At 41.0% G+C, this 72,089-nt stretch overlaps 1 protein-coding gene across 18 annotated transcripts; it reads right to left on the bottom strand.

The window, feature by feature from the left end:
• Positions 1-31,453: 31,453 nt before the first annotated feature.
• On the bottom strand, positions 31,454-65,410 carry LOC133247387 (natural resistance-associated macrophage protein 2-like). 18 transcript variants are annotated; one of them, XM_061416120.1, is made up of 18 exons: positions 65,327-65,409; positions 59,552-59,635; positions 57,180-57,331; positions 56,363-56,482; positions 55,812-55,931; positions 54,260-54,366; positions 52,915-52,985; positions 52,740-52,807; positions 51,518-51,673; positions 50,697-50,855; positions 49,933-50,019; positions 48,909-49,028; positions 48,605-48,754; positions 47,998-48,071; positions 46,970-47,123; position 46,261; positions 44,969-45,024; positions 31,454-36,348 (listed from the first exon to the last, which is right to left on the bottom strand). In XM_061416120.1, exons 1-18 carry the CDS (start codon positions 65,370-65,372, stop codon positions 36,271-36,273), a joined length of 1,803 nt encoding a protein of 600 aa, XP_061272104.1. In that variant the 5' UTR covers positions 65,373-65,409; the 3' UTR covers positions 31,454-36,270. The 18 variants fall into 18 exon arrangements, 14 of the variants coding, with proteins under 14 accessions (XP_061272104.1, XP_061272091.1, XP_061272100.1 ...); XM_061416107.1 differs by lacking the exon at position 46,261; XR_009736373.1 differs by lacking the exon at position 46,261 and having other exon boundaries at positions 36,263-36,348; positions 44,899-45,024.
• Positions 65,411-72,089: the final 6,679 nt, after the last annotated feature.

Here is a 72,089-nt window from a genome sequence, read left to right as displayed (position 1 = left end):
TTTGCTGACTGTATAGAGCTTCTCCATCTTTGGCTGCAAAGCATATAACCAATCTGATTTCTGTATGGACCCTCTGGTGATGTCCATGTGTAGAGTCACCTTGTGTCGTCAGAAGAGGGTGTTTGCTATGACCAGTGCGTTCTCTTGACAAAACTCGGTTAGCCTTTGCCCTGCTTCATTTTGTCCTTTAAGGCCAAACTTGCCTGTTACTCCAGGTATCTCTTGACTTCCTGCTTTTGCATTCCAGTCCCCTATTATGAAAAGGACATCTTTTTTTGGTGTTTGTTCTAGCTATAAGGTCTTGTAGGTCTTCCTAGAACTGTTCAACTTCACCTTCTTTGGCATTAGTGATTGGGACATAGACTTGGATTATTGTGATATTTAATGGCTTGCCTTGGAAACAGAGATCATTCTGTTGTTCTGAGATTATACCCAAGTACTGCATTTTGGACTCTCTTGTTGACTATGAGGGCTACTCCTTTTCTTCTTAGGGATTCTTGCCCACAGTAGTAAATATAATGGTCATCTGAATTAAATTTGCTCATTCCTGTGCATTTTAGTTCACTGATTCCTAAAATGTCGATGTTCACCCTTGCCATCTCCTGTCTGAGCACTTCCAATTTACCTTGATTCATGGACCTAAGATTCCAGGTTCCTATGAAATTTTGTTCTTCACAGCATCAGACTTCACTTTTACCACCAGACACATCCACAACTGGGCATTGTTTCTGCTTTGGCGCAGCCTCTTCATTCCTTCTGGAGTTCTTTCTCAACTCTTCTCCAGTGGTATATTGGGTGCCTACTGACCTGGGGAGTTCATCTTTCAATGTCATACCTTTTTTACTTTTCATTCTGTTCATGGGGTTCTCAAGGCAAGTAGCTTTGCCATTCCACTGAAGAAGGGTAGAGGGGCAAGACAGGAGTGTGGGAGAAGAGATACAAACTACTATGTATAAAATAAATAAACAATAAGGATATATTCTACAGCACAGGGAAATACAGCCATTATTTTGTAATAACTTTAAATGGAGTATAAGCTATAAAAATTCTGAATCACTATGTTGTATACCTGAAACTAATATTATAAATCAACTACACTTTAATTAAAAAGAAAGTAAAGCAAGATGCTACTTTACCAACTATTCTATCAGAAACTTTTAAGTTCAATATAGTGTTGGGGTAGGTTTGGAGGACTGGATACCCCAGTTGGAAGAAGTGTCCTCTTTGGAGGGCAATTTAATAATATTAAATTTTCAAGTACACTTACTCCTTCATCCAATAGGAATTTATCCTATAGCTATACTGTATAAATGTGCAAAAACTCATTTATATGTGAAAATATTTATTACAGTATTTGCAACACCACAAATTGAAGTGAAGTGAAGTTGCTCAGTTGTGTCCGACTCTCTGCGACCCCATAGACTGCAGCCTGCCAGACTCCTCTGTCCATGGCATTTTCCAGGCAATAGTACTGGAGTGGATTACCATTTCCTTCTCCAGGGGATCTTCCCGACCCAGGGCCCAAACCCAGGTCTCCCGCATTGTAGACAGACGCTTTACCATCTGAGCCACCAGGGAAGTAAATACCCATCAGTCAGAGGCTGTTAAGTAAATTTTCACATAGTATAAAGAATTTCTGTGCATCTGTTAAAAAGAACAAGGAAGAGTTACCTATGTTGATATGAAAAAAATCCTCGACTTAGTATTAATTTAAAAGGTAACAAAAACAGAATATTATGTAGAATACAAGTCCATTTGTGTGTGTTGGGGGAAGAATATACCTATATAAGTATTTATGTTAATGAAAATGATACATAAGAAACTATTAACAGTTACCTCTTGGGAAGGGAATTGGATGAGGGGAAAGAATTATTTTTCATTTTATACCTCTTTGTATAGTTTGAAATCTTTATACCTATATGTAATTTTCACATATTACCTTTATTGGTTATTTAAAAATTAGTTTTACAGTATTTTCTAAATATAGGTGAACATACATTAAGTGTGAACATCTTAACATTTGAATTTACTATTCTAGGGGAAAAGGATGTTCTGTAATTCCCAGTTTTATTTTCTAACAGAGGAAGTTCCTCAGGAAGAAAAGGACTTGAAGAAAGTGTTTTGAGACAATAATGTACAATCAAATCTAGTATCCCTGGGGTCCCTCTCTGCCCCCACCACAGATAACAGAATCTACACAAGTTCAAGTCACTTATATAAAATGGTGGACAATCCGCATATAAGTTATGCACATCCTCCCACATACTTTAAATCATCTCTAGGTTACTTAGCATACCTAATATAATGTAATTGCTACGTAAATAGTTGCCAGCATGTGGCAAATTCAAGTTTGGCTTTTTTGTAACTTTCTGGATTTTTTCCATTTTTTCGATCTGTAGCTGCTTACTTCTGAGGACACGGAACCTATGGATGCTGAGCGCTTTGCTGTGCTTAGTCGTTCAGTCGTGTCTGATTCTTGGCAACCCTATGCACTGTAGCCCACAAGTCTCCTCTGTCCATAGGGATTCTCCAGGCAAGAATACTGGAATGGGTTGCCATGACCTCCTCCAATGGATCTTCCCAACCCAGGGATCAAACCCAGGTCTCCCACATTGCAGGCAGATTCTTTACCATTTGAGCCACCAGGGAAGCCCAAGAATACTGGAATGGGAAGCCTATCCCTTTTCTGGGGGAACTTCCCAACCTAGGGATCAAACTGGTGTCTCCTGAATTGCAGGTGGATTCTTTACCAGCTGAGCTCCCAGGGAAGCCATTGATACCAAGGGCTGAGGGCCAACTATAATTCTGTCTTTGGCTCAAGGATAGGCCAACATCAAAATAGTATCTGAAAAATGTCTGATTCTGATACTCACATCCTGGATCCTTCTGTCCTAAGATTGGGCATTAACTGGCACAGTTAGGAGACATTTTGCTTATAGTGCTACTAATCTCACGCTTCTGCAAAGCAAATAATGATCACCTCAGGTTTAAGCACTGAGAATGCTCTTAGGGGATCATATTCTTCCTTTAACTCCTACAAAGCACCCTCTCACTGCTGAATAGAACCAGGGACTTTCCTACATTCTCATTTACCCCATCACGCATTCCTTAACACAGGGATTGTCTTCATGTTGGGTTGGGGAAACAGACCTAGGGAAGTTAAGAAACTTGCCCCACATTACACAGCCAGAAGATCTGACTTTAATGCACATATTCTTCTCACTGCACCACAGTGCTTATCACTGGAGCTTTGTATTGCTCCAACTTCAACATTTCTATCATTTTTGCTGGCTATTCTCCCTCTGCCCATCCCCTAAACACTGGAATTTCTATTTTGGTTCTAATTTTGCTTATTTACACTCCCTGTGCAATCTCATGCCCCCCAAAGTTTTCAATTATCTTGTACATAGATGGTTTCCAAATCTAAGTATCAAGCTCAGATCTCTCTTCTAACTCTAAATGTTCAAGTCCAGTTGTCTACACAGCAGTCACCTGAATGGGTAACAGGCATCTCTAACATAACCTGTATAACCCAGAGCACATCAGCAACCTCCCAGGCACAGGTCTCCTCTTCTCCTCTGGCCTCTTCTATGGAGAAATTTTTTTTCCACTAGGAAATTTCAAGTTTTCCATTCCTAAACACAGGTCTCATGCTTGCCCACAGAATTAGGGGGAACTCCCTCTCTAAACTCTGCTTTGGACAGTCAAGACTAGGGAAGCTAGAAGAGGCTAAGGAGAATGGGACACTCACCATGGGTTTTAGAGGTACTCATTGGTCCCTTTCCTCCTTCTCCCCCCAAGATGTAGATAAGTAGAAAACTTCTGAAGACTCCTTAATAATGTATAGCTACTACTGTGTCCAAACTTGACCTGGACTGTCCCAGATGAAAGCAGCAATTGCTGTTATATGACAGTTACTTACACACAGCATCCACAGATTGAATAAAATAACTAATGACAAAATATTATCATGAACTGCTTGTAAACAGCCAGTGGGAATTTGCTGTATGATGCAGGGACCTCAACCTGGTGCTCTGTGACAACCTAGAGGGGTGGGATGAGGTAGGAGATGGGAGGGAAGTTTCAGAGGGAGGTGACATATGTATACCTATGGCTGATGTGTGTTGATGTATGGCAGAAACCAACACAATATTGTAAAGCAATTATTCTCCAATTAAACAAATCAAAGGAAGAAAAATGTTATCATGAATTTAGTAAGACTTTTAGATGGCTCCATATTTTTTTTAAAATTTCAACAAACCAAAAATGTATGCTTTTATTTTAAAATTTTTTCCCTATTTTGAAAGTTAATTTGTATTGAAGTATAGTTGCTTTACAATGTTGCATTAGTTTCTACTGCACAGCAAATAGAATGTCTTTTGGATTTCAGTCCCATGCAGATCACCACAGTGCACTAAGCAGTGCTGTACGATATGTTCTCATTTGTTAGGTGATTCAGTTTTTTTAATTACTCCTATCATTTACATTCTGTGACAATGGTACAAAATATAAAACATGGTTATTTAGCACCAAGCAGTGCTTGGCATGGATTCAGATTCCCACAGGGTTTGCAAAGCAGAGCCTAAGAACAATTTTCAGATAAAATTAAAGTTTATTTAAAAATGTAATTAAAAGGCAAACAACAAATGGGGAGAAAACATTTGTAGTGTACATAGTCTAACTATACTAAAAGCCTTTACAGATCAGTAAGAAAAAAGCCAACAGCCTATTAGAAAACTGATAATGGACATCAAGAGACAAATCAGAAAAGAAGAAATCTAAACAACCAATAACATTTAGTAAAAGATGTTAGGATTATTAAAGATATGCATGTTATCAAAAATACCACATTACATACCAAGTTGATCAAAAAATGTATCGATGAGCATTTATTGGAAATGGGCACTCATATCTGTTGCTGGTATGAATGCAAATTGCTGCAACTTTTCCAAAGGGCAGTTTGAAAACAGGTTTCTCAGGTGGCTCATTGGTAAAGAATCTGCCTGCCAATGCAGGAGGTGCAGATTCAATCCCCAGGTTGGGAAGATCCCTTGGAGAGGAAATGGCAACCCACTCCAGTATTCTAGCCTGTAAAATCCATGGGCAGAGGAGATTGGTGGGCTACAGTCCATGGGGTCGCAAAGAGTTGGAGGTGACTGAGGAACTGAGCACACAAGCAATTTGACAACCTGTATCAACAGTTCGACTTCCCTGGTGGCTCAGTCGGTAAAGCATCTGTCTACAAGGTGGGAGACCCGGGTTCGATCCCTGGGTCAGGAAGACCCCCTGGAGAAGGAAATGGCAACCCACTCCAGTACTATTGCCTGGAAAAAGGCCACAGTCCATGGGGTCGCAGGAGTCGGACATGACTGAGCGACTTCACTTTCACTTGCACCAGCAGTTTTAAAAAGGCACAGACTTTTGATTCAGCAACTCTACTTTTTAGCAAGTTATTTATTTGGAAACAATTTTAGATGGTCATGAACACTTATGGGTAAGGATGTTCACTGTAACAGTATTTAGAGTAGTGAAAACCTGGAAATAGTCTAAATGAGAATGGTTAAATAGGAGATGGTAACTTTAGTGATGTGAAATACTGTGTAAAGATTTTGTATTGTTTCTTTTTTTTGTAAAGATTTTCTAAACCATGTTTTAGAATAATACTCAAATACATAGATAAAAGAAAAGATTATAAAATAGAATGTATATTCCAATCCTAGTATTAGGGGGAAAATACATATTCATATAAAAGTATATACAAAATCTTAACAGTAGTTATCTCGAGGTAATGAAAGGTGGTTGACTGTTTTTATTTGTAAACTTTTCTCTATTTTCTAAATTTTCTAAAATAAACATATTGGTGCGACAGTATTACAAGCCTCTGGAGTCAGACAACTCAAGTTAAAAACCTGGTTCTGACATTTGTAAGTTGTATGATGTTGAGCAAGTTGTTTATCTTCTATGTGACTGTTTCCTTACCTGTGAAAAATAGGAATGATAATAATATTTACCAAAGAAGTGCATTGTGACGATTAAGTGGATTAACATGTGACAAACAGGCATTAAGGATAGGCTCTTGACTACTTTAAATTGCTTTAAATTTTAGCTATTATTATCTATTCCTCTATGAACAGACAGTATAGACTGGCAGCTCTGTAGACAATCTGACAGAAGATGATACTATTAACCACAATGGTATCGTAGTAAGCTTGGATTTCTCCATGTCTTCTCATGAAGTTGGCCTCTAGGGCCACCAAAATCTGACATTTAGTCATCTTATAAATATATATAATCTGACATATAATAAATATAATATATAATCTGACATTTAGTCATCTTGTTTTCCCCACAGTAAAATCCTTGGTGTATTTTGTTTTGTTTTCCCTTTTCTTTCTCAGAGAGGAGATTTTTATTTCACGGAGCACATATTAGGTTGGAGTAAAAGTAATTATGGTTTTACATTTTTGAAATTTGCTGTTTGATATTAGAATATGTTCTTAAATATGGTTATGTTATACATCATTTTAATGCACATTTCTTGCTTCGTTATTTTGCTAATGACTTTTTGTGTTTTTTCCCCAAAACTTTAAACTTTTTCTTTTGTATTGGGGTATAGCCAATAGAAATGTTGCGGTAGTTTCGGGTGAACAATGAAGGGACTCGGCCACACATATACCTGTATCTGTTCTCCTCTAAACCCCCTCCCATCCAGACTGGTACACAACTGTTGAGTAGAGTTCCATGTGCTATACAATAGGTCCTAGTTGGTTATCCATTTGAACATAGCAGTGTGCACTTGACCTTCCCAAACTCCCTGACTCTCCCTTCCCCCTGACAACCATAAGTTTGTTTTCCAAGTCTGTGAATCTCTTTCTTTTTTGTAAGGAAGTTCATTTGTTTCATTTCTTTTTAGATTCCACATATAAAGGATGTCATACAATATTTCTCCTTCTCTGTCTGACTTACTTCACTCAGTATGGTACTCTCTAGATTCATCCATGTTGCTATAAATGGCATTATTTCATTCTTTTTAATAGCTGAGTAAGATTCCATTCTGTATGTGTACCATACCTTCTTTATCCAGTCCTCTCTCAATGGACATTTAGGTTGCTTCGATGTCTGACTATTGTAAACAGTGCTGCAGTGAATATTGGGATGCATGTGACCTTTTGGGTCATGTTTTCCTCTGGATGAATGTCCAGGAGTGGGATCGCAGTGTCATAAGGTAGCTTAATGCAGGAGATACAGGTTTGATCCCTGGATCAGGAAGGTCCGCCAGAGGAGGGCATGGCATCCCACGCCAGTATTCTTGCCTGGAGAATCACAGACAGAGGAGCCTGGTGGGCTTCTGTCCATAGGCCTCAAACAGTCTGACACAACCAAAGGGACAGTACACAGAGTGTAAGAGGCTCCCTTTCCCCCACACCCTCTCCAGCATTTGTTGTGAATTTTTTAATGACAGCCATTCTGATCGGTGTGAGGTGATATTTCATTGTAGTTTTGATTTGCATTTCTCTAATAACTAGCGATGTTGAAAATCTTTTCATGTGCCTGTTGGCCATCTGTATGTCTTCTTTGAAGAAATGTATATTCAGGCCTTCTGCCCATTTTTTCAGTGGGTTGTTTGTTTTGAAGCTGTTAAGCATCATAGCTGTTTGAAAAGTTTGGAGACTAATCCCTCAGGGCTCACTTGCAAATATTTTCTCCCAATATGTAGGTTGTCTTTTCATTTTGTTTATATTTTCCTTTGCTGTGCAAAAGCTTTTGAGTTTAAGTAGGTCCCAGTTGTTTATTTTTTGATTTGTTTCCATTATTCTGTGAGATGGATTTAAAAAGATATTGCTGCGATTTATGTCAGAGAGTGTTCTGTATATGTTTTCCTCTAGGAGTTTTATAGTGTCCAGTCTCACATTAGTGAGACTCTCTCTTTAATTAATTTTGAACTTATTTTTGTGTATGAAGTTAAAGAATACCATGATCAAATGAGATTCATCTCAGGGATGCAAGGAATTTTCAATATCTGCAAATCAATGTGATAGACCACATAAACAAACTGAAGAATAAAAACCATACAATCATCTCAATAAATGCAGAAAAAGCTTTTGACAAAATTCAGCACCCATTTATGATAAAAACTCTCCAGAAACTGGGCATAGAGGGTACATACCTCAACATTACAAAGGCCTTATATGACAAAACCACAGCTAGCATCATACTCAATGATGAAAAGCTGAAAGCATCCCCTCTAAGATCAGGAATAAGACAAGGATGTCCACTCTCATCACTTTTATTCAACATAGTGTTGGAAGTCCTAGGTACAAGAATCAGAAAAGAAAAGAAAAAGAAGTTAAAGGAAATCTAAATTGGAAAAGAAGCTAAACTATCACTATTTGCAGATGATATGATACTATACATACATACAAGATCCTAAAGATGGTACCAGAAAACTACTAGAACTCATCAGTGAATTTGGTAAAGTTGTAGGTTAAAAAATCAATACACAGAAATCTGTTGCATTTATATGCACTAACAATGAAAGATCCAAAAGAGAAATTCAAGAAGCAATTCCATTTACCATCACATCAAAAAGAACAAAAAACCTAGGAATAAACTTCAGTTCAGTTCAGTTCAGTTGTGTCTGACTCTTTGCAACCACATGAATTGCAGCACACCAGGCCTCCCTGTCCATCACCAACTCCCAGAGTTCACTCAGACTCGTGTCCATAGAGTCACTGATGCCATCCAGCCATCTCATCTTCTGTTGTCCCCTTCTCCTCCTGCCCCCAATCCCTCCCAGCATCAGGGTTTTTTCCAATGAGTCAACTCTTCACATGAGGTGGCCAAAGTACTGAAGTTTCAGCTTTAGCATCAGTCCTTCCAAAGAACACCCAGGACTGATCTCCTTTAGAATGGATTGGTTGGATCTCCTTGCAGTCCAAGGGGCTCGCAAGAGTCTTCTCCAACACCACAGTTCAAAAGCATCAATTCTTCAGTGCTCAGCTTTCTTCACAATCCAACTCTCACATCCATACATGACTACTGGAAAAACCATAGCCTTGACTAGATGGACCTTTGTTGGGAAAATAATGTCTCTGCTTTTGAATACACTATCTAGGTTGGTCATAACTTTCCTTCCAAGGAGTAAACATCTTATAATTTCATGGCTGCAGTCACCATCTGCAGTGATTTTGGAGCCCAAAAAAATAAAGTCTGACACTGTTTCCCCATCTATTTCCCATGAAGTGATGGGACCAGATGCCATGATCTTAGTTTTCTGAATGTTGAGCTTTAAGCCAACTTTTCCACTCTCCTCTTTCACTTTCATCAAGAGGCCTTTTAGTTCCTCTTCACTTTCTGCCATAAGGGTGGTATCGTCTGCATATCTGAGGTTATTGATATTTATCCTGGCAATAAACTTACCGGCAATGGCACCCCACTCTAGTACTTTTGCCTGGAAAATCCCATGGATGGAGGAGCCTGGTAGGCTGCAGTCCATGGGGTCGTGAAGAGTCAGACACAACTGAGCAACTTCACTTTCACTTTTCACTTTCATGTATTGGAGAAGGAAATGGCAACCCACTCCAGTGTTCTTGCCTGGAGAATCCCAGGGACGGGGAGCCTGGTGGGCTGCCGTCTATGGGGTCGCACAGAGTTGGACACGACTAAAGCGACTTAGCAGTAGCAGCAGCAAGGACAAAAAAGACCTATACTCTGAAAATGATAAGATACTGATGAAAGAAATCAAAGACATAAACAGATGGAAAGATATACCATGTTTGTGGATTGGAAGAATCAGTATTGTCAAAATGACTATACTGCCCAAGGTGGCAATCTACAGATTCAGTGCAATCCCTATCAAATTACCAATGGCATTCTTCATAGAACCAGAACAAAAAATCGCAAAGTTTGTATAGAGACAGAAAAGACCCTGAATGGCCACAGCAATCTTGAAAAAGAAAAATGGAGCTGGAGGAATCAGGCTCCCTGACTTTATACTATACTACAAAACTATAGTCATCAAAACAGTATGGTTCTGGCACAAAATTAGAAATAGAGATTAAAGGAACAAGATAGAAAACTCAGAAATAAACCCATGCACCTATGGTCAATTAATCTATGACAAAGGAGGCAAGACTACACAATGCTGGAAAGACAGTCCCTTCAACAAATGGTGCTGGGAAATCTGGACACTCACATGTAAAAAAAAAAAAAAAAAAGTAGAAATCATCCTTTGAATGTTGATCTTTTCCTGGGCTAGCAATATGTGGTATGTGATGATGGACAGCAGCAGTTCCCAGTCAGCCTCGCCATCATGAAGGAAAACAACCAAAACACTTACAACCACTCTGTGTACCCAGCCATTCTGTTTTTCACTTTCAGTACAATATTCAATAAATTACATGAATATTCAACACTGTATTATAAAATAGACTTTGTGTTTGATGATTGTGCCTATCTACAAGCTACTGTAAGGATGCCAGGCATGTTTAAAGTGGCTAGGCTAAGCTGTGATGTTCAGTAGGTGCATGGGTGCATACTCAGTCATTTCATTTCTGTCCAACTCTTTGCAACCCTATGGACTGTAGCCCACCAGGCTCCTCTGTCCATGGGATTCTCCAGGCAAGAATACTGAAGTGGGCTGCCATGCCCTCCTCCAGGGGACCTTTCTGACCCTGGGATGGAACCCGCATCTCCTGCATTTCCTGCATTGCAGGTGGACTCTTTACCGCTGAGTCACTGGAAATACCTGTTCAGTATGTAAGGTAGTATTGAATGAATTTTTGACTTAATGTATTTTCAACTTATGATGGGTTTATCAAGATGTAACTCGATCATGAGTTAAGGAAGATATACATGTCTCTTTTTCAGCTAATCAACTCCAACCTTTAAGTTCTTGTGTCTGATGTTTATAGATTTTTCTGTTTCTTCCATCACTGGGTATCCTCAGAAACTTCTGCTTCTAGTATTCTGTGCTGACAGAAGCTAGATACCCAAGCTAAAAGAACTGTGAGTCAATCCGGAGTTAAAAAGCTCTGAATGAAAGACTGGGCCTACCTATATATTTGAGAGTGTTAACTTTGTGGTGTTCATGCTCTGTGGCTTGTTGCTGGCTTTCTGATGTGTTCCAGATGCTAACATTGATAGTTAAGTAAACTCTAGGTTCAAGAAATATCAATATTATTATAATTGTATCTGGAGTCTTGGCTTCTATATCCTTTCTCAACATATATTTAATACATTCACACTTTTAACAAATACTATATGTTATGTGGGCTTAAAAACACACACACAAAATCTAAGCACCAGTAATTTGTTTTAAAAGCTAAGCTTTCTCTTCCTTCTCTTTTGGATACTTTAGCTGCCCTAAGCATTATGATTGCATACTTCAGCCATGCCTCTTTCCTTGTGTGTATTTTGTCTGGAAACTATTCAAATAACTTATTTACCCCTGGGAGGCCAATTCTTTTCCTGCCAGAAAGGAAGAGGGGCACAGCTGGGATGGGGAGGACCTGACCCTACTTCCCTGCCCCTGGATAATTCGTTATTATTATTTGGGGGTATTTTTTATAAATTAAATATATAACAACTGCTAAAAAAATAAAATAAAATAATTAATTCAGATATATATACAGGGAACTATACTCAATATCATGTGATAAACCATAATGGAAAAGAATATGAAAAAGAAAATATATGTGTATAACAGAATCGCTTTACTGGAGAAATTAACACAACATTGTAAATCAACTATAATTCAACAAATTTTGAATATATATATATGTATAAATCAGACATATATAAGTTTGTGAGTAATTCCACAAAAACTTCTAAGTAGGTATAAGTTGTATGTTTTCATTAAATGTCACTACAAATCTAGCAACTTTATAGGTCTCATTATTTACATATCAAAAAAAATCAAAATTTAATTTTATGGTAATATTCTGTGTTTAAATGTTCCACTTAATTTGATTAAGGCTTGTAAAAGCAAGAAATGGAGCCAAATAATTTTACAGTGATTTCTTCATCTTCTTTAGCATATTTAACTAGAAAAACAATTCAAGAGATCAGTATCACTTGAGCAGATCACTATAATGAACAGAGATTATTCACTGTGTCTGTTGTAAATTAAATGTTTTCCCAGAGACATTTAGAGTGATTAAAGTAGAAAGATAAAAATGTTTCCAACTAGACTCAATTACATACAAACTATAGACACTGTATGGAAAGCAGTAAAGGTTCTAACTTTAATCTCTAAAAGAAACAAAACAAATTTCAGCAAGAACAGAGTCTTGATTTGATAAGGGAAGAGAGCCAAGTTTTTGCTAGAAAAATAAATGGTAAAGTTTGTATATATATTATTGAATAGTTTCTTTCACTAAGAAAGAATAGAATTCTGTTCTTTCACTAAGAACAGAAAAGAATTCTGTTTCACTAAGAATATCCACTAAGTATTTTCTGCCACAGGATGGAGTTTCCTGTGCAGATAATTTACAGAATATTTCAATTTCTTACATTAACTTGTCATTATAATTGATTTATATTGTTTAAAATCTCATGATCACTGCTAAGGTCTATGTGTACACTATATGTATTTAAACTCTGTGTCAATAGATTATTTGTTTTTGCTTCTTTCACTTAGCATTTCATTGTAGTATGTTAGTTCTTCCTATACTTACAGTTTTTATATAGCTCTGCAAGGAGATCCAACCAGTCCATTCTGAAGGAGATCAGCCCTGGGATTTCTTTGGAGGCAATGATGCTGAAGCTGAAACTCCAGTACTTTGGCCACCTCATGCGAAGAGCTAACTCATTGGAAAAGACTCTGATGCTGGGAGGGACTGGGGGCAGGAGGAGAAGGGGATGACAGAGGATGAGATGGCTGGATGGCATCACTGACTCGATGGACGTTGAGTCTGAGTGAATTCCGGGAGTTGGTGATGGACAGGGAGGCCTGGCTTGCTGCGATTCATGGAGTCTCAAAGAGTCAGACAACACTGAGCGAGTTAACTGAACTAAACTGATGGTAGTTTTTCCTCTGTTTGGGCCATTTGGGTTGTTTTGTTTTCCCTCATATATTATTGTTGTTCAGTCACTCAGTCACGTTCGACTCTTTGAGATCCCATGGATTGCAGCGTGCCAGGCTTCCCGGTCCTTCACAGTCTCCCAGGGTTTGCTCAAACTTATATCCATTGAGTCAGTGATGGCATCTAACCCTCTCATTCTTTGTCGCCTGCTTCTCCTCATACATAGTGCAGCCATAAACATCTTTGTATCAACTTCTTGACTTTTCCTTTACTTACTTCCTTGGAGTATGTTCCCCAAAGTAGAATTTCCAAGGCAGGAAGTACATTCAGTTTAATATCACTTATTATACCTTTCCAGAGTTCTTTCCAGAAAGATTTGGCTGAACTTATAGAGCTTTCAGCATTGTACCTATTTATCCATGTACCCGCCATCATCGTTTTACTGTTATTTGTTTTTTGCTGTTTTTGTTTGTCATTTTAACTTCAATTTCACTTATTGCTAATCAGCCTTCCAAATATACATATAAATGTGACTCTTCTAATTTCCACTTATTAAATGGACTCTGAGAGAATAAATATATCCTCACCAACCAGAGACAAACACGTGCCAACACAGTTAGTCAAAACTTGCTATCCTTCATGAACATCAATGGTATTTCTGTATACTAACAACAAACATATGGAGACTGAATTTAAAGACAGGAGACCATCCACAACCACTCTAAAGAAAATGAAATGATTGGCTATAAGCTTCACAAAACGTGTACAGAATCTGAATGCTGAAAAATATAAAATGCTAATGAAAGAAATCAAAGAAGACTTAAATAGAGACTATTGTGTTCACGGATTATAGTCTTTTTCACTTCACTAGATTTATTTCTTATTTAACATAAATAACAAGTAGAGAGGAATAAAGTCAAAACATCCAAAAGCTATGAATGCTGAGATTTTGGTTGGTTGAGTCACTGGTTAAGTGACTTATCCCAAATAAAAGTCTTGCAGCTTATAAATTTGAAACCATGTGTCAGGAAAATTACTATACAAGTTACTACACTATACAATTCAGGTTTTTCTGGGAAGAGTCAAAACTGCAGATACTGAATCCATGAATGAAGTATTCTTTGGTATCCTGCCTGTTTATCTTCCAAGTAATGATCCCTGGGAGAGCCCCTTTTCAATTCTCTAAGTTCTTGGGAATTTTAGCCTGCTACTTAGTTCAGTTCAGTTCAGTCGCTCAGTCGTGTCCGACTCTTTGCTACCCCATGGACTGCAGCACGCCAGGCCTCCCTGTCCATCACCAACTCCCAGGGTTTACTCAAACTCATGTCCATTGAGTCGATGATGCCATCCAACCAACTCTTCCTCCATCATCCCCTTATATAATCTCTACTTTTGCTGCAGTTCATGGGGTTGCAAAGAGTCAGACACAACTGAGGGATTGAACTTTTTTAATTTACAGGGATAGCAGGCCATATGACTGTGGTGTCCTATAGTCAAGTTAAAATACAGAAGAGATCAGAAAATGTCCGTTCATCTTTTTCACATGAGAGTTGCTGCCCAAGGATTTGTTGTAGGAGCTGTGACTCTAGGTAACCTGCTTAATTGGTATCTTTTTATTATTCATTCATTCAAATTAGAGAGTATTTGTATTTATTCATTCATCCATATTCATTCATGAATATTGGATCAAGATGATTAATGGAAGGGGAGTGGTAAGAAAGACAGTGATCTTTACTTGGTTGAGGTTGCTGCCCAGTTATAGGCTTAATGTCTTGGTATTTTAAGCACTGAAAAACAAAACAAACACTCAGTAGGCAAAAGGTACAAAATTCCAGTTATAAAATAAATAAGTGAAATAAGTGATAGGGGTGTAATGTACATCATGGTGACTATAGTTAATAATGCTGTGTTGCATTGAAAGGTACTAACACAGTAGATCTTAAAAGTTCTCACCAAAAGAAAGATTTATAACTATGTCTGGTGATAGATGTTAACTAGGTTTATTGTGGTGATCATTTCTCAATACATACAAACACAGAATCATTATGTTGTACACTATAGTGTTATATGTGAAATATACTTCAATTTTAAAAAGGAAAACCCAGTAGAGAACTAGATTATAGTTTGTATTATCCTCTATAATACAAGAAGCAGTGAATAGTTTGTACCCTATATAACTGAGCTATCCAGCTTGAGCAACAGGCAATTTTTTATTAGTCTATAAATTAAGTGATATTTACACAGTCAAACCCAAAGAATGAGCATAAAATTATATCAACAGCTAAATCAGATAGTTCAGGTAGACAAGGAGTCTACTTTGGGACCTAAACTACTTAAGGATTTTTGGTCTACATTAATGAGAACAAGTCACAATGTTCTCAGCTCCCCTTCATGATGCGCAAAGTAGAATCAGCCTGAGTAGGTCTAGGACTATGGGATGATGGGTGTGGGGCTTGCATATAGGGAGTTACATGGTAATTATCTTCTTACTATGAGCTGTGATATGTGAAAGAAGTGAAAGTGTTAGTTGCTCAGCTGTGTCCGACTCTTTGCGACCCCATGGACTATATAGCCTGCCAGGCTCCTTTATCCATGGAATTCTCCAAGCAAGAATACTGGAGTGGGTTACCATTTCCTCCTCCAGAGGATCTTCCCAACCCAGGGACTGAACCCACCCCTCCTGCATTGCAGGCAGATTCTTTACTGTCTGAGCCACCAGGTCTTGAACAAAATACACCAAGAAACTTTAGTACAAAGTAATGTGTTCTTCTTGTCATTCAGCAAACACTTATTGAGCATGTGCTATGTGCAAGGCACTGTACTGGTTTGGAGATAGAAGTAACTCCCCACCCTCAAATAGTTTAGTCTCCTTTGGGAGACAGACCAAGAGCAGGAGAAGACAATATAAAGTTAAAGGTACTACAAGATAACACAGGTTGCTATGGAAGCACAAGCACAAAGGAAGGGCATTTAACTAGGGCTGAGAATCCAGGGGAGGCTCCTCTAAGGATGTGAACCATGTGATACACCAAGAATATGGAGGAATTAACTGAGTAGAGAAGGAAGTCAGGACTCTGGGTAGAAGAGAAAACAAAGGACATAGAGGCATGGCATGTTAGTGGAATGCTACATAGCTTGGTATGGTAGGTGAATCAATCACTATTTGATGAGACTATAGAATTATTAGTAGTAACATAGAGTAATAGAGTTATTGTACATATTTAGATTTATTTAATTGTGATGATCTTGCTTATTATGTATTAAGAGCTGGGACCTGAAGTGGTCAGAACAAGCAGTTAGAAAGAAATACTAGATGAAAAGTGAGAGAAGCAAGAAAAATATGGACCCTACAGGATGACCTAGAACAGATTGGAATCATTGTGGATTTCTCACCATCTGTAAGCATCCAAAGTAGATGCTGGGAGTGACATAGAAAAAGCTAATGCCCCTTAATCCTGGAGCTAAACATGGACCTGAACAAGGAGTCAGAGAACATGAAAGAGGAAATTCAGCAAAAGCCATAGTAGCTGCAGTCCTGATTGTTGCCCCATTCCAACAAGGTGGGCCAGCACATAAGCAAAAATAGGCTGCAAGAGTGTCTTTCCAGGTTCAAAGAACTTGGCTGCTGCTTTACTTCTGCCTTCTGGTCTCATGCAGAATGTCACCTGTGCAGATTTCCAGGGAATGAAACTGTGGAACTTAAAAAAGTGCACAACGTGAGAGTTGAGAATTGAGGTTTATTTGGGGCAAAATGAGGACTGCAGACTGGGAGACAGCACATCAGATAGCTTTGAGAAACTGCTCCAGAGAGGTTGCAGGTGAGGTGGAGGAAGTGAAGTGAAGTAAGTCACTCAATCATGTCCAACTCTTTGTGACCCCATGGACTGTATAGTCCTTGGAATTCTCCAGGCCAGAATACTGGAGTGGGTAGCCTTTCCCTTCTCCAGGGGATCTTCCCAACCCAGGGATCAAACCCAGGTCTCTCGCATTGCAGCAGGATTCTTTACCAACTGAGCCACAGGGAAGCCTGTGTGGGGCAAGGGTAGTATATATTTGATTTTGGTGAAGGGGGAATACATGCAGTCAACACATACTTTTCCATAAGGTTTCTGCTAGTCTCATGAGCTTTCTGCTAGTCACAAGGAACAGTCATCACCATAAAGAATTTTAGTACTTTTCTAGATGAGGAGATATAAGAATTGGACTCATAAAATCTGCTTCTGAAAAATCCGAAGACCTGTCTTGCCAGTATTTCCCTAAGTACAGAGTGCCTCATTTCGGCTCTGCACCCTAAACTCCTTTCAGGGGGTGTTGAAAACTGGTAGCACATGATTTAATCCCTGTAGAGGTAGATGCCAAGTGCCAATCTGTAGTTGACAAAAGGAGAGGAATTCTGGAAAACCTAGTTACAGTTTAGCTAAATTGATGCAGTACAAATCTACCACTGTCTACCCCTCATGGACCTGGCATCCATATATACCTCTCTTAATACATTTACCTTTAAACAAAGACAATGGCAAAATCACCCATGCCTTGTATAACCAAAAACATGCTCTCTCTCTCCCAAAAGGGGATACAAGTCCTTCTGTCCATCTTTGGGTGATGCTGATTTATCATTGAGCTGAGTTGTGTTCCTCTTTGACATCCTATGACTTAAATCCTGAGATATGAGGTTAACTACTATTAACACTTTTTATATTAGATGGTAGATAAATGGAAGTGGCAAACAGAAAAACATTGGTAGATGTATACACAAGTGTATTTATATCAAAAAAAGGAAGAAATAATCATAACTACCACAGTCTTTGTTTCTGAAACTGGTCAGATGATCATGACTTGTATTATAACTATGTTTTTCCACTAGCCATTTTATCTATCTTTGCCTTCAGAAAGCATCTTGGCTATTCATGGTTATTTGACTGTGGTGTTAACCCAAACATTCATTCTTGAATGATCTGGGTCATTAAATCATCTTTCCTGAATTGGATGTAATTTTTTACCTTCTTTAATCACAGGACATGGGAGTACTAAGAAATACCCAAGAAAGTATACATTCCAGACATACTCCTCCTTACCCTAAGTATATAGAAGCAATTTCCTCTTAACAGATAAGATCAATATAATGGACTGATTACATTGGTTTTTTACAATGGACACATGGCTATGGTTTTTCCAGTGGTCATGTATGGATGTGAGAGTTGGACTGTGAAGAAAGCTGAGCGCTGATGAACTGATGCTTTTGAACTGTGGTGTTGGAGAAGACTCTTGAGAGTCCCTTGGACTACAAGGAGATCCAACCAGTCCATTCTAAAGGAGATCAGCCCTGGGATTTCTTTGGAAGGAATGATGCTAAAGCTGAAACTCCAGTACTTTGGCCACCTCATGCAAAGAGTTGACTCATTGGAAAAGACTCCGATGCTGGGAGGGATTGGGGGCAGGAGGAAAAGGGGATGACAGAGGATGAGATGGCTGGATGGCATCACCGACTCGATGGACGTTGAGTTTGAGTGAACTCCAGGAGATGGTGATGGACAGGGAGGCCTGGCATGCTGCGATTCATGGGGTCGCAAAGAGTTGGACATGACTGAGCGACTGAACTGAACTGAAATGAACTGAACTGATGTGATATCCTGTGCAATAGAGAGATGATCAAGGTCCTATAGACTAGATTCTGGCATAGGGCTAGAGAGTCCACACGGCCCCAAGTGAACACTGGAAGTGTACTGCTTGCCCTGCCAGATGAAACAAAACTGCTCCTGAAGGTCTTTACTAAGGTGTACAGAAAGAAAGCAACCCATAAGATTAACAGCTGCAAACCAAATAGTAAAAACTGTGTTCATTTGCCATAGCAATGAAACCACACCTCTACAGTAGCTGCAATTAGATTGATCACCTGATTAAGTTTATAGAAATCCATTATCACAGTGCCCCACAAATGTGATTATTTCCCCCTTCCTCTTGAACAAGCACCCTGCTGAATAGTCACAGCTTCCTTGAGGAAGACTAGAAGGAGAATTTATATAGTATTTGCATTTTTGGCTGTGGAGTAAGGCCTTTCCTTAAGGACATCTGTCCTCGCCTTTACTGCAGGGACTTTGGGTCTATGAATTGACTCAAATTTGGGAATTGGTTGAGAGGCCATGGCTTTCTACTGTGATGATTCAAGTCAAACTTTTGTTCATCAAACCTAGAGCTTTTCTGCTTACATGCTGCTCAACACTTTCAACTCTAGGTACATGATAATGACTTAGCCAATGTCAAAGATCTTTTTGGCTTAGACTGTTCTGATTATTGCTTAAGATTTGCTGCCCATAACAATAATCATACTTTCCTTGTCTTTGCCAAATACATGCTGCTGCTTGACCCCTGCCAACCTACAATCTCATCATTCCCACTGAATTCAGGAAGCCCAGAAATTGCCACTGTCACTTCTGACTTACAGAAAATCACTACCGTATACCTCTTCAAGGAGGCCAGGGCTCCCTTCACAAATGTATTACTTACAGCTTTCAGAAGGAAGGAGATATATTGAGGGGGTGAATGAGCAGGCTAAAGCTTCCCATGTGTCTTAGTGGTAAAGAATCCGCCTGACAATGCAGGAGACACAAGAGATGTGGGTTCGATCCCTGGGTCGGGAAGATCCCCTTGAGGAGGAAATGGGAATCCACTGCAATATTCTTGCCTGGAAAATCCCATGGACAGAGGAGGGTCACAAAGATTCAGACGCGAGTGAGCACACCTGCACACAAGAGCAGGATAAATTCAGTCTAACATTCCAATGTCCCTAAGCCCTGAATACCTTCCTTTGTGGCAAAGTTTCTCCTACTCAACGCTACTGACATTTTGGACTGGGTTGCTCTTTCTTGTGGAGGATCGTCCTGTGCATTTCAGAAAGTTCAGCACTATTCCTGGCCTCTACCCAACTAGATGCCAACAGTACCCATCCCACTGTGACAATCAAAATGTCTCCAGATAGTTCCAGATTTCCCTGGGGAATACAGTGCCCCCAGTAAAGAAGAATCACCATCTACCATGGAAGTATCCTAACAAAGTTCTGGTATTTCAGCTTCATTAACGGAGACTACTTGCTGGTCCAAGTTTCAGTCATTCTAAGACTGAGATAGAAAGACTGTTTCTCCTGGCAAAGGAGTGTCCGTAAGCTATTGGCATTCGAGCATCCATTTTCATTGAAATCTGCCTGTATGTCCCCATCTCAATTTTCAGAGTCCTGCTCCTTCCAAAGCAATGCCCTAAACTTTAACATAAGAGGTGTTGTGCGGTAGGATGTTTAATCTGTGTTGTGAGTAACCACGAGATTAGCCTTTCTGTATATTTTTCAGAAACATCAATCTCATGGCTACAGGAATTAAGAGTTTCTTTTTGGAAAGTCACAAAACTTTCAGGTCCCTCACACAAACTTGAGCTGGGAATTAAAAGCCATGAGCCTATGGACTTCTCTGGTGGTCCAGTGGCTAAGAATCCAAGCTCCCAATGCAGGGGGCCTAGGTTTGATTCCTGGTCAAGGAACTAGATTCCACATGCTGAAAAAGACCTGGTGCAGCTAAATAAAGAAATAATATTGCTTCTCAAAAAAAAAAAAAAAAAACAATGCTTGAGCCCATGATATAGTTTTCCCAAGTTCTCCAGCACACTTAGAAGTAATCAACTGTATTATACTCCTTGTTTCCACGAAATGTTCTATGGCAGTAAATACTTGCTCATCCAAAGCCTTGCTTACTATAGGCACCTGATTAAGGGTATCTGCAAAGTGATGATTTTTTTAATGTTTTGCTAACACAAGCCATGAACTGCCAGCATACTCTTTGCCACTGGAGCAGGGAAAAAAGACCATTAATACCTTTAAAGCATCAGAGAACAAACTCCAGATAGCCCAGAAGGAATCCTCAGAGTTATGCATCTCTGGAAGCTTCTAATGCCAAATTCTGTATCAGTCTGTTTGTTAGGGAAAGCACACTGACTCTAACCACCCACCCTGGCCAGGCACCATAGTAACCATTTCGTGAGTTATTTTACAATAGGAGGGCCTAGTAAGGAATGCAGCACTAATAAGCCACCACCAACCTGAAGAGTTCCGGAAAGGTCAAAAGGAGATACCATGTGTCTGATCACATCCCAAAATCCTTCTTGCTGGTATCCTGCGGGGAGCGAGCTCCGCCCCTGGCAAAGGTCATGAGGAAGGAGGCTTGGCCTATGCAAAGGCGAGATCAAGCCTCAGGAGTCTCCCTGGAAATTCTCGAGCAATCTAGCCCCAAAACCAGAGTCTGCCTACTTTCTGCTTTGTGCCTTCACCTACACCTCTGACTTTACGGGGGCTGTCCCCCACTACCTCTCTGAAAAAGAGTTAGCTTACAGCTCCAGTTAATAATTCCTGGGTGTGACAGTGTTTCAACCTACAAACTCCTTTGGAAATCCTCTAGCCTGCCTGAATAGGTTTTTCCAGCCACATGTGATTGCTCAGAGCCTCCCAACTGTGAGAGGCATGAGATGTTCTAAACTGTCTAAACACAGATTCCTTTGAGCAGTTAAAAGATTGATTAGAAATTGTATTGGTGAAGGATTTTCACTTTTTGGGCCAATGTTTGCTGCTAAGTTTCCATATCCTTACCTGCTGTGTCCCTGGCAGTGTATTGATTAATATAATTGGTGTAAATAGTAGCTTTAATGTTTGTAACCTGGGACCCTCGAGTTAATTCTTTTTCTTGTTATAGCCCACCACACCTTTGCTCTGTAGGAATGCAACTTTATCTAATGCTTTTCGAGGGTGGCGCTTGACTTATCACCTTTGGAGAAAAATAAGTTTTCTGAAGAAAGGGTCTTAAAATGTTAACAGGCCTCCGGGCCAGAAGATGATGCAAATCACCTAAGCTTTTGCATATGATAAGTTTGCAGGAAGAAAGCCTGGCTTGCTGTATGTCTATCCCTTCCCCCATTATCCTCTATGCATAACTTAAGGTATAAAAACTACTTTGGAAAATAAAGTGCGGGCCTTGTTCACCGAAACTTGGTCTCACCATGTCGTTCTTTCTCTTACTTTCTGGCTGAATTATTCAGCCTCTTTTCTCCACTGAATTTCCTCACTGAGCTATCCTTATTCTATTAGTCTTTATATCCTTAATTAAAGTTTGATTAAGCAGTTGTTTCCTGATCCTTGCCGACGCCGTCCCCACTTCGAATTCCCTGGATCCACCGGGGCTGGACTCCGGCAGTATCCATCTTGGCTGAGCAATGCATGCACCACCAGGAGGGATTCTGAGTCAAAATGATTGGCCAAAGACAATGTGGAAACTAATCCCACTGCCATAAAACCCAAGACTGGGAACCACAAGGCAGAGCAGTTCTCCTGGGTTCCTTTACCCTACTGCTCTCCGCCCAGGTGCCCTTTTCAATAAAATCTCTTGCTTTGTTAGTTTGTGTGTCCTCTCAGACAATTCATTTGAGTGTTAGACAAGAGCTCATTTCTGGGCTGTGGAAGGGGTCCCCATTCCTGCAACAAATGGTGACTCTGGTAGGGAGTCACCATTTGGTGACTCTGACCACTTGGGGTACTCAGGGACCAGTTCGCCTGCCAATGGACCAGACCCAGCGGCTGCAACCAGGACCCTTTTGTGCCTGGTCTCTTCCTGAAGCAGACAACTCACCAGGGTACCCCGACCATGTAAGGAACGAGAGACTTTATTGACCCCTCTCTTTCCTTCTCTCCCTCTTTCCTCCTCTCCCTCTTTCCTCTCCTTAACCCTTCCTATCCTATCCTTTTCTTCTAGTCCCCTGGTCCTAATGCAAGAATCTGGTCAAAGGGCCTCAGCCTGACTGAGGATCAAAGGCTGATCACCTCTACTTGGCAGAGAACTCAAATTATGGCTCTGTTCTGCCTGGTTTCTGGCTTGAATTCTGGTTTTGTTCTGGTCTGGCCTGGACCGGTTTCTGGTAGGGCCGAGTTCCAGTCCTCCCTTCTCTGGAGGCCCAGCATAAGGTCCTGTAACACCTGGGTTCTGCAGGTGGCAGGAGACGTCTGTAAGGCCACCCCTTTTGTCCCCCCCTCAGGCCTCCCTCCCCCTCTTCTTTCAACCTGGCTTCCTTTCCTCCCTTTGAAATCTTTGAAGACCTAAGCTATTTTCATTTACTCTATTAGTACTTGGATCTGAAGTTCTGTATCTCCATAGGAGGCTTTCTGAGAGACTGTCATCTTGTATTTAAGGGAACGTGCGATTAGGACTGACAGGCCTGTGTGTTTCATACGTCGTGTTCTGTGTTATGATTTGCAATGGCCATTTTGCTTTGTGTGAACACCATTTTATTAGACCTGCTGCCATTCTGTTTAGACCTCAGAGAAAGTTGATTTAGGTAAAAGTCCTAAAAAACTGGTTCCAAAATTTTTGCATATACGGTTAGTAAAAGCAAACTTGATCAAACAGCTTTTTAGAATTCTGACCCTGAGATCAGAAAATCAAGTACTTTCTTGAAAATCAAGAACTTGATTTTCTCTCCCTATGCCTTGAGACCAGGGCTCTCAGGAACACTTATCCAGACCACCTCTAATTCCTGAGACTGAGGGGAAAATGGGAAGAAGCCTTTAAATTTTTATTTATTCCAACTGTTATTTATAAATTAGTGAATTTTATATTCTAATATCTGATTCATGACTAAGTTTAGAAAATGAAGCTAGATCTTGCATTGTGTCTATCTGAATATGTGTATGTCTTTGCATGACTTTCTTAGCCCTGAAAGGTTTTAAGAGTTCGTCTGAGATTGTATAAAATTTCAGCAAAGCAAAAAAGTCTATGATTAATTATGGTTTTATAAATCATCAGGCCAAGTTTATTGAGACCAGACCTATTTCATAAACAAACTGGTCTTAATTTGGTTATGTTTGGTAATGAGGGTGGTTTTAGGGAGAAAAAGATGTTTCAGTGAATATTAAATCCCAGTTTGTTAATGGAGGTCTGTGTCAGACTCATTTCCTGGATAGTTCTTTGCTATTATGCAATATTAACATAAAATTTAATTGAACATTTAAAGAACACCCCTAAGTTTGTTCCTGAAACTTATCTCAGTAATCTTTAGACAAAGATCAAATGCCTCACAACCTGCAACCAGGACTGGAAAAAGACATAATTTAAGAGATTGTCTCCAACCTGGATGGTTTTTATCAGGTACTCTTAACTAGCTCATGCACAGTGAAATTGAAAGGAAATTGACCTTAGATTAATTCCCACTTTCAAAGGCTCCTACTCTGGACTGGTCTATAGGGAGAATAGCTGACCTGAACTCACCTCAAAATGACACTCAGAGGAAACTGCACTCCACTAGGAGGAGAAGACGACATCAGAGATAGACAGCTTGCCCAGGATCCTCAGTGTGATTTTATGATCATTCATGACATTTTCTTGACTTCTTAGACCTTTACGTATGAATCAAATGTTTTTCTATCCTAGGCATGATTCTATGCTAGTTTTAGAAATCAATCCAATTGTTGGGTTTGTGGCCAATTACCAACATTTGAGGAGAAGGCAATGGCACCCCACTCCAGTACTCTTGCCTGGAAAATCCCATGGACGGAGGAGCCTGGTGGGCTGCAGTCCATGGGGTCGCTAAGAGTCAGACACGACTGAGCGACTTCACTTTCACTTTCACTTCACCAGCATTTAGTTCTGGGTTACTTTGGTGAATTTCTCTTCTCCAAGGCTCTAATTGGTCAGTTCTGAGGAAATTTACTTTAAAAGAAAAATCATAGTCATGTTCAGGTCACTATTGATAATGCTAGATGGGATCCCCTCACCTGTCAATTAATAATGCCTGCTCTAACCCTGGCCATAAATTTGAGTTTTCTCCTATTACTCAATCTCAATCAGAGCAACAAGCAAAGTTTAAGCCAAGAAATAAAATCTCTCACAATAATGGGATGGATTTATGTAGATAACACCAGGCTATGAATACTTAAGTTTAAAGTCTCCTCTATGTTGGTAACAAATCATACTAAGGATAATCAATCTAATAACACTAGGAAACTGAGCTGTGTGCCTTATGGACAATGTCAATATGTAATTTCCCTGGAAGAACAGACTAAGGCAGATAACCTGCAATATTACTGGCCTGCTGTTGGGGGCCAGAGTGAGGTACTCCGCCCGTGACAAAGGTCATGAGGAAGGAGGCTCGACATACGCAAAGGCGGGATCGAGCCTCAGGAGTCCCCCTGGAAATCCTCGAGCATGCACCCCCATAACCAGAGCCTGCCTACTTTACTACTTTGTGCTCTCACCTACACTTCTGACTTTACGGGGGGCTGTTCCCCACCACCTCTTTCGGAGAAGGAGTTAACTTAGAGCTCCAGTTAATAATAATTCCTGGGCGTGATAAGAGTGTTTTAACCTACAAACTCCTCTGAAGGTTCTCTAGCCTGCCTGACGGGCTTGTCCGGCCACATGTGATTGCTCACAGCCTCCCAACCGTGAGAGGCACGAGATGCTTTAAACCTTCTAAAAACAGGTTCCTTAGAAAAGTTAGAAAACTATTAGTATAAGTATAATGGGCTGATTAGAAATTGTATTGGTGAAGGGTTTTTCATTTGTTGAGCCAATGTTTGTTGCTAAGTCTCCATATCCCCTGCCCTTACACACATTAATGAATATATAGAAGAAATAAGTATTAACCTTTGATATTAATCACGTTAGTCCTTAGGCTAAGTAAATTCTTTCCTTAACTAAAACCCACTACACCCTCACCCTATAGGAATGTAACTTTATTTGGGTGGCGTCTGTTTTAAGAATAATCACCCCTGGAGAAATAAGTGTCCTGGTTGACTGACCACTGTCACAAGGACAGGGTCGTAAATTGTCAGCAGGCCCCCCTGGCCAGAAGATGATGTAACACCCCTAAGACCTCTGTATACATTTGTGTGAAGCATCTGACTTTAATAAAAGTCAGGACTGCTGTCCCTGTGTGACTTTTGTATAACATCTCAGTGTATAAAAACAGACTCTGGAAAATAAAGAATGGGGATCAGTTCCTCGAAATACTGGTCTCCCATGTCGCTCTCTCTCTCTCACTCTGGTTGAGTCTCCATCTGGAGCACGGAACCCACCAAGCTTACTAATTTTGCCTGGGCTTCTAAGATCCGACCGGGGAGGCCTCAGTGTCTCCTCTCCTTCAGGAGAACGGAAGGACGCCTGCGGCCTACGTAAGTGGTGCAAGCTTCTTGTCTTGAAGTTTTATTGGTCCCCCGCGTAAACCAAGCTACTCAGCCTCTTTTCTCCACTGAATTTTCCTACTGAGCTATCCTTATTCTATTACTCTTTATATATTTAATTAATATCTAATTGAAGCTATTGTATCCTGACCCTCGCCGACGCCGTCCCCGCTTCAAATACCCTGGATCAGCCGGGGCTGGACCCCAGCAGCCTGCATCTAATGGAAGTTCTTGGCTTAATTCTTACTTATGACTTTACTAATACTGCTACTATGTTATTTGCATTTTGCCTATTTTACAAAATTGCTCTTTCTTACCTTACCAAATGTGTGACTGAGCCTCTAATAAACTAAAATATAGTTCCACATGAGATCAATGATTGTAACAGTGTAACTCTAGATATGGGAAAAAGCAACAAAAGGAGGTTTTCCTGGACCAAGAGGTTAGTAAGATAGGTGGTCTAGAGAATTCTGGATGCTGTTCTATGGCCTAGTCCAGTAACAGCACATTGAGTGGCCTATCAGAAAGATGTCTGACAGACCTGAGAGTCAGCATTCTAATTACCGTGGGACAAAATGGTCATGAAATGACCCCTCCCCCAAATCATGGTCAAGTTTATGACCATGAAGGGGCCCTGCCAACTGGAAACTGCCACTTGCCATTTGCCTCTACAAAGGTTAAAGCATGGCCACTGCAGCTGCTGTCCTTCAACATGCCTGAAAGGAGCTCAGGGTACAGATCAGGGAGGAGGCACTCTGCTCTGGGAAACTCTGGCAGAACAGGCCTTCAGGTAGTTAGATATTTTCTAACTAGTCTTCTTCTAAAGAAGACTTCACAAGTCCCAATTCTTGCATCTTCTCATACCTAGAGAAACACTGACATCATTAACGGTGACATCTGCTCTGGCTATTAAGGAGAATATTACAATTAAAAGTCAAAATAGAGTAGCTATGGTTCAAACATTCAAGGAAATTACTAGGTGACACTATGGGTATAATTTCAGACTAGTCCTTGTATGGATAAGAACTTGAGTTTTCTGAATTGTGTCAGACTTAGATGCCACCAGATATTCTCAAAACAGTGTCTGCAGGCAGCTAGTAACTTCAACCTTACTTTTTATAAAACAAACAACTGGCTACAGGCTACAAGTGTCCCCAAAGTGCCAGGTCCAGACTGGGTTTAATGCCTATTGTTCTAAAAAAAATGAGATTTATTTTGTCTCTTTTAAAATTCCTTATCATGAACTCCTTGGGCAAAATTCAGATTTAAATTGAAGAAAGTAGGGAAAACCACTAGGCCAGTAACGTATGACCTAAATCAAATCCTTTACGATTATACAATGGAAGTGACAAATAGATTCAAGGAATTAGATCTGATAGAGTGCTGGAAGAACTATGGATGGAGGTTCATAACATTGTATAGGAGGCAGTGATCAAAACCATCCCCAAGAAAAAGAAATGCAAAAAAGGCAAAATGGTTGCCTGAGGAGGCCTACTAACCCTACTAACTATCACCATATGGATACAGTTCATGATTGCTCCATGTATTGTCAATTGTTTAACCCATTTTGTCTCTGCACAGGTCAACAAGCTACAAAATGCAATGCTAGTTCAACAAGGATACATAAATATCCAACCGCGGAAAATATCTCACTCACCCTTAGATGGACACCACTATAAGGGCTCTGAGGCTTGAGACTAGTAAGATGGGGAGGCCCAATACCCCTTGCCATCCCAGCTCAGCAGGAAGTAGCCTGAGAGACCTCCACACCCCTATAACCAAAGAACTGGGCCTCCCATCTCTTGAGAGGGAAATGTTAGGTAATTAGAATAGGAAAAAGGAGTCCCAAATGGCGGTGGCTAAAAGATAAATGGAAAAGCCCATGAAAATGGAACAAAAGAAAATCCGCAGACCAGAGTGAAAACCTCAGGTAAAACAATATGCCCCCTTCCTGGCCAGCCCTAATTTGCACAGGGCAGGGGAGGGAGGAGGAGACAAAACGTATAAAAAAAGGGAGCCAAGATACATTGGGGCCTCTCCTTTGGGGTGGCCTGTCCTCATGCCTTGGGGGTATACTATCCTGTTTGCCGAATAAAACTCTGAGCTGTAACCAAGCTGTTAACACTGGTTCACCATTTCAAATCTTTGTTGTGGAGAGACAAAACCAAGGAAATTACACACTGTCTCAACAGGATCAGAACTCTGGGGAACTCCTACATCTAAGAAGTAGCATGGGTGCATACTCAATGGTATCCAACTCTGTACCCCCATGGATGGTAGCGCACCAGGAATTTTTGTTCCATGGAATTTTCCAGGCAAGAATACTGAGTTGGTTCAAGTAGGCTGCCATTTCCTACTCCAGGGAAACTTCCCAACTCAGGGGTTGAACCTGAGGTAGGCAAGGGATTAATCAGTTCAGATCATTTAGTCGTGTCTGACTCTTTTCGACCCCAAGGACTGCAGCATGCCAGACTTCCCTGTGCATCACCAACTCTTGGAGCTTACTCAAACTCATGTCCACAGAGTCGGTGATGCCATCCAACCATCTCATCCTCTGTCGCCCGCTTCTGCTCCCGCCTTCAATCCTTCCCAGCATCAGGGTCTTTTCCAATGAGTCCGTTCTTTGCCAAACTATTGGAGTTTCAGCTTCAGCATCAGTCCTTCCACTGAATACTCAGGACCGATTTCCTTTAGGATGGACTGGTTGGATCTCCTTGTAATCCAAGGGACTCTCAAGAATCTTCTCCAACACCACAGTTCAAAAGCATCAGTTCTTCAACACTCAGCTTTCTTTATGGTTCAACTCTCACATCCATACATGGGATGGGAAAACCATAGCTTTGACTAGAGGGACCTTTCTTGGCAAAGAAATGTCTCTGCTTTTTAATATGCTGTCTAGGTTTGTCACAGCTTTTCTTCCAAGGAGCAAGTGTCTTTTAATTTCATGGCTGCAGTCACCATCTGCAGTGATTTTGGAGCCCAAAAAAATAAAGTCTGTCACTGTTTCCATTGTTTCCCCATCTATTTGCCATGAAGTGATGGGACCAGATGCCATGATCTTAGTTTTCTGAATGTTGAGTCTTAAGCCAATTTTTTCACTATCTTTCACTTTCATCAAGAGGCTCTTTATTTCTTCTTTGCTTTCTATCATAAGGGCGGTGTCATCTGCATATCTGAGGCTATTGATATTTCTTCCAGCAATCTTGATTCCAGCTTGTGATTCATCCAGCCCAGCATTTCTCATGATGTACTCTGCATACATGTTAAATAAGCAGGGTGACACTATAGAGCCTTGACGTACTCCTTTTCCAATTTGGAACCATTCTGTTGTTCCATGTCCAGTTTTAACTGTTGCTTCTTGACTTGCATACAGATTTCTCAGGAGGCAGGTCAGGAGGCCTGGTAGTCCCATCTCATTAAGAATTTCCCACAATTTGTGGTGATCCACACAGTTAAAGACTTTGGCATAGTCAATAAAGCAGAAGTAGATATTTTTCTGGAGCTCTCTTGCTTTTTCCATGATCCAGAGGATGTTGGCAATTTGATCTCTGGTGCCTTTTCTAAATCCAGCTCGAACATCTGGAAGTTCACAGTTCACGTACTGTTGAAGCCTGGCTTGGAGAATTTAGAGCATTACTTTGCTAGCCTCTGAGATGAGTGCATTGTGTGGTAGTTTGAGCGTTCTTTGGCATTACCTTTTTGGGGGATTGGAATGAAAACTGACCTTTTCCAGTCCTGTGGCCACTGCTGAGTTTTCCAAATTTGCTGGCATATTGAGTGCAGCACTTTCACAGCATCATCTTTTAGGATTTGAAATAACTCAACTGGAATTCCATCACCTTCACTAACTTTGTTCATAGTGATTCCTAAGGCCCTCTTGACTTCGCATTCCAGGATGTCTGGCTGAAGGTGAGTGATCACACCATCGTGATTATCTTGGTCATGAAGATCTTTTTTGTATAGTTCTTCTGTGTATTTTTGCCACCTCTTCTTAATATCTTCTGCTTCTTTTAGGTCCATACCATTTCTGCCCTTTATTGTGCCCATCTTTGCATGAAATATTCCCTTGGTATCTCAATAATTGTGTCTAATAAGCACAGAGAAATGAGTCCTATAGTACTCTCTGAAACAGATAATGTTATTTCCATAGATACAACAATGATTCAAGTTTAAACATTTTTTGGCTTGAATTTTATGCATCTTTGATAGTTACAATACTATTTCTTTAGAAAATTATGCAGACATCTGCCTTATTTTTCTATCTGATCAGGATGAGAAAATGAACTTACTGACCCTTTAGGTTCTGTTCACTCAGTAGGTATTAACAGAAAGTGTCATAAATAAACCAGAAGGAAAATGAAATAAATGTTAAGTTTAGACTATGTAGTACATTACTTTGCTAACAAAGGTCCGTCTAGTCAAGGCTATGGTTTTTCCTGTGGTCATGTATGGATGCGAGAGTTGAACTATGAAGAATGCTGAGCGCCGAAGAATTGATGCTTTTGAACCGTGGTATTGGAGAAGACTCTTGAGAGTCCCTTGGACTGCAAGGAGATCCAACCAGTCCATTCTGAAGGAGATCAGTCAGTCCTGGGTGTTCTCTGGAAGGAATGATTCTAAAGCTGAAACTCCAATACTTTGGCCACCTCATGCGAAGAGGTGACTCCTTGGAAAAGACTCTGATGCTGGGAGGGATTGGAGGCAGGAGGAAAAGGGGATGACAGAGGATGAGATGGCTGGATGGCATCACCGACTCGATGGACATGAGTTTGAGTGAACTCCTGGAGTTGGTGATGGACAGGGAGGCCTGGTGTGCTGCGATTCATGGGGTCGCAAAGAGTCAGAAATGCCTGAGTGACCGAACTGAACTGACTGACTAGATAGCTGATGCCTTGACAACTGTTATGGAATTTATTTTAAATCTGCCACTCCCTATCTTGCTTTGGGTATGAACATTTGCTGATGTCCCTGGAATTCACAGAATCAGCTCTTCCTCAGGCTATCCTCCCAGGCCCTTCCCCCTTTTCTGCAGAGCCCTAGGACCTCATCCTTAGGGAAGATGTACATCTGCTCATGTGCCTAAAGATAGCTAATTCATCCACTCAACGGTAAATTCCTAGAAGCAGGGAATACGATCCATTCATCTTCCTTTTTATCAAAATACTGAATACAATACTGAGTACAGTACTGAATACAGAATACTGTGTACAATACTGAATATATGTTTTCTAAGTGCCTATTTTTTAAATCTCAAGATCTAGCCAATCTTCCCACTTTCCCTTCTCACCACTATCTTAAAATTCAAACTTCACAGTGGCACAGTAACATCATAAATTCAGATTTATACTGATCCTAAAGGGTTCTTAGATTTTGGGGTTTTTTTCCCTCTAGAGTCATTTGTATGATCCAAGCCAAAAATGAATACGATAAAGAGTGTTTGTTTTCAATTGTAGGTTAGTTTTAGAAAAAATACAAGTGATGAAATTCAGTGTTTGGTTCTTACAGATATTCTACTAATATACATCTTTTTGTTTCTAGGTGTTCTTTACTTTATAAGGATTACTCTGTAAGGATTACCAAAAAATGAAGTTACACACAAGAAAAATAAGAAGCCTTCTGAGAAGTCCTTATGAAGAATGAATTTTCAATATATAGCAAATTATACTGCAGAAGTTCCCATCAGAATTCGTATAGCCTTCAATTGTTTAAGACATTGATTTCCAAATCAATAATCATAGTCAACTCAAAAATACCTTTGTCTTTTAGAACCTAGGACATGATGTTCTCACTTAAAAATTTTTTTATTTTCTAGTTAGTGGCAGAAAACAATCTATATTATGCCAAATCGACCTGAAAATTAGGAGTTATATAATGGCTACAGAAAACGTTTCACTATCCATATTAAATGTGATGCTCTATTCACTCAATTCTCTCCAAACAGGGCAAGGTAATTAAGGCTTTCATAAACTCCTTTTTAGAATGGGCAAAAATTACATCAGAGGAGAATGAATGGCCATGTTTTTATTTAAATGTGGTTCAGCCCAGAGGCCCCCGGTGGGAGTGCACGTGGCTAGCACAGAGCTTGTGCTGGGTAGCATGCTGTCTGGGGCTCGGTGAATTAAAAAAAAAAAAACTTGGTTCACTACTCTGCACCTCACTTTTATAAAGAAATTTGACTCATTTACCACAAACATAAATATCTAAGATTTAAATATTTGTGTATTCATCCTTATACTTCTTAAAAGTATTTTTGGGAGTACAAAGGAAAATTGCTTAAAAAAATATCCCTTTTCCCTCATATGGCAGTATTGTGGGAGATGTGGTATGACACTGCAGAAAACACAAGAAACAAAGATAATAAATGTTAAGTATACCTGAGGCGTCAAGCTCCTCTGTAAGCCTTAGGGTTCTAAAAACTAGCTCCATCTTGCTAAAGTCATAACTGCTATGCCTAAGATCTCTTGCAACTCCAGGCCTGGGGAAGAAAACCAAAGAGGGGAAAAAAAAGTACCCACTGAGATAAAAGCAAGAATGCACTATTAAAAAAAAAAGGGTGGGGGGACACTATAATATGATCTGTAGTGCTGATTTCCTCTTTCTTGATGTTTTCTGTACTGGAGAAATTATTCTGACTGGAAAGTGAAGTCTAGTGTTTGGGGAAGGGAAAGATGCAGGAATACTGGATACTATATCTACATTCTAGACAACATTAACTCACTGCTGTATGTTATATACACTTTTCTCTAGGGCATAGGGTAATTCTTTTTAAAGTTGCCATCTGTACTCACCATGAAGCTCTTCAAGCGCCACCAAGAGACATACATGTTTCAGTCAACACTGTCCCGTTTAGGAAACAGGCAAGGAAAGAATCCAGCTACTCTATTTCCCTAGAGTAAACATTCCAGCAGTTGGCTCCAATGTGTTCCATGAGAGTCAGGAAAATTTAAGACCGAGGCCATAGAAATGTCATCCTTCATACTGATTATACAATGAAAAGATACTTCTAATCAGGCTACCACAAAGACCCCCCTCTCCCAAAAGATTCTCAACATTAAAAATAGATGAACTGTTTAATCAGAAATGGGCTCTTCTCACAAAACCCAAAAGACTCCAGAATTTTACAATAATCTTACTCTGAATATACTAATGTAATTCTTGCTTGAAAAAAGCAGTGAAAAAAATTAAGAGTAGTTATACATAAGAGCTCAGCAATTATGCTTAAATTAAAATGTAAAATCATTTATGGAGACGAGCTAAGTATGCAGGATGCCCATTTACCCACATTAGCTTGGGCAAAGAGGGGAGGTCATGGAGGGAAGACCCTACAGATACAAACCTGAATGTGCACGGTACTTCTGGGGCAAAGGCTTGGTGCTTAATATCATAATGTTTAAAAACTGAGAAGGCTATTTTCATTGGCTGCTGTAATCTCTGATGCCTCACTGACTAGTTAAACTATTGGGTATGCTCTGAATGCCTTTTTTATTAGGCCAGCACACAGTTATGTAGCAGCAGCTGCTCAATAATGTAGTATGCAGCAGCAGCTGTTCAATTCAATACTGAGCAGCTGCTCAGTATTGAACTGCATTTTTCTGAAACTCTGGGTATACACTGTCAGAGAATCCTTTTAAAATTGACTCCACAGTGTTAAACCTTAGGAATTGAGTGAGTATGTACATCTAGGTTAATCTTAAGACTGAATATATTGGGACTTCCCCTGAACATATTGGGTTAAGACTCTCTACCTTCACTGGAGGTGGATATCAGTTGGATTCCAGGTGGGGAATCCCGCATGCCGCCCAGTAGGGTCAAAAGGGGGGAGATTGATTATATTACTGTCTATATAAGCACGTATCATAGAAATCCAGATTTGTAAATCATAATGATTAAATGCTCTTAACTTAGCAAAAACATCTACCCAAGACTCAATCTTTAAACATCAGTCTCCTCCACTGGTTTTGGCATGACCTAGTTTTTGCTTTATATCAAGTTTTCTGATTACAGGAGTTGTATGACCTGAGGGGTATACTTATAAATAAATTTCTGCAAACTCTAGTCTATTCCTAGTAACATACAATTAAAGAATGGAGATAAGCTACAGAAATGCCCCCAAGAACTTAATCTCTGTTTAACCAACCACCTTATCTTTCTCATGAGCTGTATAACAGGATTTTTTTTTTTTTTGCTTTTTTCTTTCCCCAAACATTCTCTGGTAATGAAACTACTGAGAAATGAACATCTGGACACTTGCCCAGGGAGGGAAGAAAAACCCAACAAACTGATTCATCTAGAGTTGCTGTCTCTGTATAAAGAAACCAAAACACTGAAATTCATTTTTTAAGTCTCTTTTTCAAATAAGAGCTGAGAAATGATGTTAATTCAGTTTTACTTTTAAGATCACAAGCTCTCTAACCTGGGATGCAAGGCTGTGGCTCTTATCAGAAATTTCAAAGGCCACGAAGTAGAAATGAGGGATTTTTAAAGAATCATCTTGGAAAAAATATCCCTGACACTCAGAGGATCAAATCATTACAAATCAACAAAGGTGATGTCTGGATTTTTTTTTTTTTTTAAGTCTTACTGAAAGGTCCTAAGTTTTAAAATAAGGCAGCAAGGTTTACGCTGAAAGAGGAAAATGATGCTCAAACATACAAAGGCTGCAGGGCTTGCAAACTCAGTGTCTTTGGGGCTGGGAGAAAAGGAGAGAAGGCACAGACTGTATTCCATTAAGAACGGATAGCTGCCATTCAGTGTAAGCCAACTGCACTTCCATTAAGGGGTGTGAGCCTGGTGTTCAGCATCCTCTGACTTTTCAATCAGATCAATATGCAGAAACTTTCAAGTTTTAGGTATTAAATGATGTATTATAAAAATTTTATGGAAAAAAATCCGGGTTAGGAAGAGGAGTCAAAAAAAACTCTATAATCCACATGTGGGCAGGCAGTTTGTGACAGTATCTTCCAAGTCCCAGTCTACATCTAGTCTCATACTACTTGGTATAAATAACTTTAAATGCTTAGCATTCCCTAGGAGAGTTGCATTAGAAATATTAGAAATATTTCCAAAGGCTATTAGGAATAGACTTTGGCCTAGAAACGGTGTTTGAGTATTAATGGAAAAAGTGGGAAGAAAAACTGGGACTATACACATATTAGAAAGAAAACTAATATCTCCATTATCTTCTGTTGGGCTTTATAAAGTTCCGTGTTAGAATTCTTTTTATACCTAAAGTGCTAGAATGGGCTGAGTTCCAAAGCAGCATGGAAAACGATCATTGGTTAAAGAATGACCAGAATCCAGAATGACTTCTGGATATTGTTACTAGGTATTAAGCTCTTTGGAAAATACCGTCATATCGCTGAAGAAAAATTCAAGAAAAACAACAAGAAAGAAAATAACAATCACAGAGCATGCCAGCAACCAGGATGAAATACAACTGCCGAATAAAAGAAATGTTTTCTTTGGAATTGATGTGCTAGTATCAGTAGCTACCAAGGATAGGTCGATTAAATCCAAGTCAAGTTCAACTGGCCATAGTCAAGTATCACTTTTAAAGTAAGTCAATTTGACCAGCTCATTCTGAAAAAGAACAGTGCTCTTATTCCTTTGTCACTTGTGATTCAGGCAAAATATCTGGTTTATCTGAAACAACATTCTTTAAAAAAATAAAATAAAAAATATCCTTTTTATATAAAACTCTACCCAAACTAGTAAGTTCAGGTTTACATAAACATACACACATATATACTTTTAAAATTCCAGAAGTCCAGACAAAAGCCCATAGGGGTGTGTGGCCATCATAGGCTAATCATTTAACTCTGGCAGCTGTAGGACTGTTGTGAGGTGGTGGGTCTCTGACCTACACTTAATAGCTGTCAGCTTTAACACTGTGACAAAATCTACCCTATGAGGAAATTTTTACCTTTTGTTCAAAACATCTGAACAAAACTCACGACTGAACTAACAGAGAAATGTTAACAGGACACTTGGCACAAAAGGACTAAGAGAAAGTGGGTCTTCTATAGTCCCTGAGGCTGTCCGTCATCTAGACACAAGTGAGTCAGCGTCCACGGTGTTCAGAAGGTAGAGTTCAGGTTGAACTGTCAATCCCAGATGGTGCTGAGGACAAAAAGATGGAAAAGAGTTAGACTGATTTATAAGTATTTAAAATTGGCATTCAAGTATCTATAATCAGCATATAAAAGTAGCTCTTATTTCAGTTCTGCTATACTGATTTTCTTTCAGAAAATAAATGGCTTATAAATATATGAATGGTTTACTACATATATAAAATAACTGACAGGAGCTGAAATAGTTAAGGATTTGTTAAATGCCAAATACAAAATTTTCACTTTAACTATTCTTGTGACATACTCTACTTCGGCATGGGTGTTTCTGATCAGGATATTAAGAGCAAATATACTGTGAGCTTTTATACCTTAATATCGAGTGTGTCAGAACTCAAATTTCAGGGAATTCCCTGGTGGTCCAGTGATTAGTACTTTGTGCTTTGCCTGCTGAGTGTTCGGGTTCAATCCTAGGTCAGGGAACTAAGATCCCACAAGCTGCACAGTGCAACCAAAACAGAGAAAAGAAATCAAATTTCAAATAATCTAAATCCCGAGCCCTGTTATCTGGGCTCTATTATCCTTTGGCACCTGAGCAGAGAAAAGTCTTCCATTTAAAGAAAGAAACATAACATGGCATGTGCTAAGGGAACAGGAAAAAATCTATGGGTCCCGAACACTTATCAGACTGAATAAGAAGTACTTCAGCTGCTTTTACAACACACTGCCAGACACGTCTCTGGTGGTCCAGGGGTTAAGAATCTGCCTTGCCAGGCAGAAGACATAGTTTGACCCCTGGTCAGGGAACTGTGATCTCACATGCCTGGGAGCAACTGAGCAAGCTCTAGCTCTGGAGCCCACAAGCAGCAACTAGAGAGAAGCCTGCGCACGGTGACAAAAGATCCCTTGAGACGCAACCAAGACCCAGGGCAGATCAAAAATAAATATGAAAACAAAGCAAAAAAACATATTGCCAGACCCACTCCTGGAGACTTAATCCAGACGGTTTGTACTGGCATTTGTGAAGATGGAGCTTACCCTGTTTTTCTTCTCTGCATTCACCGTGGGACAATCACTGAGTCTCCTTTTAGCCCTACTGGTATTACCTGGGATTTTAGGAATGTTGTTGCCCCTGGTAACAGCCTCTTTTGGCTCTTTCAGTTACCTCATCTGTAATTCAGAGGCTGATTTTTTTGTTTTAAGAATTAAATAAGACTATATGAATAGGCAGGATGCTGAATGCACACAATAAATTAACAGTATGCATGCGTGCTAAGTCACTTCAGTCATGTCTGACTCTGACCCTATGGACTAGTACAGTGTAGTGGAAAAGGCACTGGGGCTGGGATCAAGCTCCAACTATGCCACTCCCTGTGACCTTGAGCAAGTCATGTATCCTTCTGAAGCCTTATCCTACTCATTTGTAAAACCAGAAAAAATGGTACATTTGAAAATGCCAAGGACATTAATAAGCTACCACATTTTGTGTGTGTGATGTCTGTGCTCAGGCGTGTCTGACTCTTTGTGACCCCATGGGCTATAGCCCACCAGCTCTTCTGTCCATGAATATTTTTCCAGGCAAGAATACTAGAATGGGTTGCCATTTCCTACTGTAGGGGATTTTCCCCAATCCAGGGATCAAACCCACATCTCTTGTTTCTCCTGCACTGACAGGCAGATTCTTTACCACTGCACCATCTGGGAAGCCTAACTCATTTAGGTCTTCGATATTTTTTTAGACATTAAAAATGCCCATCAGAGGATTGTGATGACTGTAAGAAGATGAGACAAAATGGAGCCTATGATAAAAACTATTCTCAACTATCAGGCTAGCAATTACTGAAACACACTGGCCTTAGGGCAGAATAACAGCACTTCACCTTTCACACAAATTTAGGGTCTTATGACTTAAGGTCTTAATAACCAAGAGCAATTATCAGATATCAGGCAATTCACTGCAGCCTATTCTCAAGGTGGTGGGGTGGGCTTGTAGTAAGCAAGGGCTGCATTTTTAGTCCTATGACCTCCAGATTATATCACTTGATGACTTAGTAGAGAAAACTCCTTCTTTGGATAAGTTTGTGGTATTGCTTGGGGACACTGAGAACTGGGGCTAAATGGCAGAGGAATTGGCTAAACCTTTCAAGGGCACAGGGGTATGGAAATGAATAAACTATCAGTTCTTAGCTATTACTGGCCCTGCCCATTTTCTACACCTACCAGAAAAAGCATTCAGGTACTTTTGAAAATTTAGCACAGGCCAAACAAAATTAGCCTATCAATTGGCAACTTTTGACCTAATGTACTATAGCACTCTTCAGAGCATTAAGAAAAGTATCTTTGATATGGTGCTATTCTGGATGCTGCTAGACACCAAAGCTTGGTGTCTTAAAATGTATACTACAAAGTGTATACTGTATATTGTATAGGATGGTTGGTAATGGTAACATGGGCTCTAGAATTAAGCTAGTCATGTTCAAAGGCCAACTGCCCACTTACTGGTGATATGTTTTAATTTTTGGTCCTTCAGTTGCCTTATCTATATCCTTTTGTTATAAGAATTACATGAGATCATGTGAGTGCTTGGGCTTCCTAGGTGGTGCAGTGGTAAAGAATCTTCCTGCCAATGCAGGAGGTGCAAGAGTCTCGAGTCTGATCCCTGGGTCCAGAAGATACCTGGAGGAGGGCATGGCAACCTGCTTCAGTAGTCCTGCCCGGAAAATCTCATGGACAGAGGAGCCTGGCAGACTATAGCCCATGGGGTCACAGAGTCAGACACGACTGAGTGCCCCCCAATACACACACACACAAACGTGAGTGCTTAGACACCCAACTAGCATGCGTTAGTCATTTTTAACAGTCCCAAGCTAAGGTGTCAAAAGAAGGTGACACATCTGGACTCACTGGTCCTGTCCGTGGAAGAAACAGAAAGCACTGCAGAGGGCAGAGCTAAAGGAAATGTCTAAAATCAGGACCTTCAAAGTGTTATGCATCTTATTTTAGTTCTGAAATTAAACCCAAATAAAGAGTTCCCTGGTGGCTTAGTGGTTATGACTCCAGACTTTCACTGCCACAGGCCCAGGTGCAATCCCTGGTCAGGAAGCTAAGATTCCATAAGCCACATGGCGCATTAAAAAAAAAAAAAGTAATAAGGGAGGAAGGACAAATGTAGAACAAAACTCTGAGATAATTTCTATGGTGTAACTTACAGTATTCAATTCCTGTAAGACAGACAGGGGAAGCTTGCAATAGACAAAGGGAAAATGAAGCTCTAGTGACACTCCTGGGACAAACTAAGTGACTTAGCTTTTCCTGCCGTGTGTTTGGTGACAAGCCTAGCAGGTTACTGTGTCTGAGCTTGGTCTTTGTATTTATATCTGGTCTGCTGTCAGGAAGCATTTAACAGGAGGCTTCCTGTGTGCTGTTTTGGATCTGTCAGGAATTCTCTGCTCCTTATTAATTCCTGAATACTCAGGAATTAAGAGGAGAGGCAAGCCTCTCCTGGGGGCTGAAGAATCCAGGCATTTCCTTCATTAGTTTTTCTATACAGTGATAAGTACCCTCTTCCTTCTTGTGAATCATATGGTAAAAGTGATTGTTTACAAGTCTAATATGGATCGCCTATGTTTTATAAGTCTGGAATTTTAATCTTTATCTTTGCTGAGAATAACTACCTTGTAAGACAGTATAAATGCCCACACCATGTTGATTAAAACACCTTTGCTCCATCAGAGCTTTGGTCCCCGTGTCTTTCTTTCTCGCTCTCTCACTCTCCCTCTCTTTTTCAGGCTGATCCCCTGGAGTGCAGAGGCTCTCTGAGTTCACTTTCCTGCCCAGGCTTCTAAGACCCTCTCGAGAAGGCGCTCTGGGCCTTCACCCCATCGAGAGGGCGCCTGAGGCCTTCGTGAACAGAGCAAGCCCCGTGCAGGGGCTTTATTGGCTTTCTGCGTAACCAAGGAATATCAGCCTCTTTCTCTCTCCTTTACTTTCTTATCGGTCGACTCCGGACCACCAGGTTCCGGTCCATTAAAGGACCTCAACAGTCTGCCAGAATGCTTTCATATCTAAGCTAAACAATTTTCATTTCTCTTTTCAAATACACATACTTTTTATTGGCAGCATATACAGAATATAAAAGCCTACCTCAATGGTGAAACAAGACTACAGACAGAAAAATATTCAGCTTAGAGCAGAGAAATGCAAAATGACCATTTTTTTCAACTTTAAATATGGTAACGATGTAATCTTTAGCAACAGCAAAACTAACTAAATCGGTAGTAGAAATTAGTGTTTGCTGTCGACAATTCAAGTCTTCTCAGAACTAAACGTACGTTGAGGCTTGAACGCTGTAAATTTGAACCTTGAGGGTCTGCTCCCACACAGATTTTTTTTCAATATTAAATGCTACAGAAATACATGATCCCAAGTCGGGTGAATTTGAGAATGCAGAATCACAGATTCAGAGGAACACTGGACATGAAGGGCTGAGTATAAACATGAAAAGCTAACTATAGATTACAGGCCAATTATTTTTTTTATTCCACAGAGGGTCAGCATCCCTGGATATCCAGGTGTAAACTGTATTTCTCTAACTCTTACAAAGAGAAGAATCACTAACACTGTGGGTCTAATGTGTTCTCCAGGTGGTAGTTGATGTTTCAGTATTTCAAACGTGTTGAGACCCATTAACAGAGTATTTTCAAGGTTAAAAAAATACCCAGGAAACCAAATTGAAAAAAGAAAAAAAAACTTTTAAATGACAAACTAAGTGTACATATTGTTAAATGTCACTAAAAGCTCATTTTAACAACTCCCAAAACCACTAACGGACCTCACAGGAGCCAAACTGCAGCTCTTCCCCATCCCTGTTAATTCCCAGTATGCTGTAGCAGCAGTTATTTTATGCCACACAGACTGCATATGCTGGCGCTGGAAGATTTCAATTTCAAACGTTGTTTACTGTAGCCAAAGTACTGGCTGAACAGAAAGTACACTTTACATGTGAGAGCATCTGATGGAATATATAGCATGAGGGTGTTAACACTGTAAAAATACTACACATATAGTGGTATAAACAGCAGCTTAACTGGGAAGAAATTTTCCATCACTGCAAGTCATATATATAACTTTAAAAAGAAAACTAGCAGCTTTTACCTGGGTTTTGAAACATCTGTAAATCTGAGACTGACCGGACCTACCCAGACTTTGGGGGAAAAGTAAATGTTAGTGTACTGTCTTTACAAAGAACTTTGTCAACATGGCCCTCACCTACTGAGGCCAGATGAGAACTTAAGATGTCAGTCCCCAGTTATTTTCAGAGTGCCCTTGTAACCAGTTTAGGGAATGATATTAGGGAAAGAAAGGGATGTGAGGAATAATGGCTAGGGAATTTTCGTCTCATGATTCTGTGTTATGTCACTGGAAGGGTTGAGGTAAAGGTATGGTCAGTGGAACACATCAGTTTACCCTTAGTTACCGAGTTAATGTTACTCAGTCGTATCCAACTCTTTGCGACCCCAAGGACTGTAGCCTGCCAGGCTCCTCTAACAATGGGATTCTCCAGGCAAGAATACTAGAGTAGGTTGCCATTCCTTTCTCTGGGAGATCTTCCCAACCCTGGAATCAAATCTGGGTTTCCTGCACTCCAGATGGATTTTTTACCATCTGAGCCAACAGAGAAGCCCCCAGTTTACCCTTAATGAGATATAAAACAGTCCATTCAGTCTGCGCTTTATTGGAAACAATGCCTTTAGGGGCTCAGGTGAAGAGAGAATATCAATCAACAGGAATTACAGAAGGAAGACACCAAAATGAAAAGTCCTTTGATTGCATTCCCATTACTGTTCTCACCAAGTCAGTGGCTATAAAAGAATGCATTATTTATCTCCACCAGACAATGTGATCGAGAAGGCAATGGCACCCCACTCCAGTACTCTTGCCTGGAAAATCCCATGGACAGAGGAGCCTGGTAGGCTGCAGTCCATGGGGTTGCGAAGAGTTGGACACGACTGAGCGACTTCACTTTCACTTTTCACTTTCCTGCATTGGACAAGGAAATGGCAACCCACTCCAGTGTTCTTGCCTGGAGAATCCCAGGGACGGGGGAGCCTGGTGGGCTGCCATCTATGGGGTCGCACAGAGTCGGACACGACTGAAGTGACTTAGCAGCAGCAGTAGCAGCAGACAATGTGATTTGGTTTGAGATAATCACATGGTGTCAGGCTCCACATGTAAAAATGTCAGAAGTGGCTGAAGAGCAGCAGCTCCATGCTGAAGGGACCCATTTCCTATGACTCCAGAGCTCCACCATCTGGTCTCAAAGTTTTTCCCTCTGAGGGAATGGCTGAAGTGAGGTAGCCCAATGCAACCCTGCAGAGAGAACTTGGCAACCAGTGACACCAAAGGACTCGCTGAGAGGGAGCGAGCTTTCCAACGCTTACATCCAGAGCTCCTGAGATTGCCTTGCAAGTCATCTTGGGCATGCTTCAGAAAAACATGACAATTCTGGTAGAAGGTGTTTTTTAGGAATAAAACAGATGGCTCCTTTTCTTCTTCTTCTCACTCTAATGTCTCTTGAGAACATCAGTTCATAAATGCTACCATCTTTTTCTATCGCTACCCTCCTGGAGGAGGAAGGGGAAGGTTTCCCAAGTCTAGTGTTCAATAAGAAATACCATCAGGAGAGCTCTGTGCTAATATGAGAATTATTAAAATCAGGACTCCAAAGAAAATTTTGATAAACTCTTTATTTAATCTCTGCAGAAAATTGTTCAAGTGATTTTCTAACAGATTAGTTACCATCCCCTACAAGTGAGTTTTACCATATGTCCATATATCATCTTTTTTATGCTTTCTCGTCCCTCTTAACTGCCACTGAGAAATTTAAAGTGAAAATAAATTAAAAGAATCCTGAACCTGATAGGGGTAGATTATCTCATGATTTTTATTAATATGGATCAAGCCACCCTAGTTGAGATTTAATCTTTTATAATTAAAAACTTATTACTTTATAATTAAAATAATCCAGAGGACTGGGGTACCAGTGCCCCAGTCCCTGCAGTGAGCCACTGCTGACCCACGCCTCTAGAGGAGACCCTCCGACACTAGTAGATTTCAACACTAAACTTGCACAATGGCTTTGAGACCAAGAGTCGTAGATTTTGAGGAATCCTGAAACAAATTCTTTACAATAATCAAAATTGTAGTCGTGTTGGAGTACGGAAAGAGAGCAACGTGGAACAATCTCTTCTCGTATCCTTCAATGGCACTGACACCTCCATCCATCAGAGAGATAGGTTCATAAGCTTGTTGAAAAATGAGAACAGGTTTAAGGTTTTCTAAGTGGAAGAAAATTCCAGTGTGACACTTTGCAAATATATTATTGTTCACATTTCTAAGTTCATTGTCCATATGTAGCAGTCAAAAATCTTTGCTAACCTTTTATGCAATAAACACTTTACTGAGCACTTAATATATCTTAGGCACTACTTAATTAAAATTAAATTGAAAATAAAATCAAATTTTATTATAATTTAAATAAATTAAATTGAAAATAAAATTAAAAGACACTTGCTCCTTGGAAGAAAAGCTACGACAAACCTAGACAACATATTAAAAAGCAGAGACATTATTTTGCCAACAAAGGTCCATATAGTCAAAGCTAGGATTTTTCTAGTAGTTATTATTGATGTGAGAATTGGACCATAAAGAGAACCGAGCACTGAAGGATTGATGCTTTTGAACTGTGGTGTTGGAGAAGACTCTTGAGAGTCCCTTGGACTGCAAAGAAATCAAACCAGTCAATCCTAAAGGAAATCAACCCTGAATATTTATTGGAAGGACTGGTGCTGAAGCTGAAACTCCAATACTTTGGCCACCTGATGCGAAAAGCTGACTCATTGGAAAAGACCTTGATGCTGGGAGAGATTGAAGGCAGGAGAAGGGATGAGATGGTTGGATGGACATGAGCTTGAGTAGGCTCCAGGAGTTGTTGATGGAAAAGGAAACCTGGCATGCTGCAGTCCATGGGGTCGCAAAGAGTTGGACGAGCAACTGAACTGAACTAAGACACTACTTTAGGTTTTGGGAGTATAGCTATGAACAACACAAACTGCTTTCCCTTGATTCTACTAAAGGAGACAAGACATTAAACAGATGTAAAGAAAAAACAATTATTCAAAGGGTATGCATAAGGAAAGTATTTTGCAGCCTTTAAATGCACTGTCATTGGATAAACTAAACTTGCACATGTATTCTGTACTTTGTATTATAAAAAATTTGTTGAATTACTAAATATGTTTTTTTAACATATAGTCAGTCTTTCTCACAATCTTACATAGAGGATTATGCTTCAAAAAGATAAAAGAAGCTGGCCCTTGGGCAGCAAAAGAGTTCAGTGTTGTTTGAGAGAAGCAGACGTCAAGTTGTCAAGGATCCTACCTAATCCAGTTCCCAGGTTAGAGTTCAGAGAGAAAAATAATGCCATCTTTCAAACACACACAACAAAGCCTTTTCCAACAAACAGTTGAGTCCTAAATGCAGTCTGTGCAACACATATGTCTGGCTATGTTCACACAGTAAACCATAGAAACACTGATGGTACCTGCAGACAGTGTTTACTTAGTGTAGCCATGGATAGCATCTTCGCTCAGCAGGACTTCAGAGATGCTTACCGTGTGTGTCCAGAGTCCAGGAAGGACATGCCCAGTGCAATGAAACACTGCCAACCCTGAAAGAAAATACAGTCATCATTCACCAAACTCTGTGGAGAGCCCTTGCCCGCTGCACCGCCCACATTGCACTGCTCAGATGCAAACTTCTTTGTTGTGCTGATTTCGATACTCAGTTCCCTTTGTTCCTACTGCTCGGTGTTTGCTTCTTTTATCTGATTGGGAGAGTTCCAAGAATACCACTTTTGTTCAGGCTTATCACATTCCTTGCACTACGGGGAATGACTGACTAATAAAATCGCGATAGTCTCCTGATTAAACAGTAGTACTTCACTGTAGAATCAGTGCTCGGCCTTAAAAGTAGGTCTTCAACAATTTCTATAGTGTCAGGCTGACTGAGAACAATTCAGCACATCTGCATGAAGGAAAGATCCCCTTAACTTCTACAGCATTTTCTTTGGGTGGGGGAATGTGAGTCTGTCTGTCTGTCTGGGACTTTGAAGTGAAAGCCCGAAATCCTAATGACTATACCACCAGAGAATGCCTTGCTGCGAATTTTTAAAACAATTTCTGTCAAGACCATACTCAGTTACTTGGGTTTCCTTAGAGTAAGTCCCTATATTACAGGCTCATCATAATCTTATTTTGCCCATGGTTCACTCAGGAGGAAAAAAGAAGAGAAGTATCTACTCAAGTCATAATTTTTCAATATTTACTAAAATGTTTTCCCAATCAAGTACCTACCCTGTGGCAGATACTGGCATGGGAACTACTGCTGCTAAGTCGCTTCAGTCGTGTCCGACTCTATGCAACCCCATAGACGGCAGCCCACCAGGCTCCCCCATCCCTGGGATTCTCCAGGCAAGAATACTGGAGTGGGTTGCCATTTCCTTCTCCAATGCATGAAAGTAAAAAGTGCAAGTGAAGTCGCTCAGTCGTGTCCGACTTTTACTGACCCCATGGACTGCAGCCCACCAGGCTCCTCCATCCATGGAATTTTCCAAGCAAGAGTACTGGAGTGGGTTGCCATTTTCTTCTCCAATGGATGAAAGTGAAATGTGAAAGTGAAGTCGCTCAGTAGTGTCTGACTCTTACCGAACCCATGGACTGCAGTCTACCAGGCTCCTCCGTCCATGGGATTTTCCAGGCAAGAGTACTGGAGTGGGTTGCCATTGCCTTCTCCAGGCATGGGAACTAGGTCAGTGTTAGAAAGATGAGCAGGGGGTTTCCACCTTCCAGCCTTGCCATTCTCTGTAGCAGATACATTATAAATTCTGCTGTCCCTAATCCTGAACCCTGTGTTTTTTAGAGAAACCTGTGTAGAACAGGGAGGTGGATGTGTTGTAGCTATCACTGCTTTTCACTGATATAAGTAACATTATAGATCTGCAAAATAGAGAAAGAATATATCCATAATTCCACCATCCTAAGGCATCTACTCTTACCATTTTTACATAATTTGCTCTAGACTTTTGATACTTTTTTGATTATCTAGGTATACATAATTCTGCATTCCTTTTTTACAGAGCTATGTTTTATAACCATCATTTTTAATAATTCTAGAATAATTCAAAGAGAGAATATCACTATTTACTAATTTCAACATTGGACAGCTATTAAATAGTAGAGCTGGGCAGGGCTGTGAACCCACATGTGCTGCCCTCCAAAGATCTGAAATCACATGACACAGCTCCCTTCTCCAGCCCCATCTTTTACCACTCTCTACTTTCTACACGGCTGATCTTTGTGTTTTTCAAACATACCACACTCTCTTGTTAGGAAGTATTAGGAATGGAAATCAGATGGAATGACAGAAAAATGACAGCACTTAGGAACCGAGGGAAAATTTATGGCTAAAAATATTCTTTAGTCACAGCTGGTTTAACGATTTCATGTGAATTGTGTCAATAACCTGAAGATAACTAGCTATGTGCTCTTTTGGGTCCTTTCTCTTCTGAGTGTTAGCCCCCCTTGACCACCCCTGCCCCTTCCAACTGGACTTACCAAGTAAAACACAAAGCTCAGATAAGCTACGCTGACCACTGCAGCCACCACATACAATACCATATGCCCTACATCCTGGACATAAACCACGACAAAGTACATGTTGATGGAACAGATGATAAGGACCACGATACCGCCCACGATCCTCAAGCCTCTGTAAAAGAATCAGCACAATTATCGGTGGAATAGTCCACCCTGTCCACAGATGGAAACAGACACTGTATCTCCTTAGGCAGGAGTAAGCAGCATTTCAAAATAAACTTAAAAGTAGATCTTATGTCCCAGATTAGGTTAAAAGGGTCAAAGTTACGCAATGTTAGGGAGAAAGAAATGCTTCCCTCCCCGTGGTTCAGTCAGCTAAGAATCTGCCTGCAGTGCAGGAGACCTGGGCTCGATCCCCGGGTCACAAAGATCCCATGGAGAAGGGAATGGCTACCCACTCCAGTATTCTTGCCTGGAGAAGAACGCCATGGTCACAAATTACAATGGGTCACAAAGAATCAGACACGACTGAGTGGCGCACACACACACACACACACACACAGAAAGAGGAAAAATAGTGTTACACTATCAAATAATTCCTATTATTTAATTCCCTAAAAATGGAACAAGCCCTAAAACTGCAAAACGTCTTGAGTCTCTAGAGATGAAACAAGTCATTTCAAATATGCATATCCTTTAAAGATGTACAGAAAAGGTATTAGAACAAAAAATATGCTTTCCCTCCTTTGTTACATACACAATTTCTATCTTCATTTTTTTTTAACTTTTTAAAAATTGAAGTAGAGTTGATATACAATGTTGTGCTTATTTGTTTTTAATTTTTGGCCATTCTCTGTGGTATGTGAGACCTTAGTTTCAGGGAAGTCCCCAGTAGTCTCTATTTTCTAAGTCATAGATTGAAGGGGCAGCTCTAGCAATCACTTCTTAAAGCATACAGCTCCCCTAGAACTGATTTTCTGACTGGCCTGTTTGATGAAGATACCCTTCCCCCACACATCTTTGGGAACTAAAAGAAACACACTCACAGTCCATTGGCAAATTCGCTCATGACCGGTCGCAAGCTCGTATATGTTAGAATGGGTATGAGAGCAAAGGGAAGCTGGAAAAGAGAAAACTAAGATCAGACAAGGCTATGGAGGTTCCTGTAAAACCCCAGAGAGCAGCACTCTTAGCAAAACAGAACCACAGACCCTGCCTCACCTACTCTGTGAGAAATTATTCCTGTCATCACAACATGCTGGAGGGGTTATGTGGAAATCTGTAACATGAACCTAGCATCAATTATGCTCATAGTGTCTTTAATAAATTTGTATCTGCCAAATTTTCTTAACCTCCATAAAACCAAGGAGTGTCTTATACATTATTTAATGTTTGCCTGGATTAACAAACAATAACATTGTGTTCTTTGTGTAATTACCGTTTATAATTCCCGTTCAACAGGCTTAGAAAAAAAAAAGTCATTTCTAAAAGCCTTTGAGATGCCAGAGATTTCATATGCTTTCACTGTAGACCAAGAATGTGTCCTTTCTTCCTCTGAATTTTCCCCACACCCATACTAGGCTTGGTACCTAAGGGCAATACAGAATGCCTCCTGACTCAACAGGATGTGAGTTTCCCCAGCTCCCTCCTCACCTGTAAGCTCTGAAGAACATTCAGGATGTCATTCAACCCTGTTAGATGCTCCATGTCTTGGAAGACAGCCACAAGCAGAGCGGGGATGATGGCAATAGAGCGGGTCAGACTCACTCGGGCAAAGCGTGACCACTTTAGGTTCAGGAATCCCTGGAAGAAAACACAGAAACAGGATGAATGTCTGGAAGAGGAAACAGAAAAAGGTCTGGGGAGGTTCGGGAAGACCTTAGAGGCATGGGATTAAGAAAGGACAAAAGGGCAATGTCCTCTTCCTCTCGTCTATCCCAGTCACAACAGCATGTACCTCCATGACAAACTGGCCAGAATAGGTTCCTGTCACGGTGGAGCTCTGCCCCGCAGCCAGGATCCCCACCGCCCAGATGTAGAGAGCAGCAGGCCCGAAGTAACACCCCAGCACAACACCCTGGAGAGGCAAGGGAGAGAGATCACCTCACACAACACCCCATAGTGCTCCTCTGCGTCACCTCTCCCCATTTCTGGCTACACACCCACCTCTACCAAGCGCTGTGCTGGCACTGTCCCAGAAGTTAGACTCGGGTCCTGACCCCATTCTAGAGGCTTTCAACCTAAATTCTTCTGGATGGGCCCCCATTCCTCTTCAGCCTAGTCCCTTCTCTTCTCTAGGCTCCTAAAGCCTTTATCCTCAACTTATATGTTAACTATTAAAAAAAAGTCTACATTTCCCAAATTATATTCCTTAATACAGTATTCTAGAAGATGGTGATAGAAATGGAGATAAAGTGCAAATGAATTCTGGAGATGCTGCATACTATTTATTCTACTCTTGGAGGTTCACCATGTACCTGGCATAAAAGGGACAGAGAGGTCCCAACAAAGACCACTTTCCTGGGACTTTCCTGGTAGTCCAGTGGTTAAGACTTCATGCTCCGAATGCAGGGGACATGGGATGATCCCTGGTCAGGGAACTAGATCCCACATGCCACACAGCATGGCCTAAATAAATAAAGTCTCCAGCCACAAGGATGAGGGGTTGGGGAGGAGAACAAATATATAAAACAAAAAAAGACCACTTTACTAAGAACACTTTCTTTGATGCCAATTAACGCCTATAGCACAAAATGCTATCAACACAAGTTTAAGAATCACGGATACAATTCATATTTTCAGCTGATCTTATATTTCCTTCCATAATCCAAAAGGCTTGTCTGGCAAGGGACCTCTGAATAACAATACTCAACAATCCAGAGAAGATATGCTGAGCTCTGAAGTGAACCCTCAGAAAAGACCAGATACTGTGCTAAGAATCTTGATTCAGGGACAAAGATCAGAAATCTGAACAGGTTTACCCCTTTGTAGATGTCCACAGCCAGTGTTGAGTTATCGTCTGGGAAAAGGTGAGTGTGGGGACTGCTGCTGTTTTTACAGACTGCAACCTGGAACCAGAGCAGTTTAGGAACGACTTTTAATTTTGAGGTCAGGACTCAAATTAAGAAGACCTCTCCTACAGCTCACACACAGGTCATCTAAGAGACAGATGCTAAAGGCAAGAAACTGGACATGGATTCTGATGAGAGCAGAGACTGGCCACAAATATGAGAGGACACCCAGAATAGGAGCCCTTAGTCAAAGCAGAGACGGAAGTCAGAGGTCCTATGATGGGAAAAAACGGAGTCATCAAAACCAGACTGGCAATCAGGAGTCACGAGGACACAGAATTCAAAGTGACAAAACAGCCTGCCTAGCCACAGATTCTGTTTTCTGTGTGTTGATTCCTCCCAACCTGTCATCACCAGTAGGACTGGCAAGCAGCGAGTAGTTGGTAAACAGGAAGGGAAAGGGGATGAGAAAGAGCAAACAGATGTGAAGCCACTAACAACAGCAAGAGGCAACCTTTGTCCGAGGAAAACCCCCTTCCCAGTCAAAAGCTGGGAAGGATGGGCTGAGCTGCACCACAGCCCCAGAGTGTAAACCACGACTGGAGCAATGATTTAGTGGGCAGCACTGAGATCTATTTCCCCTGCGCTCTAAGTCACTGTCACGTTTTCCTGCCCCAGTCAGCTTTTCTCTTTACCCTCGCACTCACTACTACCCATGTCCCTGGCTTACTTACCACCTGCTCGTTGGTTTTCTCAAAAAATGCTTCCGCAAACACTGAGATGACACAGGTGTTGATGATAAAGGAAACAAAGAGAGCAATGCAGCAGTCAATGAAGAAGTACTTATTGGCTTCTCGAACTTCCTGCCTTTTGGCTCGGTCTATATGTCTGGACTAGAGAGGTAACAGCAAAAGTCAGTTTTTTTAAACTGTTGGAACAAGTTACTTGCAATATTTCATGAGTATGGAGTCCACTGAAAGTCCTCAATGGCAAACAACTGATCACATGAAATGTGTGAGATTCCGCTTACATCCCGGTTTACTGAATAAGAAGTCATGACCCTGTGATGATATCACACATCCCCAAACTGGAAAAAGTGACCAAGTGACTTCTGAGCCCTCAGTTACTGTGGCTGGAAGAACTGCTGACCTACAAAAACAACCCGATTTCAGACCTAAGCAGGAGACAACCTTAATGACAAAAGTCTCTGAAATCTCCCAGCTAATGATTGTGTTGGACTGACTGGTAAAAGCCAGGTTGGGCTTTTTTCCCCTGACCACTAGGGGGCCATTCAGGCTTCTGAGATTTAAAGCTGGGAAACATGGTACATCTTCAGTATTTTTAGGAGGGATTTTAGTCTCTTCTCTATGGGGTCTGTTATCTCTGGTCACCTTTGTGATAAAAACAGAGTCCAACTGTGTGGAGGCCAACTGTCGAAAAACACTGTGCTCCTTCAGGGCTCTAACAGTTGTAAACTAAGTGTGTGTCCCTTGCAATTAAAGGAAAAGGTCCCATGAACTACACAGGCCACTGAGATGAGAAAGGTCTTGCTCACCTTGACTAAGGCAGAATGCAGGTATATGTTGTGTGGCATGATAATGGCGCCCACGATGGCCACAGCCTGCATGATCTGTGGGGTACGACAGCCTGAACAGGATGGCAGGAACATGCCTTTGAGGACCTGGGTCTGGCTGGGTTTCACTGTAACATACTACACACAAACAGAACAGCTATTAGTCTTTTCTGGAACATGAGACTAGGGAGTAACACAGTACTAGAAAACACTGCATCTTTACTCCTTAAACCCCTTCATCAACAACTACACAGGAAATGAGGAACACAGAACCACCCAAAAAAAACCAAGCAGCACAGTTCAGAGAATTTAGGACTGGAGTGTCCAGACATTTCATATTGTATTTCATATATACAAAATAGACGTGTAGAGAATGCAATTAATATTCTAAAGCAATAAAACAGCTGCTAACGGCCTTATTGATATTAGTGCCACAATAACTCCTGTCAGACATACCTTAGAATACAGTCAATTCTTGATTACCCACACTAACCATGCTTCTGTGCTCACCACGTATATAAAAAGCACTTATGCTTACCACTAGCATCTGCTGAGAGACTCACTCAAAAACACTTCTCATACACACTTTTTTCCTGGTTCAGCATTTCCCTTGGAAGCCTTAGACCAAGGTATATCATCTACTCAGAGCAGATGTATTGTTAAAAGCTTACTAGCTAGGGCAATAAAGAGAAGTCAGTTTATAATAATTGGACATAGAAAGGTGCTGGGTTTCACTTCACTACATATAATGGTAGAGTTCGTTTTAACCCAGTGGAGTGTTGGGACTGGGGCACAATCCAGGAAATAGGCCCTGTATCCCCTATAGTTCATTGCTACAATACAGAGACAGTCCAAGCTGCAATTACTGTCAACCAGGATGAGCAAAAACTGAATCCGTTTAGGTAACAGCCAAGAATAACCCTGCAACCCCTTTCCTAACCCTCTCCAAGGCTGTTCTGTTATTGGGATGGCCAACCTGGGAGATTAGTTTGGAAAGTTCCAGAAATTCTAATCAATTGAACTAACAGTCCCTGCAGGTCTTCCTTGGACACTAGTCTTTACTACAATTCATTCCTTTAAAATTGGCATAAGGTTGAATTTGGCTTTTTGTTAAAACCTACTGTCTCTTATAATAAAAGAACAAAAATCTTGTTTTAAAAAGCTAATAAAAAAATAAAGTTAATGAATAGCCTGTAATACTCACCTCATAGCCAAATGTGAGGGCCATAACAGTGAAGATAAAACCAAAAAATGCTTCTAGCTTTCGCAAACCTGAAGGGGAAAATGTAGTAGTGAGTCCACAGAAGACAGATTTCCCCGTAAATCACATCATGGAAAGCAGCTCCTCTGACTGACCCCTCCATTCCCATGCTCCTTACCATAGTTGTCCAAAAAGAGAAATGCAAATGTATCTGCAATGGTGATGAGAACTCCACCCCATAGTGGAATCCTAGGTCAGAGATGAAAAACAGAGATTTAAGGGAAGAAAAGAAACATTGAGAATGACTCTTTTCCCAACAGTTCTCCAGATATCTGACACTTGCAGGAGCAAGGACTTGGAAAATGGATCCATGGTAAGCAGGCCAGGCCCTGGGTAGCTTAGGATCACAGCACTAAATGAAACAATTTGTTGTTGCTATTCAGTCATCAAGTTGTGTTCAACTCTTTGAGATCCCATGGACTGTAGCACGCCAGGCTTCCCTGTGCCTCACCATCTCATCTCCCAGAGTCTGCCCAAGTTCATGCCTATTGAATCAGTGATGCCATCCAACCATCTCGTCCTCTGTCGCCCTCTTCTCCTTCTGCCATAAATCTTCCCCAGCATCAGGGTCTTTTACCAATGAGTCTAGCTATTCGCATCAGGTGGCCGAAGTATTAGAGCTCAGCCTCACCATCCGTCTTTCCGATGAGTCTTCAGGGTTGATCTCCTTAAGATTGACTGGTTTCATCTCCTTGCTGTCTAAGGGACTCAAGAGTCTTCTCCAGCACCATAGTTCAAAAGCAGCGATTCTTCGGCACTCAGCCTTTTTTTTGGTCCAGCGCTTACATCCGTACATGACTACTGGAAAGACCATAGCCTTGACTATAAGGACCTCTGTCACTAAAGTAATGTCTTTCTTTTTTAACACACTGTCTAGGTTTGTCAAAGTGAAACAATACATTCATTCAAACTTTGTCTAGTATTTCAGACATTCAGGACACAAAACTGAAGAGCACTGGTCTTCTCTCTCAATGACCTCACTTGGGATAAACTGACATACAAATTAATTATAATACACACTGCCACATACTGGATAACACAGGTATGTATTACCCAACATGAGAACATGAAAGATATAGAGCCTACATCTGCCAGGAGAAAGGAAGGTAGTTTCAGAAAGGTTCTACAGAAAAAATAATACTTGAGTGAATCTTGGAAATTGAAAATGACTTGTGTTTTTCTTTTTATGTTGTTGTTTAGTCTCTAAGTCGTGTGCAATTCTTTTTCAACTCCATTGATTGTAGTCCACCAGGCTCTATCCATAGGACATCCCAAGCAAGAATACTGGAGTGGGGTGCAATTTCCTTCAGCAGGAAATCTTCCCAATCGAGGGATCAAACTTGTACCTACTGCTTCACAGGCAGATTCTTTACCACTAAGCCACCTGGGAAGGACTTTTGTTTTTGTACTTGTTTTGAAATCTCACAAAACATTGATTACTTTCTAGAAGACAAACCTCTCACCTGCCTGCAGACAGGAGATTGATGGCAATAGCTGAGCCAATAACTTCTTGCATATCTACACCAATGATAGCCAACTCCACCATCAGCCACAGAAGGATTCGTGGAACCTAAACACCAAACAGCAGAAAGATATGGTTCTAATTAATCATTTCTAAGAACTTACCCCATAGTTTAGAATTCACATTTTGGCAGTGATCCATAAACAGTCCTTTATTAAACCTTAGGTCTAGAGATGAAGGACCAGAACTCAGCTTTGGCCCCTTGATGGAGAGGGCCAGGCTGCTCTTTGTGGCAGAGCCTATGAGTCAAGGTCAGGGCAACAGCTGATGTCAATTTCTTCTCCTTCCATTTCACTTGACAGAAAAATGGAATTTTCATTCATTATTTCCATTTAATTTTTTTTTGCCTAAAAACAATCCTAAAATTCTTAGGGGGAAATGAGGATGCTAAAATGGTCAAAATATTGTTCAGGAGAGAACAGAAATACTATAGAAAAAATATCTATCCTGACCATAGCTGAAGAGACAAAACAAACATGAAAAGGCTGGAGTCATCCTTAATATAATAATGCACAAGCAAGTGAAAAGACAGATATGCAAAAGGGACTCAGGGCAAAGTGTTGGAACTGGGTGTCCAATAACAAAATCTGGAAGATAATCTCATCAAATAATTAAACAGAAAGAAATTTAGTAGTGCAAGCTCATTGAGGCAGGGGGTGGGGGGCCGTGGGGGGACCACTTCCATGTACCTACTACTGAAAAAAGAGTCACAAAAAAACAACAGCTGAGATACATGAAGAAAGAGAAGCTAAACAAACTATAAATTACCAGGTTGTTTTTTTTTTTGAGGCGCATATAAAAACAAAACAAAAAAAGGCAGGTAAAGATACTCTCTCACAGCCAGGAAAGGAGATTAAACTTTAAGAAAAAACTGGAGGTAGATACTTATCTAAAGATCAAGTCGGTTTAAAGCTATCTTCCAGACCGTGTGTCTATCCATTCGTGACTTAAGCAGGAACAAGAAAGACCTAAATATCCAGAAGGAAACTATGGAGGACAATGTAAACTCCAGGGTCAAGGTAAAATGAAAAAGCATCATTAACAAATTCAAAGATCCTGCCAAACATGCCCTAGTAAAAGAAAAAAACTCACTTCAGATTGACAGCAAAGACAAACAAAAAAGAAAATATGCATAATGCAAAGTAATGGAGTAATATGGATGAATGAAAAAAAAGCTTTAGAGAACAGCCCCGCCCCTTTGTGGACTAGGCCCCGCTTGGTGCCAAAAGGCATAGTAAAAGCTAAGTGTTTACTCACACAGAAACGTCTAAGCAAACTTTCTGGTAAATGTGAATCTCGTTAGATTTTGAAGGAGTGCAGAACATGGTTTAGCAGCAAGAGAAACTACAGAATTTCCCTTGGGACTGCCAGTCCTCTGGGACACAGATCCCCTCTTCCTCCACTATTTCAGTATGGGGGTGGGGGGAGACGGTGGGACAGCACAGGTTGCCAGACACACAGTTACCTATGAGTAACAGACAAACACTGCTCACCCTAGGATACTGACGGTAACACACTTCAGCAAGATGAAGCCCGGTGACCACTCCCAGCCTAGCTGCAAGCGTTTGGAGCAGGACCCCGACAATGGTGGCCAACAGAAGAACCCAGAGCAGCTACAGAAGAACAAAATCCCAACATTACACTCATGAAACAACTGGAAGTTTGGGTTTGGTTGTTTGGCAATGGGAATGGGAAACAGTACACTCAGCAAAGCGCCCCATTCAGGGATCCAATGACTGAGTTCTCTATCACATTCTGCACAGAACTTGCTAGGTCACCTTGCATCTTTCTGAGTCTTAGTTTTTCCCATTTGCTGTTTCACTTTTGTTCAAGGAAACTACCTGGGTAAAATAAAATTAAAAACCAACTACATGACAAAATAAAGTTTAAAAACAGATGGAAAAGTACTTTTCACCTAAGCATCAGGGCCAATGAAGTATCAGCATGTAGCCACCAAGGCTGATACCCAGCAGGCAGAGCAGAGGAAAAGGCTGTGGTGCACTGTGTGCGTTTACAAAGGAAAGAGGGAGGACTCCATGTTCACCTTAAATCCAGCCAGTGCTCCAGACTGCAAATCACATTCAATGTTTCCTGGATCCACAACGCTCATAAGAAGTCCTGGTCCTGTGAAGACCCAGAGTTTACGAAAGCTAAAACAAGAGTGCTGTACGAGAGAGGAAAACAGAGCAAAATGATTGTCACCTTCGGGAGAGAATGGATACACATGCATATGTATGGCTGACTCCCTTTGCTGCCACCTGAAACTGTCACATTGATAATTGACTATAGTCCAGTACAGAATAAAACGTTAAAAAAAAATAATAATAGAGTGTCTCTTGGAGAAATAAAAAAATTATCACCCACCTCCAAACTGCTGATCTAATTTATTATTTTATCACATAAAAAGCAACAGTATCAGTTTCATAAAGGATTTCCGAAGTTGGACATGGGTGTGTCCAAGTTTAACTGCCATCTATTCCACAGCTTATCAATAAGACAATCAACTCTGTCCAAATAAGAGTCCAACCCTTCTCTTACTTGCCCTTTCCAACAGCCTTTCATTCTAAAACCCCAGCAAGAATATCAGTACTATCCAAATTGGACAAAAGGCACCGTAAAAAGGGAACCTGAAATTCTCCTTTCTGGATCAAAAAATACTCACTAGTACAACCTGGCAAGTGTTTTTCAAGGACCTTAGTTTCCTTAACAGTTTCCATTTATTCTGACTACAAAAATTCAGTCTTCAGAGATTGCCTGCCAGAACTGACTCTGAGGTTGTTGATTTTGAGTTGTCCAGCAGACTCTGAATTCATAGGTTTTCCCCAGATAGTAATGTTTTCCTCCAAGGACCTGTCACTAACCTTCTCCTCAAGAACGGCATTATTCTCATCCAGATAGGTGGTGAAGTGCTCCTCTGAGAGGCCCCCGGAGGACTGAGGAATTGAGGAATTACTGTAGGCAGGGTTGAGGGCACCAAGACTGGCAGAGTCCCCATGGTCTCCAAAAGCATCCTCTGAATTAACAGTTTGAAAAGAAATGAGTTAAAATTAACAAAATACTCTAATACTAACAATCATCTTAGAAATACTGAAATTAAATCTTTTAATACCTAAACACATAAGACTGACCTGACTCTATCTCAATTTACTTTATTTTTATTTATATTGTTAATAAATTACATTTTGAATAGGCAATACATTCACATGGCTGAAAATTTGAGAAATACAAAAATGGTTATGGTGATAAAGCTCCCTCTCAGCCCTCTTCCCCGGTCACTCAACTCTACATCAGTTTTCAACATTAATCTCACAAACGGTTTCCCCCTACTTTCACACTTCTATTATCATTTGCCAATTTTTAGAATCATTTCATTTTCTTCTAAAATCACTGATGTCTAGGGCTCAATATATAACATCCCCAGACTAGCCTCACTGATAACCTAAAATCTTAACTTTTAGAAGGAAATAGGCTAATGGGACACTCCCCTTTCCACCCTCCATCCGTTATTTGGTAGGATTTACCGACTCGATGGACATGAGTTTGAGTGAACTCCGGGAGTTGGTGATGGACAGGGAGGCCTGGCGTGCTGTGATTCATGGGGTTGCAAAGAGTTGGAGACGACTGAGCGACTGAACTGAACTCAAAGGATCACCCTTGGACATTATATCTCCATCAGGCTTCCCCCAAAATTGGTAACTTGCAAAATCCTGCCACATTTCAGGCTAAAATCAGAAGCTGCAAGGAAACCACCAAACAGGAACCCTTTGCCATCTGACTAAGATCTGCAGTGAACAGCTTGGGGAGGAGCGTAGTTATCACCCTCAGGACAGGAGGGTTCATCGCAGACTAATCATCGGTGTTTCCCTTCCTCCTGCATTTTGCTGCTCATTTTAAATGCAGGGAGACAGAGGGTCTGAGAGAAAAGTGTTAAGGGACAAGAAAGTTAGGAAACTCAGTGTGTGTAGCCATCAAATGGTTATTTTTAACCACAAAGCTCTAATCTCAGGGTTACCAAGATATCTTTGCAGTTTTCTTTCTATAGGGAACTGACTCACTTTACCTTAAGTGTTACTGAACTAAGGAGGAAATTTACAGAAAAAGAATGCTAAGTCTAGAGAAATTTAGAATCAGGAAGGATTAGTCAAAGCACAGTCTCATTAAATACTCTATAAGGCGCTAGTTCAGTATTTTCCTGCTGCATTCTCATCTGAAGCAGCCTAACCACCCTAGCGAAGAGTTGACTCATTGGAAAAGACTCTGATGCTGGGAGGGATTGGGGGCAGGAGGAGAAGGGGACAACAGAGGATGAGATGGCTGGATGGCATCACTGACTCGATGGACATGAGTTTGAGTGAACTCTGGGAGTTGGTGATGGACAGGGAGGCCTGGCATGCTGCAATTCATGGGGTCGCAAAGAGTTGGACACAACTGAGCGACTAAACTGAACTAAACCACCCTAGAGGTTTTTATGCCAGGCTGCAAGTTATACTGCCTTTTCAAGTACTCAAAGTGTTAGTCGCTCAGTCGTGTCCGACTTTCTGTCACCCCATGGACTGTAGCCTGCCAGACTCCTCTGCCCATGGAATTCTCCAAGAAAGAATACTAGAGTTGGCTGCCATTTCCTTCTCCAGGGGATCTTCCCACCCCAGGGATCGAACCCAGGTCTCCCATACTGTAGGCAGATTCTTTAACATCTGAACCACCAGGGAAGCCCTAGCTAAGCACTACTGCTATAAGAAACCAAACTTGAAGCTAATCTTAGCTCATCTCAGAACCAGAAATAAGTTATGAGGGAGGTCTGTGTGGTTATAAATCCATTGCATTTACAGCCTAAGGCACCAGGTGGTGACCCCTGAATGGAGCAGGTCTCCATGATATTGTTGGTTGGGGTACAATGGTGCTTTAGTCCGACTCTTGCAACCCTGTGGACTGTAGCCCGCCAGGCGCCTCTGTCCATGGATTTCCCAGGCAAGAATACTAGAGTGGGTTCCCATTTCCTTCTCCAGGGCATCTTCCTAACCCAGGAATCGAACCTGGGTCTCCTGTGTTTCAGGCGGACTCCTGCACTGCAGGTGGATTCTTTACCAACTGAGCTACAGGGAAGTCCCAGAAGATAGGAAATGCAGACAATTTTTGATGGGACAGAGGACAAGAAGGACAATATGGTAAACTGTTACTGGCTTAAGCCTAATTCCAAATAAAAATGAGTCAATAGCACAAAGCAATCAATTACCATCTGGAACAGGTATCTGAACAGAAGATGCAGGACCCAATACTATGGAGGATACCTGAATGTCTGAATTCATAGAACAGGATTCTGGAAAGGAGAGAAGAGAGGGAGAGGAATTAGCAAGAACAAATAAAAACAAGTTCAAAACAAGCATTCTGTGACTCTGTATGACTGAACCCTTACTATATGAAATGAATAACTGTTCTACTGAATTAGATAACCTTGAAAATAATCACAGTTTTCAGAATATGATTAAGAGATGTTTAACAGAAAAAAATGTAAAAGTTTTCATCATGATTTTGGTGGCAAGAATTCAAAACCAAACTGAAGTAAAAAGTATTTCAGGGAAGTGGGTTTTAATCAGCCTCCACAGAGAGGTCTGCAGGCAATCACTCAATCTCTGCCTTTGCCTCCAGATTAATCCAAATATTTAAAAGACTGACTTCCCCTCATTTTGATGGGTTTTTAAGGATAGAATCTATAACTCTTTTTGATCCAACAAACAACTCAAGTGAGCTCAAGTTTCAATTTTCTCAGAAGCCGGTGGTGAGGGTAGGGGTGCGGTGGGGTATCTTCTGGAGTGTAAAACACAGCACCTCATGCTAATTTAGAAAACATAGGAACTCCCCTGCCAAAAAATTAATTGATTAAATAAATAAAATAAAATAGAAGTGCCCAAAAGTGTTAAGAGCAGTTATTTTTAAAAGAACATTATTATTAATATTGTTATTATTATAAAAAGTTTCTCATTTCTGACCTACTCATGAGGAACCAATTCAATTATTACAGATTATTTTTGTTGTGATGACTGATATCCTGTTTCAGAAGGCACAGAAGTCTTCAATACAATTGAGGAAAATTCCTATTCACAACAGGCCTTGAAAGTTTATCTTTAAAAAGTAAACAATCGAGATAGTAGTGTGCTTTTTCTCCAAGTATGAAGTGTGAAAAGGTGCTTGGAAAATAATTTTAAACAAAAGTATCTCAAGACAAAATGTTAAATAAATTAAAATTTAAATAAATTTTTACTATTAGTATTCTAAATGATTAGTCCCATAATTACTTACAGAGCTAATAAAACACAATAAGTCTGATCTTTTCTGTGAAATCTCTGTCCAAGAGAGAAAATGGATCCTAGATTCCAACTTCTTTTTTTTCTGCTGTGCCATGCAGCTTATAGGATCTTAGTTCCCAGGACAAGGATGGAGCCCCAGCCTGACAGTAAAAGCACTGAATCTTAACCTCTGGGCCAACAGGGAATTCCCTAGATTCCAACTTTCTCATCAGAACATCAAGTCAGATTTCACAAAATTATATGCGTGTCCATTATTTGTTTTTATACCTTATTCAACATTCCACACTGTATTTAACTGCCTTGAGCAGCTTCAGCTTCATGCAACAATCTTGGCAAACAGTCTTTTCATTTTCATTCTATTACAAATATTTTCTAATTTTCCTTGTTAAGCCTTCTCAGGTACACCCATCATTTAAAAGTGGACATTTAATTTCCAAATACATGGGATTTTGTTTAAAGTATCTTTAATATTAATTTTTTATTTTGATACTAATTTCTCATTTAAATGCTTTTTTCTCTGCAATCACCGCCTCTGTTTTTTTCAGAACATATTGAGACTTTCAAAGGCTAAGTTGAAGATTTCTCTTGGTAAATGTCACATTGCACTTGAAAATATGTGGGTTATTTGCAAATATCTTTCGATATTGATTTCTAACATGATTCCACAGTGATAAGAAACAGACTCTGCATGATTTTAATACCTTTAGATCATGAAATTTTTGCACATTGTTTTATGTTCCTGGATATGTGCCAGTGTCTCCTAGTTTACAGTCTATGGGAGCTTGAACAGAATTTGTATCCTACTGTTGTGTGAAAATTATATAAATCTTAATTATCTTGAATTGCTTTTACAGTGCTTTTCAGGTCTATTGTATCTTTCTACTTTTCTGTATATTCATTCTATTCATTTGGAGACTTTGATATTGAAACTCCAGCTAAAAATCTTAATTCATCTAGTAAAAAAAATAATTGAATTTACACCATATGTACTTCAGTCAAATCAGGCCAGCATATTATGCATGAAACAATGTTCTTTTTTGTAAACTCAAAGTTTCTCATTTTGCGATTAGGTCCCAATTCTGCTACCTATATAAACAGCAGCTTTTTGGAAGGAGAGAATCTCAAGACAGAAGTCTTTCATTAGAGCCTTCCAAGTAGTAGCAAGAGAACCTGAGAGAAACTTTTAAGCTCACATAAAGAGCGTAAGTCTGTCAGCAGATATTTCTGTTTATATACACAATAAGGAAATAGGGGATAAAGGTATCTTTGATTTCACAGCACCCACCCAAGCTCTTAGCATTAAAAGTCAAATATTAGAAAAGATGCTGCTTTGTAAAAACCAGTGTGTAACCTCGTCACTTCACTGAGTCAAAACTGAACCAAGGACTTCCCTGGTGGTCCAGTGGTTTGAAGAGTCCACTTTCCAACACAGGGGATGCAGATTTGATCCCCAGTTGGGGAACTAATATCCCACATGCAGAGAGGAAACTACTGAGCCAGCACCACAGAGAGACGTGAAGGCATCACAGCTGAGACTCGATGCACTCAAATAAATAATAAACAAAATAAGTAAATGTTTAAAAATGTTTAAAAGATACCAAAGCTGCTTGGTATCTCTGTGTACATTCTAAGGGATTACTTCTGATTTTCTAACAGTAGAGTAAGATTTATGTACAGCTTCCCCATTCACTAACAAGAAGTATAGCCAGGCTGCCCCAAAATTCTCCACCCAAGTCCCACAGCCATCCTGGAAACAGGAGGAACCAAGTATGCTGCAATCATGGTTTGGAGGGCATTGACTTCAGAAAAAAAAAAAAAAAACTGGCCTAGGCCAAGACTATAAATGAAATATCATCCAATAAAAAACTAAACAGTCAAAGAAGTTTTCATTTACCCAACATAGCTATCATGGACAGACCCAGTACTGCATAGTTGGAGTTTTCCATGTAGTCTTAGTTAATGATAAAATAAACTCAGCAGAAAGTCTATTGTCACAGGTAATCATACTATACCCTCAGGTAATGAATGACAAGGATGAAAAACAGGCCTAAGGGTTCACGGGCAATAGGTTCAGGGGATCAGAATTCCTTTATTGTGGAATCTTTTAGGGGAAAGAAGGCACTTACAGGTAATAATAACAAAAACTCCTACATGCTAGGAAATGTTCTGAGCACGTTATGCATATTAATTCAATACTCACCATCAGCTCTTTAACACTGATATTATCAATCCCCATTTTAAGCATGTGGAAACAAAGGAACAAAGAGGCTAAGAATCTTGCTCAAAGGTTTACAGAGCCAAGACTAGTTGGGGTTCAGATTCCACAGGAATCAAGGGAGAAACACAAGGTCCCCTAGTTGCAGCAATATTCACTACAACTACGGCCAGCAAAAATTTCTGGAAACCTGTCTCCTCTTGCCTCGCATTCCATAGAATTTTTGCTTCTGATTTTACTTTAAAGAGGTGTCACATTCCCTTAACTTCGTAACACTCCTTATGAAAGCAGTGGACGGTATGAGAATTATCTTTACACACTGGAAAACTCAAGTCCAGGTTACTCAACTTCTTCAATGATGCTCTTTGAAAAAGTCTGATATATGAAGAGAACTGGGGGAAACCAATTGAAAACAAAAGAAACAAAACAAAAACAGAATGTCCAAAAGTAAACATAGCTGCAACAGCACGAACCTATGAAACCGAACAGATGTCGAGCAGCCAGCCACCCTTCTCACACACGGAGTGCGTTGCCCCTACAAAAGTTCCTGAGCCTGGAGGCTGCACAAACAGCCCTAAAACCGATCTACACAGCAGGACTCAGCGGTCTGTCCAGGCCCTTCACACGAAGAGGCGCTTCTTGGATGTCGCCCGTAGTAAAATGAATTCTTTCGCTGAACTAGGGCGGCGGGAGGCCCAGGAAGCGGACGGGGCATCAGGGCTCCGAAGATAACAAGGAGGCCGAGGGGACCTTGCCCCGCGTCCGTCGGCCTCTCCCGCGGCGTGAAGCGGGGTCAGCAGACCTTCGACCACGGGTCCCGGGACCGCGGCAGGTCCGCCCAGGGATTCAGCCATTTTCTCTTCAGGTCTCTTTAGGCCGCGGCGGGGAAGGGGCGAGGCCCCTGCGACCTCCGGCGTTCGCTTCCCGCCCCCGCCTCCCGGCGCCCTCCTCTCGCTCTTCCTTTGAAGAACGCGGCTCCATCTGGAACCCGCGTCCAGGCCCTCCAGCCCGCGCCGCCCCTCTCAGACCCGCCTGGCGCCCCGCACGCCAAATACTGGCCGCGGCGCCTGGTCCCAGGCTTGCCCTCGAGCCGCCCGGAGCTCGGGAAAGCGGGGCGCCCGCGTGACCCCTGACCTGGCCCGCTGCCCACCTTACCGGCTCCGCAACCACCTGACAATCGGTCCCCGCTCCAGCGGCTCCATATCCCTGGAGCCAGCCCCACGCCAGCCTCCCCCTACACGCCCTGCGGCTGACCCACAGGATCGCTGCCGCACATTCCTTTGGGTTGGATTCTTCATATTCGCCGTGGGGCCAACGCGCGTGGCAGGCTGACTACGGACCCCGAGTCTCCGCCCACTCCAGGCTGACTGGGGGCGGGGCCACGGAGGCCTGGGCGGGAGCTGTCTGCGGCTGAGCTAGTGCTGGAGCTGGTCCAACCCACACTGTGTTGTGGAGTCTCCCACCCCGCTAGCAACCTGCGGACGAGTACGTTTCCTGCTGTAGTTCGCCGTGGCCTCGTTAGGCCCTGGAAGACAAAATCATTTCTTCTGAGACACGGCTCTATGAGAATTCCAGCTCCACCCTGCAAAGTATAGCCACCTCTCGCCCCCAGAGCCACATCATAGTATCTGCTGCCCCACCAAGAGCGCCCCACACCTGGGAGGAACCGCGAAGCATCAGCTAGTGCAGCCAGTTCGACTGCATCAGGTGCCCTATTCCGAAGTCTCAGCAATGAATTTTCCTTTCTCCTACTCAGCTGCCTCGCTTCTTCTCCCAAACTTTATTTTCCACCTACCCAAAAGCAGTTCCGCTCCATTCCCAGTTTCAATCGCACATCCCAGTCTTTGTCTGAAGATGACGACCAGGCTAGTGGTGCTTCAGAAGAGAGAAAATAGTCTGACTAACCACCCTAATTTTCTACAATGTCCTTTACAGCTGCCAGAAACATTCTTAGACCCCTCTCTCTACCGGCCCCCACATCGCCCCCATAACCGCTTTCCTTAAAGGTAACCAAGCGTATCTAACCAAGTCATAGATCTAGAGAAGAAAAGCATAAAACCCTCCAACATCTTTCTTCGTGTAAAAACTGCTAGGAGAAATTTTTATTAGTTGATAAAGGAGTCCAAGAGAAGAGGAAAGGAGAGTAAACTGCAAAAAGCAAAATCCAAATAAAGGACAAAGTACAAGCAAATTCAGGGACCCAAAAAACTGGGCTGAGAATCATCAAACATCTGATACAGGTGGGTTTCCATAGAGAATTTCTCCTAGAGAGAAAAGAAAATGCACAAATTAATTCTGAGAATCTCTCTGCAACACATATGGGGAGTTTCAGAAAGGCTTAATGAAGTCCCTCCAGAACAGAACCTTTCCTTTGGGAACGTCTACTGCAACTAGAAAATAAAATGGCTGGAGCCTCCTTGTCGTGTTCCAGGTCTGCTCTGGTGGGTAGAGTCCCTGGGCTATTATATGCTTACTGCTGGCTACTTACTTAGCTCACAGGGTGGGGCTGCCTCCTTCTTACTCTGCTTCTTCATTGTGCAGGCTGGGTCTGACTTTCTCCACTGCTGCTCCTGTTTCTTGCCTCTATATATGCAGAGGAGTGCACCTTCTCTTGGTTAGACAATGCCTCTTATGCTTCTCTGGGCAACACATTGTTAAAGATACCAGAGGAAATTTTAAGAAGCAAATAACACTCTTAGAAGTATAATCAAATCTCATCTTTGACCTGCCCTGAAAAGAAAAACTTCATATATCTGCCATTCCTGGATACTAATGAACAATTAATTGCATTTGAAAACTTTTATTCTGAGATTTCATCTCTGTCTCCTTTCGCAGGAGCTAGAGTCACAGAACAGCATAGCATCACAAGACGAAGATGTCTTTATTCCAGGACTAGAAGTCATCCCACTACAATTTGACCTATCTCTTTTCTCCTTGTTCTACAGCAGACAAGTTTCCTAAAGCATACCTGCCTTAGACTGGGTTGGGCTCAATGTACCTGCCTTCATGGGAAAATAGAAGAAAAAAAGAAGAAATACGAAAGCACCCAAGAACGAACGTGTTTAAGGAAAAGGCCCCGTTTTAGTTTAGGACTCCCAAAATAGGAATGCATTTTACAAGGAGAATCTACCATAGCACCCCTGGCACATTTACTCAGGAATTGCTCCCAACGTACACACTCAAGTCTTGCCTACTGGGTCCCTGCTATTCACTTAGAGTAACTGACAACATTAATGGAATTCTTACTATATATCAAACACCATATGTAAAATGTTATAAATAGGAATTAATCCTCACAATAAATTTGTGAGGCAAGAACTATGATCTTAATTTTGTATATTAGGAACCTAGGTCTGAGGGAGATTAAGTACTTTGCCTAAAGACCCACAAGTGAGTGATAGAGCCAGGCTTTGAATAAAGATTTGTTAGATCCAAAGAGCCAGCTCCCCACTACCATACTATAGTGCCTCCATCTAAAACAATTTCCTTCCATTCAAATCCCCAGCTTGGAAATGATCCTCTTTTATAAAATCCTATTCATGTAAATTCACTGAACATTTCACAGTACCACAATAACCAACTGATTTCTGTATAGATGCTAATATGTATCTGTATTGTATGTGCTTTTTATTTGAACAGGAGACTTTTCCTTCCATGCTCACCTCCCATCCACTCTCTCAATATTCTTTTTCAAGCTTTTGTTTTCCCTGAACTGCCTGAAATTAACTCCTCCTGTTTGTACCTGCTCAGAAGCTCAGTCCTGTCTGACTTTTTGCAACCCCATGGACTACATATAGCCCACAAAGCTCCACTGGTCTATGGGATTTTCCAGACAGGAACACGAAGAAGGTTGCTATTTTCTCCTCCAAGGGATCTTCCTGACCTAGGGATCTAATCTGCTTCTCCTATGTCTCCTGCATTGGCAGGAGGATTCCTTACAAAGGAGCCACCTGGGAAGCTCTCCAAACTTCTCCCACCCCTCTCTTTTTGTTGGAGGACAGAAGGAACAAAAAGTGCCCATCAAAATGAAATGGCATCTTGAGACGGAAAGAAAGACAGGCAGCTCCATATAATCATGTTTCAGTTTACAATCAGCATTACTATGAACAAAGCTAGTGGAGGTGATGGAATTCCACCTGAGCTATTTGAAATCCTAAAAGTTGATGCTGTTAAACTTCAGCACTCAGTTCAGTTCAGTTCAGTCGCTCAGTCGTGTCCGACTCTTTGCAACCCCATGAACCGCAGCAAGCCAGGCCTCCCTGTCCATCACCAACTCCCGGAGTCCACTGAAACCCATGTACATTGAGTCGTTGATGCCATCCAGCCATCTCATCCTCTTTTGTCCCCTTCTCATCTGGCCCTCAATCTTTCCCAGCATCAGGGTCTTTTCAAATGAGTCAGCTCTTAGCATCAGGTGGCCAAAGTATAGGAGTTTCAGCTTCAACATAAGTCCTTCCAATGAACACCCAGGACTGATCTCCTTTAGGATGGATTGCTTGGATCTCCTGCAGTCCAAGGGGCTCTCAAGAGTCTTCTCCGATACCACAGTTCAAAAGCATCAATTCTTCAGCACTCAGCTTTCTTTATAGTCCAACTCTCACATCCATACATGACCACTGGAAAAACCATAGTCTTGACTAGACGGACCTTTGTTGGCAAAGTAATGTCTCTGTTTTTTAGTATGCTGTCTAGGTTGCTCATAACTTTCCTTCCAAGGAGTAAGCGTCTTTTAATTTCAAGGCTGCAATCACCATCTGCAGTGATTTTGGACCTCAAAAAATAAAGTCAGCTGCTGTTTCCACTGTTTCCCTATCTATTTGCCATGAAGTGATGGGACCGGATGCCATGATCTTAGTTTTCTGAATGTTGAGCTTTCAGCCAACTTTTTCACTCTCCTCTTTCACTTTCAAGAGGCTCTTTAGTTCTTCTTCACTTTCTGCCATAAGGGTGGTGTCATCTGCATATCTGAGGTGTTTGATATTTCTCCCGGCAATATTGATTCCAGCTTGTGCTTCCTCCAGCCCAGTGTTTCTCATAATGTACTCTGCATAGAAGTTAAATAAGCAGGGTGACAATATACAGCCTTGATGTACTCCTTTTCCTATTTGGAACCAGTCTGTTGTTCCATGTCCAGTTCTAACTGTTGCTTCCTGACTTGCATACAGGTTTCTCAAGAGGCAGGTCAGGTGGTCTGGTATTCCCATCTCTTTCAGCATTTCCTACAGTTTATTGTGATCCACACAGTCCAAGGCTTTGGCATTGTCAATAAAGCAGAAGCCAATGTTTTTCTGGAACTCTCTTCCTTTTTTGATTATCCAGCAGATGTTGGCAATTTGATCTCTGGTTCCTCTGCCTTTTCTAAATCCAGCTTGAACATATGGAAGTTCACGGTTCACATATTGCTGAAGCCTGGGTTGGAATATTTTAAGCATTATTTTACTAGCGTGTGAGATGAGTGCAATTTTGTGGTAGTTTGAGCATTCTTTGGCATTGCCTTTCTTTGGGATTGGAATGAAAACTGACCTTTTCCAGTCCTGTGGCCACTGCTGAATTTTCCAGATTTGCTGGCATATTGAGTGCAGCACTTTCACAACATCATCTTTTAGGATTTGAAATAGCTCAATTGGAATTCCATCGCCTCCACCAGCTCTGTTCATAGTGATGCTTCCTAAGGCCCACTTGACTTCACATTCCAGGATGCCTGGCTCTAGGTGAGTGATCACACCATCGTGATTATCTGGGTCATGAAGATCTTTTTTTACAGTTCTTCTGTGTATTTTTGCCACCTCTTCTTAATATCTTCTGCTTCTGTTAGGTCCCTACCATTTCTGTCCTTTATTGTGCCCATCTCTGCATGAAATATTCCCTTGGTATCTCTAATTTTCTTGATGAGATCTCTAGTCTTTCCCATTCTATTGTTTTCCTCTATTTCTTTGCATTGATCACTGAGGAAGGCTTTCTAATCTCTCTTTGCTATTCTTTGGAACTCTGCATTCAAATGGATATATCTTTCCTTTTCTCCTTTGCTTTTCGCTTCCCATCTTCCCATCTCCTTTTCTTTTCACAGCTATTTGTAAGGCCTCCTCAGACAGCCATTTTGCTTTTTTGCATTTCTTTTTCTTGGGGATGGTCTTGATTCCTGTCTCGTGTACAATGTCACAAACCTCCATCCATAGTTTTTCAGGCACTCTATCTATCAGATCTAGTCCCTTAAATCTATTTCTCACTTCCACTGGATAGTCATAAGGGATTTGATTTAGGTCATACCTGAATGGTGTAGTGGTTTTCTCCACTTTCTTCAATTTCAGTCAGAATTTGGCAATAAGGAGTTCATGATCCGAGCCACAGTCAGCTCCTGGTCTTGATTTTGCTGACTGTATAGAGCTTCTCCATCTTTGGCTGCAAAGAATATAATCAATCTGATTTTGGTGTTGACCATCTGGTGATGTCCATGTGTAGAGGAGTCTCTTGTGTTGTTGGAAGAGGGTGTTTGCTATGACCAGTGCATTCTCTTGGCAGAACTCTATCACCACTCAATATGCCAGCAAATTTCAAAAGCTCAGCAGTGGCCACAGGATGGGAAAAGTTCAGTTTTTATTTCAGTCCCAAAGAAGGGCAATGCCAAAGAGTGTTCAAACTGCCACACAATTGTGTGGATTTCACATGCTAGCAAGGTAATGCTCAAAATCCTTCAAGCTATGCTCCAACAGTATGTGAACCAAGACTTCCAGATGTACAAGCTGGATTTAGAAAAGGCAGAGGAACCAGAAATTAAATTGTCAACATCCACTGATCATAGAGAAAGCAAGGGAATGCCATAAAAAAAAACTACTTCTGCTTCATTTACTACGCTAAAGCCTTTGATTGTGAGGATCACAACAAACTGTGGAAAATTCTTCAAGTCATGGGAATACCGGACCACCTTTCCTGCCTCCTTCGAAATCTGTATGCAGGTCAAGAAGCAATAGTTAGAACTGGACATGGAACAACAGATTAGTTCCAAACTGGAAAAGGAGCACATCAAGGCTGTATATTGTCACCCTGCTTCTTTAATGTATATGCAGGCTATATCATGCAAAATGCCCAGCAGATGAAGCTCAAGCTGGAATCAAAATTTCCAGGAGAAATATCAATAACCTCAAATGTGCAGATGACACCACCCTCTTGGCAGAAAGTGAAGAGAAACAAAAGAGCCTCTTGATGAAGCTGAAAGAGGACAGCTATTAAAACTGGACATTAAACCAGCTATTAAAACAGCTTTTAAAGAGGACAGCTGGCTTAAAACTCAACATTCAGAAAGCTAACATCATGACATCCTCTCTCATCATTTTATGGCACATAGATGGGGAAAATGTGGAAACAATGACAGAGTTTACTTTCCTGGGCTCCAAATTCACTATGAACAGTGACTGCAGCCATGAAATTAAAAGATGCTTGCTGCTTGGAAGAAAAGCTATGATGAACCGAGACAGCATATTAAAAAGCAGAGACATCACTTTGCTGACGAAAATCCATATGGTCAAAGCTATGGTTTTTCCAGTGGTCATGTATGGATGTGAGAAATGGACCATAGAAAAGGGTGAGAGCCTAACAATTGATGCTTTAAAACTGTGGTGCTGATGAAGACCCTTGAGAGTCCCTTGGACAACAAGGAAATCAAAGCAGTCAATCCTAAAGGAAATCAACCCTGAATATTCACTGGAAGGACTGATGCTGAAGCTGAAGCTCCAATACTCTGGCCACCTGATGGGTACAGCCAACTCATTGGAAAAGAATCTGATGCTGGGAAATATTGAGGGCAGGAGGAGAAGGGAACAACAGAGGATAAAATGGTTGGACATGAGTTTGAGCAAACTCCAAGAGATAATGAAGGACAGGGAAGCCTGTCATGCTGCAGTTCATGGGGTTGCAAAGAATTAGACACTACTGAGTGGCTGAAAAACAACTTACAAAGTGAGATTGGGCAATGGTCCAGAAACGTGGGTGACTGAATTCCACACCATCCAGGAGCCACTGGGACAATTATATTATTAAAGCAGGGTATTAAGTTAGGTGCTCAAAATAGGACCTGTGTTCCTAAGTCTAGATTTATGAGGAGTAACTACTTTCCTGGAATATGTCAGCAAAAGGTTGTCATTGTTTGAGGATCAGCAGAGCATAAGGGCTACAAGACTTTAAGGATTATTAAATGATACTTATTAACTACAAAGCTCTTGGCAACAGAGATGTGATTCAGTGGACTGTACAGTCTTGGGTTGGGTCAGTGGAAAAACAAGAGGACCCCTAGGGGCCCAAGATTGCATCAGTTATGCTAACAGTCATACATCGTCCTTACCTGAGAAACTCATTACTGTTGCTGTTTTTATCCTTACGACTATTAGTTCCATTACAATATCCATCTCTCTTGAAGCATTCCGGGACTCCTTCCTCCAGGCAGCATTATACATTCTGCCTGCTACCCAAACACTTCTTACTCTACCCTAGCACTAAATCATTCTGAATATACTTACTGAAAATCAACTACATACCAGGCAGAAGATCAGTGGTATAGATACAACACAAATAAGATAAGCAGAATACTTTCGTGGGTTAATGTTTTTGTGCTTTCTTCTTCCACTAAAATGTGAGCTTCTCAAAAGCAGCAGGTATCTTTATATACCTGTGAAACAGAGCAGCAGCCTTAGGCCCTTGATCCCTACCTCCTACCCAATGTCTTCTGCCTGCCTTTTGTCTGCAGAGAACTTTAGTCAAAGAATAAGTTTAATCTGAGAAGTGAGAAATGCGAAAACAAAGGAAAACAGTCAAAGGACGCCTAATAATAATAATGTAGTCATTAAGCATAGTGAAGGACTTTTAATTCCTTCTCAAGGACTGTAGATAATATTCTGAGCCATATCCTTTGAGCTGTCTTATAGATACTGAAACTCCAGGTGGAGAAGTTAACTACACAATGACCAGGCTGTACCCACAACATGAGCTGCCACAATTCTGAGAACTGGCCTTAAAGAATCAGACCCCGGAACTGAAGATTAACTATACCTGAAACAATCAAGAGACTCCAGTCAGATTACCAAACGACCAACTTGAAGATGACTGTCAGAGTGAACTCTGCTGCTTCTGTATGTAGTCCCCTCTTTCTGTCTATAAAATCTCTTACCTATGGGGAGAGGGGTCAACCTTTGGACAGACGAATACCCCTCAACTCCCAGTTGCCAGCGTCTGAAATAAAGCATACTTTTCTTTCCACCAAC

The sequence above is a fragment of the Bos javanicus genome, chromosome 5 (genome assembly GCF_032452875.1).
Source record: "Bos javanicus breed banteng chromosome 5, ARS-OSU_banteng_1.0, whole genome shotgun sequence".
Taxonomy (NCBI): Eukaryota; Metazoa; Chordata; class Mammalia; order Artiodactyla; family Bovidae; genus Bos; species Bos javanicus.
The sequence above is the reverse complement of the archived record's forward strand: the minus strand, read 5'-3'. Positions and strand labels throughout refer to the sequence as shown.

Coding starts and splice junctions, on each gene's coding strand:
- LOC133247387 (XM_061416120.1), bottom strand. CDS start 65,372: ATGAAGAAGCAGAGTAAGAAGGAGGCAGCCCCACCCTGTGAGCTAA. Junction 56,483..57,179: donor ATGCCGTTCTTGAGGAGAAG/GTTAGTGACAGG, acceptor TCTCTCGTACAG/CACTCTTGTTTTAGCTTTCG. Junction 55,932..56,362: donor GAGCACTGGCTGGATTTAAG/GTGAACATGGAG, acceptor GTTCTTCTGTAG/CTGCTCTGGGTTCTTCTGTT.